The following is a 60,157-nucleotide window of genomic DNA, read 5'->3' on the forward strand; positions in this document are numbered from 1 at the left end:
GGAATTCTTCTATCTGAATCTCAACACTTATAATAAATACACTTATTATTACTCTTATAGAGTCTAAAACTCAGATAAATTTTATCAATAAATTTTTAGTTCAATTATATAAATTGCAATTAATAAAATATATATCATATAGAATAAAAAGATTTGATGATTATTAAATAATTATTTAAATTATTAATTAAAGATAAAAGTTTTAAATAGTAAAAGATTATAATTAAAAAATTTTATTTCTTTTATATTATTAAACTTTCAAATTATAATATGATATTAGAATTTCTTTGATTTAATAAAATTCACTTCTTTAACTGATTGAAAGAGTGAAGAATTTTATTTTTAATAAAAATTAAATAATCATAAAATAATTTTAAGTATAATAATTACTATTAATAAATTATTCATAATACTTTTAACTATATATTTACAATAGTATCTATCTTTAATTATTACTATTAGTATTCATTTAATATATATTTAATTAGTAACTACAATATCTATTTAATTAGACTAGAATTTAACTATTTTACTTATATAACTAATAAAAAGTAATTAATTCATATATTTATAATATAATATTTAATAGTTTTTTAATCAAAAACACATTTATAGTTTCAATTTTAATTTAATTTTTTTTTAATTTAAATAAAATAGATAATAAAATAAATCAAATTTATTAAAATAAAATAAAATAAAACAAAATATTAATTTAATACAAAAAAAATCTTAATAAAAATATTATTAAAAATATTTTTAGCTTTTTTATAGATTAAATATCAAACTTATTTGATATTAAAATTTATTCTCTAGAGATAATTTTTATTTTCTCTATAAACCCAATTAAAAACTTTTTTTCTAATTCAGTATTAAATAGAAAAATTATATTTAATTGACTAATTGAGTGTTTTTCTTTTAATTTCTTTCTTATCTTATTGTTTAATAAGTATTTTACTAGTATAAAATCTAAATTTTTAACTATATTATAGAAATCATATTTATCATAGTTCAAAGAATTATTAAATCTTTTTATATATATTTTAAAGTAATCATACTTAAGTTTTAATTATATTATAGAGGAAAATATTTTCTTTCTGCATTTTATTAATATTTATTTTCACTTTAATTTTATTTTATATCTTGTATACTAAGTGCTTTTCTTCTCTTTTTCTCAAATCTTTATTTATTTATCAATATATAACTTTTTAATCTTTTTTTCAATATATAATCAGAATATATTTTTTTGAGTCATATTTTAAGTTTTATTTTTAATCTTTATTACTAAATCTATTTTTTTATTTTTTAAAAAATCTATATAAGCAGATACTCAATATAAATAAATTTAATTATTTTTATTTATAATCTTAATTCTTTTTATTATTCTCTAAAATATTTTATAACTTATCTAATTATTTTGAATTTTATATTTTTGAAGTTTTTTTAATATTATTTAACCATTTAAAAATATTTTATTATTATTAATATTTATATTCTGAGAGATTATTATAAAAACTATTATAAAAGTCTTTTAAATTATAAATAATTTAGTATTAAAGACTTTATACTTTTTTTTTATATTTTATAAAAATATTTCATATTATGAATCTAATTTAGAATATTCACCTATTATATCAGCTCTCAACTATTTTTGTTCACTTGTTGAATTATCTGAGTATATCAGTAATAAATTCTTCTGATTTATCTCTAGAAGTTTTTGAGTATATGTAGTTTTTTTCTCTTTATTTGAACGTTTATTAATAATAATATCTATTAACGATGTTAAATTTTTCTTTTAAGAATAAAACTCAATGTGATTTATATAATTTATATTTAAACTTGATAATTAATTTTTAATCATAGTATATATTCTATATAGTTAAGAACATAATATCTTCTTTAAATTACTAGAGTATTTATTTTAATCTAGAAATATTTCTCTATTTAAATCTTTTTTAAATATATCTAAGAAATATAAAATAAATACTTTTATTTAAATTAAATAATTTATATTTATTTTTTTAATTTTTAAAATATAATTAATATAACTTTTATAAAATCTAATAGCTATTAGTAAAATTGATACCTCTACATAGCTATAACTGAATATATTTTAAAAGCTTTTAGAATTCTTCTTAAAGCTTTATTCTATAATAGTTGAAATGATTTATAAAATCTTTTTACTCTTTTCATCAAATCTCTACTATATTATCTGATACAAAAGCTGTATAAACTATATATAATTATTTCATAGCTTGAGAAGATAAAGCTCTTTTTGTATTAAAAAATCTAATATTACTATTTAAAGTTCTCTCAATCTGAGCAATTCTTTTTTAAATATAAACTTTAAAATTTAGCTTTGAAGTTAATCATATCCTCACTTATTATATAGATATTTTTAATTTTATAACTTTATCTTGAAGAGTAATAGTTTTTTCTTATTTATTATTTTTATAAAAAAATAAATTAAATCAATTTTATTTATATTAAATTAAATAAGATTTTTACTTTATTTTTTAAATATTTTATTTACAGCACTCTTTATATTATTGTAATTTTTTTAGATAGATTTAAAAATAGTAATAAGATTAATATCATCAATATAACTGAGAGTTTTTACTATATATATAGTTTTATTCTTGAATAAATTAGCTATATATATAGCAAAAAGAATAGATGGAACTGAAGATTCTTAAGAAATTTCTATTTCAATAAAAGATTTTTTTTATTTTATTATATTAAAAAGCAATTGCATACTTCTTTTTATTATAAAACAGATGATTAATTTTATTAGAAACTCTGATAACTTTAGCTCTTGTATAATTAAAATTATTTCATTTCTTAAAATATGATTAAAAGTATTTTTTATATTAATAAAGGTAGCAGTTAAAACTAGATTATTACTTTTAACTATTTAAATATTATGAATAGCTAATAGAATTACATTTATCGTTAAATTTTATTTTTTACTATCTATTTGATCATTATATAATAAATCAATAGTAGTAGCTAGAAAAGAAAATCTAAAGTCAATAATTTCTTTAAAAAATTTTCTAAATAGTTCAATAGATATATAACTCTATAAAATTTAAAAATTAATAATTTTCTATTAAACTTTACTAAAATAACTTCTATTACCTCTCTTCAGTATACTGAATAATATTCATACTTCATCAAAGAAAATAATAATATAAAAAGTTTATCTGTTAGCTTAAGTATACTTTTGATATTTTAAAATGATTATAGAGTTAGGTCCAGTTACTGTTGTAGTAGAACTAATAAAAATAGTTGATTTAAACTCATCTTTTACTAAGTTAAATTACTTCTACTTTATTCTATCATTATAATAATTTATTTATAGAAATATATTTCTTAGATTTTATTGACTTTAAAAATAAAACTTTTATAAATATTGAATATTTTTCTTTAAATATATTAATAGTATGTTTTTGATTTTAATATTTATATTTTAATATAGAAAATATTACTACTTTTTATATTTTATCTAATTAAAAATATTTTCATTTTTTGTATTTTTAAGAAAATTATTTCAGTATTTAGTTTTTACTCTTTTAATACTAGATAAGTAGTTGATTTTAATGTTTTTATATATGTTTATAGATATTAACTATTCTTTCTAATCTTTTCTAGCTCTAGTTAGTTTTTTATATTTATCAGTCAAAGTTTCAAATTATCAGAATTTTGAATAATTTGATTAATTCTTTTTAAATATATTATCTTTAATATTTGATAATTAATATTAGTCATTATTATTATTTTATTCTCTAATATAAATTTTGATAATTTAATATTAATATTTTATAAAAGCTTTTTTTTGATTTTCTTCTATTAAAACTAATATATGATTTATAATCTCTATTTATTATATTTTTTAAAGTTATATTAATAAAATAATAATAAATTTTCAACTATATTATTATTATTTAATTATATATTAAATTGAATAACTTTATGATTTAATTCTGATACTTCTTCTAAATTAATAAATCAATTTCATATCCTTTTTTCATATCTATAATAGTTCTTTAGATAAAAAAGTTATATCTATGATTAATTTATTTAATAAGTTTGTTTATAGTATATTTCTTTATCAAGTTTATTAATTAATTCAAATTCTTTTATAATTAGTTAGTCTATCAATTTATCTGCTCTTATAGACTAAATATAGTTATTATTTCATTATAAGTAATGAGTATTTGCAAAGAGTTAAGCTCTAAGAACTAGAGGCTAGTCCTCCTATATAACAAGGACGAATTGCTTGAGAAAGGGAAGAAAAGAATGAGATGAGAACTTGAGCTTAAGCAAGCTCATGTAGCATGATCATGTGCGTACATGCAAATGATGACTAGACTGAGTCAGTCAGTCAGAGCAAATCTAGAGGTTCAACCTCTTATAATACCCCTCTTCTCCCTCTTTGTTGCAGGTCTATACAACTATTTAAAGTCCTCTTTACATCTAATTTTGCTTGCTGAGAGGCCTCCCAAGTATTCAAGGCCTTCACTTCTTGTAGAAGACTCACATTATTTTATATAGACTCAGCTCAACCTACTCATTTAACAAGATATTGCTTTTTTCTCTGATAGATTTATTCACTCTGAATTTCCTCAATCTCAAACTCAGGTCCTTCTGAGATCTCTATAGTAAGTAGCTATCAGTTGATTTGCCTCTGACTAGACAGGGGATCTATCACTGCAGCATATATGAGCTTTACATTAAAGATATTATGAATGCCAGATGAGACATTCAGTTAATAAGCATGAGATTCTATCTTTTCTAGCACAGTATATTGATTGTATTTTGTGTTCAGCTTTTTGCACAGGTGATTAGTTCTCATGTTCTCTAAGCTCAATCAGATCTTATCTTCAGGTTGAAAGCTTGAAGCTGAGTCTCTTCATCTATTTATATATTTCTCTTGAGATTGCTGAGCATTCATCATTTTTACTTGAGTTTACTTCAACACTTCATGAGTCTTCCTCATATAATCATCTACAAACTCAATGAAATTATGTGATGTTTCAATGAGAGGTGCATCAGCTATATCAATGAAGGAGACATGGAAAAGATGTGTTAAAAAGAACAGACTCATGTCTGTTGAGACAGCATCTCTATTATTGATAATCAGCTCTGTTAGAGGAAGTTATTCACACCAGTCATTCTGTTGAAAGCTAATGTACTTGTGTAGATAGATTTTCAAAGTCTGATTCATTCACTCTGTAACTCTGTCAGTCTCTGAGTGATAGATTGTGAAGAGTTATCTCTTAATGTCTAATTTCTCACACACTCAAGTTCAAAATATGCTTGTGAAAGCTGACCCTCAATTTGACACTACTACTTTAGAAATGCCATGTTGAGAAATGATGTTGTGAAGAAACACTCTAGTCACTATCTTCACATCAGTTTTCTTAACTGCTTTTAATATAACTTCTTTGATCAGTCTGTCTGTTATAATCATGATGTTCATGTATTCTTTAGAGCTCAGTAAGTTCATGATAAAGTTCATGAAAAGCTCCTGTCACATGTGTTCAGAAATAGAGAGAGGCTTAAGCAGTTTCTGATATTGATCTCTCTATGTGATATTTGATCTGCAAAGATAATAGTTTCAGATCATTCTTCTTACATCAGCAGCATAGCCTGGCCAGTAGAACTCATATTTTAGAACTCCTGCTGTTTGCTCTTGCCCAGGATGACTGGTAAAAGATGAGTCATGAGCCTCATGCACTAACCTAGTTCAAAGAGGTTCAAAGTCTGATACTCACTTATGATCTTGAAAGAGAAGCTCCTTGTTCTCATTTAAAGAGCACTCAGAGATGAAGATCTTAATGCTGAGTTTGAAAGAAAATCTGAATCTTCTCTCACAAAAGATTTGCTTCAGATGCTGCAGGATCTTGTCATTTTTGCAAGTCTCATTTCACTGAGCTTGAAGAGACATCTCAGGTTTCATACTGGCAGCAGTCACTATTAGTTCCATTTCAGATGTCAGTACATTAAACTTAAGTAGTTGAGCTTACCTCTGCTTGATTTTCTCATCATCAGCATCCTGTGGCATGTTCTGCTCTCTTTGTGATAGCATCTGATTCAGTGTTCAACTTCTCTGACTGATAATCAATTCTGAAGTTGAATTAATAGAGAATATCCATTCAACATAGCTATCTTTCATTTAGTTTGTGTGTAGTCATGAAGTATTCTAGATTCTTATGATTTGTGAGAATCTTGAATTCCTTTACACTTCATAGCTCAGTGTCTCATTTCTTTAAACACTCAATTATCACTAATAACTTCTTATTATGAATCTTGTAGTTGCATTCTGCAGGTGAATGCTTGTAAGAGAAGAAGACACATGAGTGTAGAATACTCTGCTCATCATATTGTAGCAGCACTTCTTCTGAGATGTAATCTGAGAAGTTCATTTCTAATATAGTTTCATGATCAGGGTCAAATTGAAGCAGAATTGGAGTAGAGATAAACATTGATATTAGATACTTACAACCTTCCTCAGCCTTGCTCATTCACAAGAAAGGAACATTCTTGTATATAGGAATTGTCAGTGAGGTCATGATCTTTGAAAAATCTCTGATAAATTGTTTATAGAAATTGGCAAAGTCTAAAAATTCTCATACATTCTTAAGAGTAGTAGGTGTCACTCATTTCAAAATAGCTTTAATCTTCTCTGAATTCATTTGTATACTATTGCCTGCTTCAATGATAAATTCAAGATATTTTGTGCTGTTCATCTTGAACTGACTCTTTCTGATATCTGCCTGCAGGTCTGCTTTCTGTAGATACATAAGCATCTTTTATACATGCTTATGATGCTTCTGTAAGCTTCTTGAGGAAAATATCAAGATGTTATCTAAATAGACTAAGCAGAAGTTGTTCAGATATCCATATAATGCCTAGTTAATATATTTTTGAAATGTGCTTAGAGCATTGGCCAAATCAAAGAGTGTAATCAGCAACTCAAATAGCTCATATCTGATTCTAAAGACTGTTATTCACTCATCATCTTCTGTGATTCAAATCTTGTAAAAAGCTGTAATAATGTTCAGCTTAATAAATCATTTAGTCTGTCTAATTCACTGTAGAGTCTCACTGATTAATGATAGAGAATATTGATTCTTTCAGGTGATTTTGTTAAGAGCTCAATAGTTCACACAGAATCTTAGCTCACTCTCAAGCTTCTTCACAAATAGTATGAGAGTGATCACAGAGGAGTTGCTCACTTTAATAAAACTCTTATCTAGATAATCTGTAAGAGTCTTTCACAAAGCCAGCAGTTCCTCTCAAGATATATTATATAATAAGCTCTAATGGGGTTGTTCTGTGCTACTATTAACCTTTTTAATCAGTTCAATCTCATGATCACTACCTGGGCTGTAAAGTGGGGATAGAGTGTCAGCAGCTTTCTTATCAAATACATTCAAAAACTTATGATAATATTCAGGCAGCTTTTCTCTAGGGTCAATCTTTGATTTCACTTCTAAAGTCTTTTGAATATCAGCCAAACTGATAGTGAAGATCTTGATGTTTCACTTCTCTCAAGTGCTCACAAGCCTAGAGAAGCTTACAGCAGAGATGAGAATCACATCAGCTTTTGTGTTTGAACTAGACTCTATCTCTATGCCACTTTCTTCAAATCTCACAATTCTTTGATAATGGATCATGGTCACCTTTTGCTGGGCCAGCCAGGGGTCACCTAGATACATATCATAATCATATAACTCATTCACCATGTAGAGAAAGGCTCATTCAGTTATGTGACCATCTATATCAATTTGAATACCAGTCACTATGCTTGTAAAGAGTCCCATGGAGTCTTCAAAGCTGGTCATTTTAACAGGGAGAATTTCAATGCACAGAAGCTTATGTTTGTTAACATATAATTGAGAAATAAGATCATAGACATTACATTCACTGTCTATCATTGCTCTAGTCAAAAAGACATTATCTACTAGAGCATTAACAGTGAAGGGTTTGAATATCATCTTAGATTTAAATCTTCTCTATTGCTTTCTCATAAGCTTCTTATTTTACTCCTTTTAGTGTCTTTTGATTGGAGCTACTCTTTTCTCAAATTCTCACTTATATTCACATTGATGTTGTTCTGTACCAGCTCAGGGATCACCTTAGCTATTATGGGGGTGGCAGAGTGTCTGGGAGATTTGAATGAGCAGCTCTTAATCATATGATCTCTGACTCTGCATCTCAGGCACAGGCCTTACTCTCTTCATTGATTAACCTCTGTCTGATTTATCAATTTGACATGATGAGTGCTTGGAGTCACAGCACCAGGAGAGAGATTCATCAGATCATCAGTGAAAGCTTGAGACCAGTTTTATCAGTCAAGAACAGCATGATGAAGTAGAGAGTGTGAATTAGATGTCATATGATTCAAAGAAGATCTGCTCTCACAATGTTTAGACCATTGTCTTAAAGTCTTAAGCTCAGAGAGTTGATGATTAACTAATCTAAGCTTCTTGCAGTAATTCTTGTAGAGAGATGATTCTCTTACATTCACCATGCCTTCTCTCAGCTCCATGCTTAGAGTGGATTTCAAATACCTCTTTTTAACATGATCATCTCATCTGTGATCATTAGCTTCCAGCAGTAGCTGATTAAATTTGAGCAGAAAGTCAAATAGAGCTCTTCTACTCTGTCATAGATTGTTGAGCTTTTGCATAGTCTTTTCCTGTTGTGCAGAATCACTAAAGAGCATGTGTGTCTGCTTCAGTAAGCTCTCTACTGTGAAGTTGATCTTGTTCTTATTATTCTCAACTCAGGAGTAAACTCAAGCTGCTGCTATTTCTTTCAGTCTCAAGTACACATATCAAGCACATTTCTCATTATTATCTAAAGCTTTCTCATTGATCTTAAGTTTTGATTGAAGCTTTAGCTCTCACTGAGGGTAGTGCTTCAGATTAGAATTATTATACTTCTCACAGTCTGATAGCTTAGTCTTTGATCTTCTGACTGCAATAGATGATTGCAGATTTGATTGAGAGAGAATTAATGTCAGAGTGTTCAAAGCTTGTCATAAATTAGCTATTTCAGCTTGCTGAGCTGCTATTAAATCTCTGTTCTCACACTGGACCTGTTTCTACTGTTGAAGAAAGGTCATTCATTGTTGTTCAAAGCTGCTGAGAGCATCCCTGCTCATTGCTTTGTGTTAATTCATTTGTGTATTTGTTGTACAAGTCTGCTGCTTTATCTCATTTGACTAGACATTTTCAATATTGCTCATTCATTTGTTAGCATGATTGCTAACTCAGTCTATTCATATATCAGTGCTATCACTGAACTTCATGATGTAGGATTTAAGACTTTCAATAGTCTATCATATGTCAGCATATTTGCTGAGCTTTGTGATACAGAATTAAGACTCTCAGTGATCTATCAATGAAAGAAGTGAAGCAATTCATAATGTAAAGGGTTAAGCTCTAAGAACTAGAGGCTAATCCTCCTATATAACAAGGATGAATTGCTTGAGAAAGGGAAGAAAAGAATGAGATGAGAACTCAAGCTTAAGCAAGCTCACGTAGCATGATCACGTGCGCACATGCAAACAATGGCTAGGCTGAGTCAGCCAGCCAGAGCAAATCTAGAGGTTCAACCTCTTATAGTATTGAAATTTTCAATTATGATTTATATTTTATTTACTGATAAATCATGAAGATCTTTATTTACTGTTTAGCTACTATCATTTTCCTATAATCATTTTTTATTATATATATTAAAAAAATAAATAAGTTCAATTTAATTAAATTTATTTATAATATTATTAATTAAAATATCAGAATCTAATATCATGTCATATCTCAAATTGAATTAAAATCTTGAACTTTTTTTAGAGTATATTATTATTTTAAATTTGACTTTAATTTTTTCTAATAAAAAATAATAATAACTAGAATATAAAATTTGAAATTGATATTCAGTATTTAAATTTTCTTCTTATATTAAAATAAAATTAATTTTCTAAATAAAAGTTATATTTAAATAAAAATAAATAGAAATATTATTTCTTTCTATATTATTCTATAAAAATATAATTTTAAAAAAAAGTTTTTTATTTTTTTACTCTTTTATTATTGTAATAAATATTCAAATAGCTATATAAATAAAAATTTCTCTTTATATCATTATAATATATTAATGTTAATTTATTATTATAGCTTTTATAGAAATCAATTTCCTAGATTTGAAAGTAAATACTTTTATAGTAGTAGTTGAATTTATAATCTTTCTAATTTTTACTGAAGACTTATTTTTTGATAATCTTTTTACTTGAGAATTTCTTCTTATAGTTCTACTTCTTGATTAAAAATTTATTTTATTCTTATTAAAGACTTTTTTATCTCTTTAATTTTTTCTTAAAACTTTATCTCTTATATTTTTGAATAGAAAAAATAAATTAAAGCTTTTGATATTTAATTTTTCTTGTAATTTTTACACTTAACTATGATATAAGAACATAATTTACTTTTCATATCATATATAATATAAGTATAATCTATTATATTATGATTTTCTGTATTAATGTCAAATGCTGTAAAGTATTTATAAACTTTTATAAAGTGATCTTATTTTTAACATTTTTTGCATTAAATTATTATAGCTTAACTAGAGTCAGAATAACAACAAGACAATAGCTTAAATTCATCTATCTAACTAAGTAGCTATAATGAGAATACTAAACTGAGGATTAAAATAAAGAATGAATGAGTAACTGAATATATAAGTGATTGAGAATTAAATCATATCATATCAATATGAGCAACTGAATATGATTAAGGTTAGAACAGATCAATCTTTAAAGCATAGTAGGTCAAATCAATCTTAAAAGTATAGCAAGATAGATCAACCTTAATCTATATATAAGTAGCTACGTTATAACATAAATATAAATCTTAACTATAGATAGAGAATTAATATATTTAAAGTTTTTAGCATTTAATCAGCTATAAAAAGTGATAAGATTTTTATCTATTCTGAAGACTCAGTTATAATCAATATTGATTCTACTTCTTTCTTTTGTTTAATATTAAATTTACTGAGTCAAATAAGATTTTTTTTAGTTAAATTATAAAATTATAATCTTTTATCTCTTTTGTCAGTATTATTATACCTTTTTAATTATTAAAAATATTATTAAAAATATTGTATATAACTGATTTTTTTCAATTCTTATTTTTATCTAATTTGATTTTTATCTATAGGTTTTTTTTTTTTCAGTATAAATCTTTATTCTTTCTTATTTTCAATGAAAAAGTTAGTTGAGAATTCAAGTAATATGATAATTACTACAGAGTTTCTCATGAAGTGATATTGATTATAAAGATTATTTTTTTATTTATTATTATTGAGAAAAGATTTTGATTTAAATAATTTATTAACTCAAAAATTATTTTTAAGCTCTGAAGTTGACTTATTACTTTTTTATTTAAAAGCTTTAGAATAAGATATTATTTTTTTAATTGATTTAGTTTTTCTTATTTTAAAACTTTTTTATTCTCTGATTTTAAAGTTTTTTTTCTCTGAAACTTTTAAAGACATTGACTGAGCAGTAGCAGAAATAGAAGTAGTAATTACTTATACAAAAATAGATTTTTTAACTACATTATGTACTACTTTTAATTGATTCTGAGTAAGAATTTCCTGTTTAGATTAACTAGTTTAAGGCTGAAATAAAATATATATGATTGAGCTAATCATATTCACTTTAAACTTAATGATTTCATAAATTTATTTTAATATTGAAATTAAAAAATTAATAATCTTCTGGTTTTCCTCTTTATTTACTTGATTTTTTAAAATATATACTGCAAGCTCTAGATTATTAAGCTATTTAACTTGATTTAATAATTTATCTCTTTTATTTCTTTTTTTAATCTTTCATTCAGAAAGTTTTTGTTAAGTTTCTTTTTGAGTTTTTTTCTTTATTTTAGATATAAAAAGTATTTTTTTATATTTCAACTTCTATTTATAGTTCTTATATATTTGATTGAACAAGCTTTGATAGAATCTTTATAATTTTACTACTAGTTCAATAACTAGACTAGATTTTTCAAAAGAAGCTAGTAAACTAAAATCAGTTTTTAAGATAAACTAATAAAATCTTTAAAATCACTTCTTGAAATACAGAACAAGTAAAAAACTAATAATTTTAATTCTGATTAAGTCAGAAAAAAACTATTAATTTTGGATAAAAAAATTAGTAAAAAAATATTTTTTTTTATAGAAAAATTATTAAAAACTGATTGATTCTATGTATATTAAAGAAATTTTACTTATATAACTAGTATATAACTTAATTTTTTAAAATTGATATAAAATCAATATTTATACTTTTTTTTATCAATAAAAAGGTTAAATTTAAATAGTATTTTCTTGATTTTTTAAATAGAAATCAAGAAAAAACTAATATTTTAAAAGAAACTCATAGATTTCACTAAAACATCTTCTCTACTAGAGCTTAATCAGATTTAATTAAAGCTTCAATTGATTTTAACTGAGTTTTAACTGAGGTTTATTAAGCATGTTAAAGAATTAGTTAAAGCTCAATTCTATAAAATATTTTATAAGTATATACTTATTTCTAGCTTACTTCTATTCTCAGCTATACTTAGCTAGTTCTAATCTTTTGCTTATAGTCTACAAAGATTAGATATAAAAACTTTAAATTATATGCTTTTTTCTTTTTATAGATATTTTTTCTACTATTTAAATAAACTTTGATAATAGTAGTGTGAAAAAATACTTGATATGATAAAAGAAAAATAAAAATTAATAAAGATTTCAAAGAGCTCAAATATGTGTTTTCTCAATAATGAGATGATGATAGCTTTTGAAAACTATTTAAATTATTTTTATTTAATTAATCTCATATTTATTCAGTTTTCACACTTTTTATATTAAGTATTATGAATTGATGATGAAAATTGTTAATGAATATATAATTTTTAAAGAAAAGTATATTTTTAACAATCAATCCTTGAAATCTTATCTGAATTATATGAAAATTGAGTGATTGATCAATTTCAGTAAAAGCTTTCAAATAAGAGTATTTTTGAATCAAAATTCTAAAATTGACTAAGTTTTAAGGAAAGCATTAAGCTGTTATTTAAGTGTAAGTCAATTTAACTGATATAAATGCAAATTAAAGACTATGATAAACATCAAAGACTTTGATTATATTCAAATTGAATTAAAGAAGCTCTATAAGAGTAGTATTGCAATAATCAATATAGTAACTCTTTTGCAAAATGAGTTTTTTAAAACTACTACAATTACTACAGCTTATGAACATTATCAGTGAGCATCTTAAAGAGTAGTACATAAGAAAGAAGTTATATCTGCATCTAATATATGCAAGATAACAGTCATGCATCAAAGCTTTATAATCTGAAGATATCAGAGAAATTATATTTAAAATAAATAAAAGTTATAATAAAATTTAAATAATATTGTAAAAGCAAAAAGTGTTAATATTAAAATTATCAAATTTATTAGAGAGAGTTATAAATAGATTGTCTACTATATAATCAAGTTGTATTTAATGAATCTTGCTACATTTGTTGATAAATTAATTTAATATCCCAGATAAAAAAATATTTCATATTGAGGTGGCGGTATGCGAGGGTCTGACTGGAGGTTGATTAGGAAATCAAACCCCTAGGGCCCGGTTATTACCTATTAGAGGATGGGAAGGTCGCCAACGAGTGGAGGATAGGGATGGTCCAGAGATATATTAATAATCAATAACGTAGTTATCAGTTTCAACAAATAGAAAGCCGATCAGATAATTCGACTTCATGAAGCTAATAAATACGGATACAGCACAGAAGAACCAAACTCCTACAAGGCAAATAATAATACTACAGAATAAACAAGTAAGAACAGAATAAGCGAAGGGTAGGCAGAGGAAAAAAGAAACAGTTACATCCACCCAATGCCGCCAACCCATCTCTTCTCCATGTCTAGCGGTACTGAGCTGAAATCCTCGATAACAGCACAATCGACATCCATAGCCACGTCCACATCCATGCCTTCAGAAGAGATGATACCAGAGGATACCGAGTGGGAGAGAGCAGGGGGTGGATCCACCTCTGTGGAAACAGTAATAGCAGTACTGGCAGCCCATTGCTGCGTTTGGGTCCTTGATATATCAATTGGGCATGGCTGTACAAGGGGCATCGAATTCCCTAGCTGATGGCCTTGTTGGGTCTGGGAGACACGAAGTGGTTGGAAGAACTTTTGCAGCGTTTGCTGGTTTGGATCTGGCATTGTGAACGTGGGTGATTGTTCTTCGGAACTGTCACAAGTGTCCTCCGCTGCGACTGGGGAGGGTATGGAATTCTGCAATTTTTTCTGAGCGGAAAACAGCCATTTGATGGTTTTATCTGCAGGTTTGAATTAGTTTGATTGGTTAATGTACCGTACTCCAACTCCAACAACTCCAATGCTCCTGGTATGGGTATCCATTCTGCATACCGTATATCAACTGGTCGTCTGGCCGGTCGTTGCGGAACCGTTTTCGCGTTCTGCTGTGCAGGTGTCGTGGTTGCTCGTCGATAGTGACGGTAGCGGTACCCAGGAAGGGGACTGTAGAGGTGGGATTGTAGTAGGTTGAGTAGCTCCCGGGGGAGGTGATGGTGGTGAAGGACGCCTTTCGCTTGAGAGACATGGTAATGAATGGAGTGAAGGAAGTCAGGGTAGGATAGAATATAGTAAGTATAACAACAATTGAGGACGATTATTCTAGAATATATATGGTATCTATGTGAGGTATCTGTATATACAAGGTCCTCAACTATGAGGGGATATATCTGGAGTGACGGACAAGTTCTGGGGTTGCAAAAGGAAACCGAAGAAAAAGACGCGGGTATCTTTACACCTTGCCAAACGCGAGGGAATACCTAATACACGAAATACGTCATAATACCACACAATACCGTTCGATACCGCTGCAAAGCCCAGATTTTTCGTACTGAAAACGTTCTGATTGGATGAGATGCGTAATTACGGTATGCAATTCAACCACTGATACAACGCTGGGCCTCATTAGATTTAAGTGTTCTAGCCACTTCTTTGCTCTGGCAAGTAAAGCAGCAATTCAAAACCTTCAAAATCAACTAGTTATAATATTTGGATCATCAACTCTGCTCTTTTTTATATACGGCGATTTTGGGTAGTCTTATCCGCATAACTACGAGCGGAACAAGACGATTCCATGATTTGCATGTAACTACTTCGTGATTGAATGAAGAACCGCTCAAGTTCACAATATATGCAATCATTGCTTTGAATTTCTCTCTAGAATTACATTTCTCGTTGTTTTGATTAGCTGGTGCTTAGCTGCGCTGTCATTTATGCTTACCTAATACTATGTATGTATGCGGCAGGGAAGCAAACTTCGGCATGCCGAACAAACTTTTGACTCTCGGCATGCCGGTAGACCAACCAGATCCCGACTTCCCCACCACAACACCGTCATCAATTTCAACAAACAACTACCAACGACAGCATCTATACCCAACGTATCTCTCAACATAGCTCTTTGATATCCTGCACGTATCTGTACCACTTGAATTCCCATATTTCAAATTACACTTCATCCCCACTCAGAATGCCCTCCAGAGAAGCAACTCATGCTGGATCCTGGTACTCAGACCACGAACCCACTCTCTCCAAACAGCTGGACCAGTGGCTTGCACAGGTCCCTGACGAATTGCCTGATATAGGTCCCCTTCCCATCCCCGGAGCCAGAATTATCATTGCTCCGTACGCTGGCCCCTCCACTCAAATCATCAGTATGTTTGTCACTAACACATGTATCCACACAGTCATGCCGGCTACGCCTACTCGGGACCTTGCGCTGCTTTCGCTTACAAGACACTGGACCTCTCCAATGCGTAAGCCAACCCCCTCCACTGATTTAGACCATATCCATATTCATCCCAATTAACACAAAACAAATTTCAAATTAAGAGAACGCATCTTCCTCATCGGCCCCTCCCACAACCACATTCTTTCCACACTTGCCCTTCCACAACTAACCTGCTACTTAACCCCTCTCTCCCGCGAACCCCTCCCCCTTGACACAGAATTAATCGCCCACCTCCTGACTTCTACCAATGCCTCTAACCACCGCTTTACAACCATGTCCCCCGCCGTCGACTCTGCCGAACACAGCCTAGAACTCCACCTGCCCTACATCCACCACCTCCTCCGTCGCCTCTATCCCACAAAGCCCACAGCCCAATACCCACCACTCGTCCCAATAATGGTCGGCAGCACCCTTCCAGCCGCTGAAGCAGCGTTCGGTTCCGTGCTAGCTCCGTACCTCGCTGACCCATCAAACGCTTTCATAATCTCCTCGGATTTTTGCCACTGGGGCCTCCGCTTCGGCCATACATATTACGTCCCCAATGCCCGGAAACCCGCGGAATCTTTGCCGCTCTCGTATCCGCAATTGCCTTTACCGTCCACTTCTGATGCCGGAGTTGCAGCGGAAGCCATTGAGGCTGTAGCGGGAGGGATTTCATTGAAGGTTAAAGATAAAGATCGCGTGCGTAAAGGCGTTGCTGGTGTCCCCCTGATTCATGAAAGTATCTCTGCGTGTGATGTTGCGTGCATGACAGCCATTGCGTCGGGGGAGACGCGCGGGTTTTTGGACGCGTTGAGGAAGACGGGCAACACGATTTGCGGGAGGCATCCTATCGGGGTGGTTATGGCTGGATTGGAGATTGTTAGGGGTAGCAAAGAAGGGGGTGGTAAACTCGATGCTGTAGATGGTGAGATGCAGAAATGTAGGTTCCATTTTATCCGGTATGAGAGGAGCTCGGATGTTGTGGCTGTGGGGGATAGTTCGGTTAGTTATGTTTCTGCATTTGCAGTGCTGTAGATGGGCCTATAGGAAGGGTTTGGATGAGCGAAGTACTGAGGTACATAGCATTATTATTTGCTAATAGACTTGTGGTGTGCTTCCTTTGCTCGAACAAGCGATAGGCGGTAGATGGGGATTAGAATATTGCTGTTCGATGCATAAAGATATAGTTGCCTTTGTGTAATATATATATCCTGGATTTCAATGCATAAAAATGCAAAATATAAGAGAAATAGATTGCTACCAACATTGAATTCAATGTGAAGAAGTAGGTATTCATAGATTGATGCAAGTTCATGGACTGCAACATCCCCTTTTTGCACCATTCTGTCATTACTGTTTGTACGTTCTGAAACTCGAGATATGTAAACAGTAATTCAAACTCAAAGGGAAATGGGAATGAGTCCTTTCTTGACAATCATCCTTACAAGAATGAATTTTCGGCTTTTCTATTCATCATTTTAGAAAATGGTTTTATGGATGGCTTTTAAGGATTCTGACTATAACCCCTATTCTATCTAGTTCTCAAAGATCGCTCTTCTTTTTGCATTTTCATTTGCTACACTTTGATAGGAGTTCTTTAGCTCTCTCTTAACCTCCTTTCAACCCCCCTCTCCGAAACCCTCAACTAATAAAAGATATGACAAATGGATATAACAGATGAGTCTCTATATCCCCACTGTTTCTCCACCAGATAGAGATGTGTGCTCGAACACAAAGCCATATTATCTCATTAGTAGAACCAATGAAAATGTTTTGAAAATATCTCTTTAATTCAACGTTAGTATATACTTCTTTTTCTTCTTCGGTCTCTTTATAACCATTGTGTCTCTCTTCCCGCTACGCCTTCTTTCACCGACATACATACATACGTACGTACGTAAGAAAGCAGACCCCATCACCCCAAAAGAAAAACCACACAAATCTAAAATCCCTTGCATATATATATATATGCACGATGAACGGACAGTAATGTATTGTAACTTCCATACCTGTACCATTAGCACGTATTTCCCTCCAGCGATGCCAACTGACATTGTGCAGCAGGCTCAGTGCCAGTCCAATGGACCAATCAATATCGCTATAACCTTGAGTCAACTTCCCTCCAAGAATCCTTTCCCGGAGGAAAAGGTGGGTCCATGTGATAAGATCTCGCCCGTACCTGTCTCTTTTCTTTCTTCCACATCGGAGGATTACGTGGGTAAACAAGGAGAGACTTTAGGAGTGCCATGCGTTTCTTCATCAGGGATCTATAAGCGAAAGCAAGCATGTGTTACGCAGGCGGGAGCTATGACGAGTGTGGGTGGGGTGTGTGAAGGGGATGGAACCTGAATGTATGGACGTATGTGTGCACGTTTGGGTCAAAGTTCCTAGTCGGGGGGAAAAAATCCTCTCTCCCACCACTTGACATTTTGCGGAGGTGGGATGGTATGCGAGCGACGTAATCCTTTATAAAGTAAATGATATGTTAACGTAATTCATTTCACCATATGGAACTAAATTATTGGGGTGCCCCTGCCTATGAACTGGTGGGAAGTTGTATTAGTCGAACTGGACCATGAGTAACGGATATCAGTTGGGAATGTGTAATGGAGGCAAGTAATAAGAATTGAGCGGAATAGTGTATATGGCAATGATAAGACAGGACTTGAAATTTGAAAACCATAGAGACATACAGACGCACATTCGCGTATATACGACCCATTTTTCTCTTCTAGCCCGATGAGGGTGCCTATCTATAGTATAAAAAGCGGATATGTACTTGCAAACCATAGAAACCGTACAGATACGCAGGCATGCTTAAGTATTTCCTGCAAGGTGACTCTCAATATAGAATTGAGAGGTGGTATGATGGAATATTCTCCACAGGCGGCGGAAGAAGAAAGTGCATCAAACGCCTTAACCACTAGAAGATCGATGGCAATAGAGGAGAGATAGGGATTACCTGGCCTTGAATCACTTAATGACAACACCTTATTATTCAAAGCGTCAATGAAGACAATAGCTGTATTTACATCGTCGAAGCTGGCATAATCTTGTGGAGTGATTGTGATATTCGACTGCTTAGGATGAGTACCCTTTCAACATTCATATGAATACGTGCACACGTACACCATTTAACTTGGAGGCACCTAGGTAGGTAGGCAAATATTTGTTTTTGGCCGGGTATGAAATCTTCTTTTCTTACCCTGGACCCCTCTCGCATGAGGAAAGGCAATATTGGGCGTAGAATCGTAGGCGTAGAATCGTATGATTAACTAACATCTTGCGGAGAAGGGAAGCTAAAGTAGGTTCCGCCTATTCCCCCCAACTGGTTGCTGGCAAATTTTTCAATGCGCTTGAGGTCAAGATTTCTGGCAGCAACTTGATCAACATATTTTAAAAATGTAAGCAATACTGCGTATGGACCCTTGTTCAGAGCAACTATACCGTAATCTAAACGGTAAATACCAATACACGTACCCGTTCAATTCTGACGAATCAGTTGGGTGAGCCGCGTAATCGATTTCCAGATTTCCGGCCAGTAGTAACTAGCAATATTGGTATGAAGTTTCCGTTTGGTGAGGACGAGAGCATGCTTCTTTAAGAATGAATCTTCTTCTATTTAATCTCCAAAACGATGATATTAAGTATTTCCATTCTGTAGCTGTTAATAATGTTTGCTAAAATACCGTTTCAAGCCATGGGTCCATGGCTAAAATAAAATGTATGTAGTTACAGAGACCTAGAAACTACGGTACGAAGCACTGCTGGTCAAAATATAATTGCCCTTTTAGAAACATGGATAACCCAAGAAGCTATTTAAACCAGTTTTGGACGAGCAACACCAACCCCGATTGCGTGCGTCGAAATCCGGGTGCCTGATTGGATGTTTTCAAACGAGGTTTGTTCAAACTAGTTAGTCCTACTCTGTCATTAGCGGACTACGATGAACTCCGTAGTTACCTGCCTAATAGAGTATGGGTTCTGTATTTTTAGCTTTTTGGTGGTCCGGGTTTAAAAAAAAAAAAAAAAAAAAAAAAAAAAAAAAACATTGTAAAAATAATGTCGACGAAGCGTTCGGGGAACCAATCATAGATAGGTTCTGGTAGATAACCGTGACAAGGCCTTAGGCCAGAGAAGCGGAATATCGTTAGAGCGTTTAATTCATCAAACGTGAACGAGGGAAGATTGCGAATCTGAATTAGGCAGAATATATACGTTTATGTGGATGTAATGCGTGTACATATCGAGCCAAGAAAAGAAGCGCTAAGAAAGTGAACGTAGCAGACCATCTGTCGATGAACACAAAGAGAGAAACGACTCGGAGTAATGCACATTGAGGGTTAGCGGCGATATACACAGAAAGAGTGAATGCTTCTCGCAGTCAGCTATCAAGTACAATTAGAAAATAAAAAATATATAAAACCAGAGGGTTTGAAAGTTTTGTTTTCATACAACATATCCAATTAATAGCAATTATGTTTCTTCAGTATTATTATCAAGTGACTACGGAGTGGTACATAAGAGTAATTTAAAATATACATCTCAATATAAATTAATGGAAAAGATGGACAGATTTGGTTGGGTTAGAGAAGCAGAAACGAGCTTACTAATTTACTGATAGCCTTCAAGTTTTCCTCGCGACAGGTACGAGTGGCGACTGCAGCTGGCGACTGGCGACGGGCCAAATCAGAGAAAGATGATTACCTCATCCGTGGAGCGTGGAGCTGACGACGCCTGCCAAGCCGAGCTAGGCTTGAAGAGGTTAAGGGTCTGCCTTCCAAGGTGGCACCACGCAGGTGGATTCGTCACTGCCCACGCCATTACGACGCCAAAAGAAAGGAACAGAAGATACCAGCGACACCAGAGATACCACATACCCCCCGTGAACAACGTAGGTGATGAGGGAAAAGACATGGGCAAAAGGGAATGTTTGATGGTGATGGTGGTGGTAGTTAGTGGTGATTGATGATGATGAAAGGTTCTTATGAAGATGACTTGTGAGCGGTTAGCTATTCAAGAGGTGTTGCCGCGTCGATCCTAGCTGGAAAGGGATACCTCTAAAAGTAGCCGAGGTGTAGAAACTGCCCCCCGTAATACCTCGTATGTTACCATACCAGAGATACTATTACGCTGCACCTTCCTCCCTTCCATCAACCTCAACTCCAACCTTCCAACCATCTACACCATTACCATCATCTTCTTCCTTTGTCTTCCTCTTCCTCTCATTCCTCTTCTTCCTCTTCTTCTTCTTTAACCTCACCAACTCCATCACCCCCCCAACTCCACCATCGACGACTCCCCCGTCTTCGTCAACTGGCTTCTTTTCTCTCTGGGGCTGACTATACAACCACATTCTGTCCCTCCCAAAGTGTGTACCTATTCTCCCTTTGACACACCCACGCATCTACCAACTGCCAAGACAACCAACTCAGCTGTGCTGGGACTCCTTAAGACACTTGCGCAAGTTTTAAACCATAACTAACTGACTTGGACTGCCGTGGATTCTCTTTCCGCTCCAGTATCTCTCTCTTTGGCTTCTCCCCTCCGAATCAGCCCTTTTAGGGAGGAAATGAAAATCTTAACTATCACTGCGAACAACGACCGTCTTTCAATCGCATTGAACATATCCTCCATTGTATCCTCCGTTTGTTGACCATCAGTCTTCTGATCCACCAATCAATATTTTGGGCCTGATTCTCGACATTTTCTGATTCTCCTTCTCTACCCGCTTTAACTTCGCCCATCGTACATCTCTGTCGTATCAATCCCAACTGCATCTAAAAACCTCCCCACCTTCGTCTCCAATACTAGGAGCATACCCTGAACCTCCTCTCTTCCTGGTGGTGCTGACAGCCGCTGCCAAGCACTGCCAGCCTACTGTCCTGCCATGACTGATCGTCCTCATCGTTCAGGAGCCCGGGCTTCCCGCCCACCTCGTCCTTCTGCCTCGTCCTCTAAAGCTTATGATGCCTCGCAACTCACAAGACAGTTCGAGCAATTGTTGCGGACCCGCCGTCTGAACTCCTTGCAGGAACGCTCCCGCTCCAGAACTGCTTCTCCTTCTCCAGCTCCCTCCCACAGACTCATGCATAACTATCAATCTTACTCACAACGAACTCATCCGCAACCACAATCATCACAACAACAAGAACAACAACAACCCTCACAATCACCCTCGCAGCCACCATCATACTCTCTTCGAAGTCTCCCTCTTGTCCCAGCCCCTCCTCAAGACCCAACCTCCTTCAAATTCCGCAATCTGCTCCATGTCTTGTCCGTCACACCAACCAAATATGAAAACCCGGGCTTGCTCGATGAAGCCCTGGCTGTAATCCCTTTGGATAGGCTGTATGCTGAAGCAGAGGAGGAGTGTCAAATATTACAGGCTGAGGCTGCCAGTATGGGTGAGAATGTGAAACCCCAGTGGGGTTACCAAGATTGTGTCATCAAGGCCCTGCTAAGGTATGTTTTATTCAACATTTTCCTCGTTTATATTCAATTTTAATATCAATTATTTTAACTTAAAACACCTTGTAGGTGGTTCAAACGTTCCTTCTTCCAATTCGTCAATAACCCCCCTTGCTCCATCTGCTACAGCCCTACCATCGCCCAAGGGATGACCCCTCCTACCCCTGACGAAACTGCTCGCGGCGCAACTCGAGTTGAACTTTATCGATGCTCAGATCCAGGTTGTGGAGCAAATGAGAGATTCCCCCGCTATTCAGATGTTTGGGCCCTGTTGCAGTCACGACGGGGACGGGTGGGTGAATGGGCCAACTGCTTTTCGATGTTGTGCAGGGCTGTGGGTGGTCGAGTCAGATGGGTCTGGAATTCTGAGGACTACGTGTGGACTGAAGTGTATTCGGAACATCAAAAGAGGTGGATTCACGTCGATGCTTGCGAAGAGGCCTGGGATAACCCCCGGCTATATACTGAAGGTATGTTCCATTTTCGTGGGCTCCTTAAATTAAATTAGTAGCCGTAATTAATCGCAATTTTTTTTTTATTTTTTTATTTATTTATTTTGCTGCAGGGTGGAATCGCAAAATGGCATATTGTATTGCATTCTCAATCGACGGCGCAACAGACGTTACACGACGATATGTTCGCAACCCAGTAAAACACGGCATGTCCCGTACACGTGCTCCCGAGGAGGTTCTACTCTGGGTCATCCATGAAATACGACGAATGCGACGGGATAATCTTTCCAAAGAGGAGCGTCGACGATTGATGAAGGAGGATGAGCGGGAGGAGCGGGAACTTCGTGGATACATGGCTCAGGCGATTGCGATGGAAATCAACAACTTGTTCCCCAATGAACAGCTTAATACCAACACCAGCAACAACGGCAACAGCGCATCGTCTGATGAAACAAAGATTCCCGTAGCGTCCCGGAATGGAACAGTGGAATGGGTAAATCCTACCGCCAGCCAGACTGGGCAGCCCAATCCTGATCGACCGAATCAGGGTCGATAGCGAAACTACTGGCCACTACTACCCCCTTCTGCCTATGGCAGACGTCCATGCCTGGAACGATCCTAACTATAGTCGAATGTCAACCCCACCAACCATGACGACGAACGACCACGCCTTTAACGAACCCTCCGAGTCTCTCCCTTTTGAAACCACCCTATGAATTCACCGATACGCCTCCCACTCAACACTTAAAAGAAGATAACGGCGTTCTTTCCACCTCTACTTTTTTATCCTCAAAGGTGATAGGTGTCCTATTTATCAACCATGACGTTCTTCGACTATCCTGCGTTTTCGTTTTGTCACTGCTAGACGCATTGATACATCCATTAAACTCCGCACTAACATTTACACTTCCAAACTGAATGTTACTACATGTGCTCTCTCATTCCCTATCTCATTTAGGTATCATAACCCAGAAGAAGGTATTCGGTCAAAGTCTACCAGCATTTGTTTGTTTTAATGCCGTTATCTATTAGCCACATTTTTATCTATTGTGTTTTAACCAGCTTCTTTTTATTATTAGCACAACCCACCTGTTTACCTGTGTTCTTGCATTTTCATTCCGAACAAAAAGGGTTTAATTCCCAGCGTCCGCATAATATTTTCTACATATTCTTAAAAAATAGGCTGCTTTATCCTCGTTTTATATCTACACCCGCATCCATCCGGTCCAATTATATCAGCCCGACGCTACATTTTTTCTTGATATTTTCTATTTTAATATTATATCCTACCAGGCCTGATGTCATTGATCTATTTTATGTTTTCATTCTCAATTCTTCATTTTCTAGTTTATGGTTTTGATGTTTTAAACTCGTTTTCTTTTGTTTATCATGTCAATCATATTATATTACCTTCATATTTTCATATTGAAATAGGGTACAATGGCGCAGAAAGAATATATTACTTTTTTCTTGATATTTTTTAATATTTTTCTATTTTATTTATTTTTTATTATTTTTAACAATTTTTTTACATTATATTTATAAGATATTTTTAAAATTTGAAATATTTTTATATAATTTTATTAATTTTTTTATTATTTTTTTATTAAAGAAAATATTTAAAATATTTTTATATAAATAATTATAATAAAATAAAATTTTAATTAATTTTTTTATAAATATAATTAAAATATATTATAAAATTATATTTTTATATTAAAAAAATAAAATATTTAATTATTTAATATTTATAATAAAATTTTTATATTTTTTTTATTATCAAAAATATTATTAAATAAATTTAAAATATAATAAATTATTATAAAAGAAAAAATAAATATATAAAGTTAAAAATTTATATAAATTAATATAAAATTAAATTTTAAAATAAAATTTAAAATATTAACTTTTTATATTATTTAAAAATAATTTTTATTTAAAACTAAAATTTATTAAATTAATAATTAAATATTAATTAAATATAATATATTAAAAAATATATTATTTTAATTATAAAATTTTTTAAATTTATAGCTATAATTTAAATATAAATAAAATATTTATCCTCACTCACTGATGTAACTGTACATGAGATTACATATAAAAAATAGCTTGTAGCTAGGTATCAGTGCATAATTTGACTGGAAAACCTATATTGTTGAAAAATCAGTCATTTTCTCCATATAATCATTTCTGCCTGCTTACTGCATCTTCTAATATCTGTCATCATAGAGTGTATCTAGTCACTTCAAGCAGCTTGATCAGCCTGTCTGCCATGTTCTCAGAGAATGAGACATAATCAATCAAAATCTTATTCTTGTAGACAAGATTCCAAAGAGTATGGAAGCAGATCTCTATATGCTTAGAACAGTGTGAAATAGCCTCACTTTTAATCAGTTCAATTGCTAATTTATTATCTGTCTGAATTGTATACATCAGCTTATTGATCAGTGATTCAATCAGATCATCATTATCATCAAGATTATTGAGCTGAAATAGCATGAAGCCAGCATTCTTCAGTAATTTCTGAAGGCAGACAAGCTCATAGACAGCCTCTGAGGATGTGATATATTCAGTCTTGATAGATGATTTTGAAATGTCTGTCTGCTTGCTGCTTCACTAAGCAACAGAACTCCCTGTCATATACATGACATATTCAGTGATGAAGTGAGAATCTGAATCACAGTTCACTCAATCAGCATCAGCAAGCATCACAGATTCTATATTCATATCTTTTCAGTAGAACACATCTATGTCAGGTGTGCTTTGTAGATATCTAAGAATTTGCTTGAATGCTGTTCAATTCTTTGAGATAGAGTGAGAGCTGAATCTCTCTAGAAAGTCAGCAGCAAAGCTTATATCAGAGTGTGTATTGACAGTAAGATATTGCAAAGAGTCAATCTCTGATTGATAGAAATATAATGTAAATTCCACTGTATAAGCAATTGATTCTTCATTATCACTCATGAAATCAACATTCTTCTCCATAGAGAAAGATGTTGGATGACAGTCATTCATTGAGAATTTCTCAAGCAGGTTCTTTATGAACAGTGACTGGGACAGTGATAATGATTCAGCATCCTGATCAATCTTCATACTCAAATACTGATTCAAATTGCTCACATTCTTGATCTCATAATTAGTGGTGATCTGGGCTTTTGTCCACTCAATATCTAATATATTCAGGCTATATAGGTGAACATCATCTATGTAGATGATTATATAGACCTTGTGGACATCATTTATGAAAAAACCAGCATCATGAGAACTGATGTGGAAGTCTCTTTTCAATAGCATTTTTCACAGCTTCTTATATCATAATAGTGCTGCTTGCTTTAGATCATATAGTCTCTGCATCAATTCATATACCAGATCACCACATCCCTCATGGAACCTGGTGGATTGATGCATATATATATGTTCATTGGCAGGAAGCCAGGCATTTAAGAATGCTGTAACCATGTCAATCTGCAGAATGTGCCATTCTCAGGATATTGAGATTGTCATAAGTGCTTAGGAGATGAAAGTCAATACAACTGGCACAAATGTCTTTGAATAGTTGACACTCTTTTCTTGATAATTGCTGCAGACTACTCAGTGAGTCTTATATCAATCAATTCTACTCACATTATTAATCTTTTTGTCAAACACTCATTGATCATATAGAATCATCATATCTGAGGTCCTTTCAACTAGCTACCATGCATCAATCTACTTAAAACAGTTAATCTTCTTAATGCAGACATGAAAGTAATATTTTCAATCTGCAAACATCTGAGCTCAGGTGAGGTTCTTCAGAACTGGCAAGCTGATGATCTCAGGGTCTGCAGGAACATCAGTTGAATTGTCAGTGAAATCTCTCACTGAGGTCTCTCTCACTGAAGTAATATTCTTAGTGAGCATTGAAGAATTCTTCATCTCTAAAGTGGACTCTGAGAGAGCAGTAGTGTTCTGCATCAAAAATGTTGAAATTCATGCAGTAATCTCATAGTCTATTCATCAATTATTTGTAGAGTGTAGAAATACTGAGGGGACAGATAGAGACTTCTTATTCATCATGAAATCATCTGTTGATAAATCATGTTGAGTGAAGAGAATTGCAACCACAGCCACACAGATAGCAGAAGACAGATTCTTGGCATCTTGCTCAGATAAGGCCAAAAGATTCATCAAATGAAGATCTTCTTGAAATATCATGTCTTTTGATGTGTAAAGGTGACTGTTAGAAGGATTGACCAATCTATAATTAGTAAAATCATCATAGTCTGTAAATATAAGCTTCTGCAATTGCAAGATCATCTTCATATTCAGCTTGAGCACTATTTTTAAATAAGCCTTGCACTCTCATCAGTGAATTCCATGTGTGGAGGACAGAGCCCTGAGTCAAGCTTCATATGAAGTAATTGACTTTGAATCTGAATTCTCTACACTGTTATAGAGCTTGACTGATATTAGCATAAGATTAAGCATTTTGGTCACTGCAATTACTGTCTCACCTCACATCTGGGGGGAGGCAGAGGAATCTATTAATAATGTTCAAGCTTTTTCAATAATCAGGTCAATAGAATGTTCAGACACATCATGTTGCTGCAGATTATAAGGTAGGATTGATTCTCATTTAATACCCTCACTCATCATATAGGCAGCTGCTGTGTTTGAATTCAACTCACCATGGTCAGAGTGAATAATCACAACATTATGATTGAGCAGATTCTTCATAAATTAATTGAAGGTCTGTATATATTTTATAGTCTTATTGCAGCACTTCAATAGAAAGGTTCATCACATTCATATGATATCATCAGTGATCATCATCATGAGCTTCTTACCTGCATAGAATGGTGTATCTTCTTCATTATCAAGTGTTTCTTCATCTCTGAATAGGTTCACCCAGATCTTAAGATCTTTGCAGGTGACACAGTGTAGAGGAGCATTTTTATAACTTGCACATTTATGCTTGACTTTAATATATATGATGCAAAATGAGAGCTTCTTTGAGCTGATGATGACAATTTCAAAACAGAGCTCCTGCAACATTTTAATTAGATTCTTCTCATCAATATGACTCAACTGCTGATGCCACTCATCAATCAGTAGCTGCTTCAGCATAATGACAGATAAGCAGGTTGATGAGGACAAAATGAAGATATTAGTATCTGAATCCTTCAGGTTAATTAGCTGCTCCATGTCATTGTGATTGAAAAGACTTAGTGATGCAGTGTTCAGATCATAATCTGTTGAAATCACCCTGGGCTTCAGAACTGTCAAGTATGCCAGTGATCCAAGCTCCAAATCATTCATAATACCTCTGAACATAGAAGAGATGTCAGATAAGATGTATATATTATTGAAATTCAAAATCATGTAGAAGATGTTGTTTTCTGTAGATGCTATTATCTCAAAGTAATTTCCAGTGTTCACTTGCAGATCACAGTGAATATAGTCCTGGTGCTCCAATAGACCAGTGAATATGAGATTGACAGATAAGCCTGGCATCAAATAGACATGGTCAAATTCAATTAATCTTTCCTTGACTGGAATGGAGATGATCTCAATTTCTTGAACCTTCAAGATAGTCTTATTGACCACTTGAATCATAGGACTGCTAACCTCTATTATTTGAGAAAATCATGATTGATCACATGCAATATGACATCCAGCCTCACTGTCTCATATGATGAGTGAGTTGATGATTGATTCAGCAGAGTATGCAGACACCTCAATGACCTGCACTAGATTTGTCATTTGAAATGTCTCAGAGCTGTCATTTGCAGTTAACAGGGTCTTCTTGCCCTCACTACTCTTCTTATTGTTATATTTTTCTATTCTCACTGTGTTGGTGATCCTTCATTCTTCAGAAGTGCTATCTGAATTGACTGCTCAGCAGAGCCCACCATGATGATGCTCACATTCCAGGCAGATTGAGAGGTCAGACTTTGAATGTCTATTCATTCAATAGTCTTCACATCCCCTGGGTCAGCCCTCACAGGCTGAATTATTTTGGATGTTGCTATTATTATTGGAACCCACAGCTGTGTTTTCAGCCTGAGTCACATTGACTGAAGAATTAGCTACCTGGACAGGCTTCTTGATCTCTTTGAGGAGATTCAATCAAGAGTGTATTTCCTCCATGGTTGAATGAACATCCAACATGACAGACTTCAATTTGAACTCTTGTACCTCCTCAATTTTCTTTTGCATGTAGTTTCATCATATATTGAGAAGTGCAGAATAGAACACATGGAATACCATATTATTTGACAGTAAGATATCAAGTATTTCCAATTTCATAGTAATGTCATTGAACTTATTGAAAAATATGTATATATTGATGACTTGGATACCACTCATTAATGTAAACACCAGGACTGCTTCCCTGCAGAGCTGTGTTCTCAGGATGAAGAACTTCTTCTCAATCACACATCAAAGAGAATAAATGATTTTGCCCTCATCATACTTATTAAAACAGAGCCTAATGCTGGCTGTCAATGCATTTGAAATGAATATATAAAGCCAGCAATTTTTGATCTCTCAAAAAGAAGCCTATTTGAGGTTCTCATCAGGGCTTTTGACTTGCTTGTCCTCCAATATAACTCAGCATTGAGCATCAATTAGCTTGGCCTTCATATTTGTATGCCAGAAGAGGTAATTCAAAGATCTGATCAGAGCATTCAGCTTGATGACATATTTAGTATTCTGTTTGAACTGGCTGATTGCCTTGCCAATGCAGCTATCTGAGTTATAGAGGTTATATTGCATTCAGAACCTCAAGTTCAGATCTCATGCTGACATTCAATCTACTGATGAATTTGCAGGCATTGCAGTCTTGTCATTCTGAGCACAGAGCCTCTTCAATTGAAGTTGAAGCTGCAATTCTTTGCACCTCTCTTTTTGAAGTTATAAATCAATCTTTTGATGTTCAAGAGCCAATCTCCTCAGTTGCAATTCTTCAGAGTTGATTGTTGATGATGGGTTAGAAGTTGCTGCAGACATCTTCACCCCATCTTCTGAAGGAGTTGGGTTAGCATATTCAACATGATGTAGGCGGACCAGGCTCACTGTGGTAAAAGCTGTAATCAGCCTGACTTGCTGATTGAGTGTTCTGGGAAGTCCAATATTGAAACTTCTGAATGCCCCTGAGGGGGTTAGTGAGCTCAGAACCCTCTGATCATTTTCAGATTGATCAGATTGACTGAATTGACTTGATCATGACTATGAGTGAGTCATCATATGTTTCATCATGTTGTATTAATCTTCTTTATAACAGAGTAATCTTATTCAGTGAGATTCTTGTCTATAAGCTTGATTGAGCAGATTGACATGTTGTTGTGTGATCAGTTACTGAAAAATTAGCAAGTTGCAGATTTTTCTTTCACTCACTAAGTGAATGAATTGAACACAGAAAAAATAATAATAATATAAAAGTGTATCAAATCAATCAATTGATATAAAATAAGATAATATTATATTGAATGAAGTGAGCAGTGATTAATATATGCTATATTTGACAAGAATTCTCTAAATTGACAGTTATTTATGCAAAATGAGTCTCATAACCTGTCAAGGATAGATTCTCTCATTCATTATGAGGTGATCACTAGCTATATGAAAGTTATATACAGTGCAGATTACGTAAGAAGGCGGATAGACCTGACAGATAGATTATCATTTACTTTATCTACTAGATAGTTAATTTTTTTTTTTAAGCTTTCAATTATTTACTTAATTATTTTGAAAATTTTATTTTTATTAAATTCACAGCATAAAATTGTTAAATTAAATAATATAATTTCTTTAGATTTTATGCTGAATATCATATTAATTATTATCAAATTTTAATTATTTAATTTAATATTAAAGCTTCTCATAAAAGATACAGCTCATAAAAGATACAGCTTGCTATAATTTTCTCAATCTTTTACTTATTTTTATTTTATATGTTAATTGATTTTAGTATCTCATTTAATTATTCTGATAAAAAATTATTTACATCTTTTCATAACTTATTAGAAAAGAATATTAAATGAATTTTTATATTTTTTAATAGTCTTAATCTATAGTTATTATTAATTCTTTTAATAATATTAAAAAAGTTATTATTTTACTTCATAAATTTCCTTTTGAAGTGTTAAATTCTATAATTTTTAAGTAATAGTAAGATCTTATCATTCATTATAAAGTTTAGTTTATAACAATACTTATTAATTTATAATTTTATAATTTTTATATTTTTTTATATTGTCAACTATCAGCTTTTAGATTTTTTTTTATTTGAATAATATGCTATCAAACATCTTTTCATTTTAGCTTTTTCTCTCTAAATAGTGTTTTTAGTAATAACTTTTAATTAATGAATATTTGAGATTTATATTCATAAGTAGTTAGAAAGAATGTTATTTTAGTTAATTTATTTATCAAAGCTTTAGCTACATGATTCATTAATGATAATCACTTCTCTCAATTGTTTTGATAATAGTTTATATATAAATAGAGTTTAATTATCAGATACTGATTGACAATCTCAGTCGGATCTATGAGAACACTAAGATAAATGAACTAAGTGTCAAAAGAAAGTATAAAAAGCTCTATAACTAAGATTGTAAGAGAGTAAATATATAGATGCTGCAAGTGCTATTAAGGAAAAAAATAGTAATGAATGAAATATATATGTAGAATTAAATTGTAGCTAATTACTGAATCTCTCAAAGAAACTTTGAGAATTTAGAATGTTTATATATATGAATGAGTAATAATAGATTTTATCTCTAATCTTTTATAAAATGAGAAATTAGAAATACAGTGATCTGAATCTTCATAAAGTATTGATTTTATTCTTCAGAAAGTGCTAATGCTAAAGAACTGATTTTTGAAAAGTGCTGATTGATGCTGATTTTGAATGCTGAATTCTGAGATGATGCTAATTCTTTAGAAGATACTAATTCTAAAATGCTTTAATAAGTAATATGAAGATAAGTGCTTTAATAAGCAAGTGTGATAAGTAGTGTGAGAATCTAAAGAATCTGATTTTAAAGTGCTTTGATAAGCAGTATGATAGATAGTGTGAGGACAAGAAGCTAGTATAAAGAGTTTTGACATCACAGTTACCTTTGTCATAACTTCAGCTAGGCGCAGGTGAACTGATATTTAATTGTCAACTAGATAAGCTATTTGAGCAAATATTAAGATGATTTCTAAAAAATAAGTTTGAAGAAGGCTCTGTTTATATAGCTCTTTTTCTCTAACATTATTGTCATGTAATTGCCATGTTTATGTGTTATTCATACACAGGGTAATTGTAGAGTTATTTGCTATTGCCTAGGCAATTGTTATTTACTGATCACCTTGGCCTGTATAATGACTGATTGCCTCAGTCTATATGATTACTGATTGCCTTAGCCTGTGACAATTATGCTGTTGAGAAGGTTGAATATAATTCTATTCTACATCATCATATTACCCCTCTCTTGAAGTCTAAACATATTCTCATGCTGATAGGTTATCATTTACTTTATTCACTGAATAGTTATTCTTTTCTCAAGCCTTCAGTCATTTACTTAATCATTTCAGAGGCTCTGCTTTTATTGAATTTGCAGTATGAAATTGTTAAATCAGATGTAGTGATCTCTTTAGATTTTGTGTTGAATACTATGTTGAATTTTCATTAAAATCTAGTCATTTTATCTGATATTGAAGCTTCTTACAGAAGATAGAGCTTGCTAAAATGTTCTCAACTTCTCATTTATTTTCCTCTTGTATTTTAACTAGTTCTGATATCTCATTTAGCTGTTCTAGTAGAGGATTATTCACAGCCTTTCATAGCTTATCAGAAGAAAATATTGAGTAGATTTTCATACTGTTTGATAGTTTTAGTCTGTAGCTGTTGTCTATTCTCTCAATGATCTCAAAGAAGTTTTTATTTTGCTCTGTGAGTTTTCTGCTGAGGTGTTGAATTCTATAGTTTTTTAGTAACAAGAAGACTTTATCTTCTATCTTAAAGTTTGACTCACAGTGGTGCTTGTTGACCTGTAATTTCATGATTCTTTGTGTCTTTTTCATATTGTCTGCTGCTAACTTTTAGATTTTCTTCATTTGAATGATATACTGCCTGATATTTTCTCATTTAAGCTTCTCTTCTTTAGATAATATCTTAGACAGTGACTTTCAATCAAAGAACATTTGAGATTCATATTCATAAGCTGTTAGAAAGAGTATTATCTCAGTTGATTCATTTATCAGAGCTTCAGTCACATGATTCATCATTGACAGCCACTTATCTCAGTTGTCCTGATAGTAATTTACATATGAATAGAGCTTGATTACCAGATATTGATTCACAATCTTAGTCTGACCATCTGTTTGTATGTAATGAGCTGATGAAAGCTTTAGCTTAACTTTCAATCATCTGATGAACTCACTTCAAAAGTTTGAGATAAATTGTGACTTATGATTTGACACAATTGAATCTGATACTTTATAATATTCATAGTAGTGCTTCAAAAATAGTCTCACTAGCTCTTTCACATCTGCTTTTCTTGTAGTAGAAGTAGATATAGACTTCTTATTTAGTTGACAAACAATCATCAATATTGCATCATAGTCTCTTTTTGTCATAGAGTCATTTATTAAGTTCATTGAGATGTGCTGCCAGGCTATACTGAGAATTGATAATGACTTCAGCAGTTCTGAAGTTTTATTCTGAGAGATCTTCATTCTTCAACACACTAGACAATTGTTCACATACTGATTAACATTTTTGATTCAGTTATTTCAGTGGTATCTTGCCCTCACTAATAAGTATAGCTTTCTCTTCCCAGGATGTGCTGTAGATGACTACTCATGAATCTTTTTTAGAAGATATACTTGAAGAGTAGAATCTTTCTCAATTGATATCACTAAACACTTTTCAAAATACAAAAGTTCATCTATTAGCTTTTAGTACTATTGTCTCTGTTGTGTTTTCTTATATCCTGGTCTCAGTGATTCTGCTTCTTTGTTTCTTGCCTTGATTTCATTAAGAATATATATATCTTTATTTAATGCTTTGACTTCAATAGATTTCTTGATAATCTTTGAATTCAATCTCTTCAGCTTGAGGAATAGTTGCATCTGAGTGCTTTTGCTATCTTTCTGAACCTCTGATTGACCCAGTATGTCTGCTAATATGTTCTGACACCTTAGCTGATACTGAATTATAAAGTAGAATCAGAAGAGAAACTCTGTTCATTGTACTTGTCTAGTATTGAGATTCTTAATCACCATGAAGTACTCAAGAGTTCTATGATCAGTCAAGATTTTGAATTTCTCTGTTCTCTGAAGGCCTTTCAGCTTAGTATATTATTCTGCCAGTGCCCTCATAATTGCTAGCATCTTCTTGTCATTAATCTCATAGTTTCTCTCTGCTTCACTCATTGAAGCAGAATAAAAGACAACTAGATATTACTGCTCATTCTCACAAAACTAAGATAGAATACTAGCTATAGCATCATCTGAGACATCAGTTTTCATCTGAGTCTCTCAATTTAAATCATAATGACAGAGTATAAGGGGCTGAACCTCTAGATTCGCTCTGGCTGGCTGACTCAGCCTAGCCATTGTTTGCATGTGCGCACATGATCATGCTACATGAGCTTGCTTAAGCTTGTGTTCTCATTTCATTCTTTTCTTCCCTTTCTCAAGCAATTCATCCTTGTTTTATAGGAGGACTAGCCTCTAGTTTTTAGAGCTTAATCCTCTACATTATGAATTACTTCACTCCTTTCATTGATAGGTCACTGGAAGTCTTAATTCTGTATCATGAAGCTCAGCAAATGTGCTGACATATAACAGGCTATTGGAAGTCTTAAATCCTGCATCACAAAGTTCAGTGATAGCACTGGTATATGAATAGACTGGTGGCAGACTTGTACAATGAATATACAAATGAATCAATATGAAGCAATGAGCAGGGATGCCCTCAGCAGCTTTGAACAATAATAGATAATTTTTCTTCAATAGCAGGAACAGGTTCAGCATGAGAACAAAGATATAATAGCAGCACAGGAAGCTGAAATAGCTAATCTACAACAAGCTTTGAATATCTCAACATCAATTCTCTCTCAATTGAACCTGCAATCACTCATTACAGTCAAAAGATCAAATATCAAGCTATTGAACTGCAAGAAGTATAATGATTTTAATCTGAAGCACTACTCTCAGTGAGAGCTAAAGCTTCAATTAAAACTTAAGATTGATGGGAAAGCTTTAGATAATAATGAAAAATATGTTTGATATGTGTACTCAAGACTGGAAGAAATGGCAGCAGCTCAAGTTTACCTCTGAGTTGAGAATAATAATAACAAGATCAACATCACAGTAGAGAGCTTATTGAAGCAGATACACATGCTCCTTAGTGATTCTGCACAACAGAAAAAGGCTATGCAAAAGCTCAACAATTTATGACAGGGTAGAAGAGCTATCTTTGACTTTCTGTCTGAGTTTAATCAGCTACTGCTAGAAGCTGATAGTCATGAATAAGATGATCATATTAAAAAAAGGTATTTAAAATCTGCCCTAAGCATGGAGCTGAGAGAAGGCATGGTGAGTGTAAGAGAATCATCTCTCTATGAGAATTACTGCAAGAAGCTTAGATTAGTTGATCATCAACTCTCTGAGCTTAAGACTTTAAGGCAGTGATCTAAACATCATGAGAACAGATCTTCTTCAGATCATACAATATTTACTCTACACTCTTCACTTTGTCATGCTGTCCTTGATTGATAAAATCAGTCTCAAGCTTTCACTGATGATCTGATGAATCTCTCTCCTGATGCTGTGATCTTAAGTGCTCATCACATCAAATTGATAAATCAGACAGAGATTAATTGATGAAGAGAGCAAGGCCTGTGCCTGAGATGCAGAGTCAGAGATCATATAATTAAGAGCTGCTCATTCAAATCTCTCAGATGCCCTGTCACCCTCATAATAGCTAAAGTGATCTCCTAGCTAGTACTGGATGATGACAATGTGAATATGAGTGAGGATTTGAGAAAAGAGTAGTTCTAACTCAAAGACACTGAAAGAAGCAAAATATGAAGCTTATGAAGAAGCAATAAAGAAGATTTAAATCTAAGATGATATTCAAATCCTTCACTGTTAATGCTTTAGTAGATAATGCCTTTTCAACTAGAGCAATGATAGACAGTGAATATAATGTCTATAATCTTATTTCTCAATTCTACATTAACAAGCATAAGCTCCTGTACATTGAAATTCCTCCTGTTAAAATGACTGACTTTGAAGACTTCATGAGACTCTTCACAAGCATAGTAACTAGCATTCAAATTGATATAGGCAGTCACATAACTGAACAGGCCTTTCTCTATGTGGTGAATGAGTTATATGGTCATGATATGTATCTAGGTGACCCCTGGCTGGCCCAGCAAAAGGTGACCATGATCCCTTATAAAAGAATTGTGAGATTTGAAGAGAGTGACATAGAGATAGAGTCTAGTTCAAATGCAAAAGCTGATGTGATTTCCATCTCTGTCATAAGCTTCTCTAAGCTTGTGAGCACTCAAGAGAAGTAAAACATCAAGATCTTCACTGTCAGTTTGACTGACATTCAAAAGACTCTAAAAGTGAAATCAAAGATTGAACTTAGAGAAAAGCTGCTTAAATATTATCATGAGTTTTTGATCATATTTGATAAGAAAGCTGTCAACACTCTACCTCCACTTCATGACTCATATAGAGATCATAGAATTAAACTGATTAAAAAGACTGATGATAGTATAGAACAACCTCTTTGAAACTTATTATATAATATATCTTGAGAGGAACTACTGGCTTTGTAAAAGACTCTTACAGATTATCTAGATAAGGGTTTTATTAAAGTGAGCAACTCCTCTGCAGCTGCTCTCATACTATTCACAAAGAAGTCTGAAGATGAGCTAAGATTCTGTGTGAACTATCAAGCTCTTAACAAAATCATCTGAAAGGATTGATATTCTCTATCATTAATCAGTGAGATACTACAGTGAATTGAACAGACTAAATGATTCACTAAGCTGAATATTATTGCAGCTTTTCACAAGATTTGAATCACAGAAGGTGATGAGTGGATGACAGTCTTTAGAATCAGATATAAGCTATTTGAGTAGCTGGTTACACTCTTTGATTTGGCCAATGCTCTGAGCACATTTCAAAAATATATCAACTGAGCATTATATAGATATCTGGATGACTTCTGCTCAGTCTATTTAGATGATATCTTGATATTTTCCTCATGAAGCTTACAGGAGCATCATGAGCATGTACAAAAGATGCTTATGTGTCTACAGAAAGCAGGCCTGCAGGCAGACATCAGAAAGAGTGAGTTTGAGATGAATAGCATAAAATATCTTGAATTCATCATTGAAGCAGGCAAGGGTATATGAATGAATCCAGAGAAGATTAAAGCTGTTTTGAAATGAGTAACACCTATCACTCTTAAAAATGTATAAGGATTTTTAGACTTTGCCAATTTCTATAGATGATTTATCAGGGATTTCCTAAAGATTGCAATTTCACTGATGATTCTTACATGTAAGAATGTTTCTTTTTTATGGATGAGCAAGGCTGAGGAAGCTTTTAAGCATCTAAAATCAATGATTATCTCTGCTTCAATCCTGCTTCAATTTGACCCTGATCATAAGACTATATTGAAAATGAACTCCTCAGATTATATCTCAGAAGAAGTGCTGCTACAATATGATGAGCAGAGCATTCTACACTCATGTGCCTTCTTCTCTCACAAGCATTCACCTGCGGAATGCAACTATGAGATTCATGATAAGAAGTTATTAGTGATAATTGAGTGTTTAAAGAAATGAGACATTGAGCTACAAAGTGTAAAGGAATTTAAGATTCTCACAGATTATAAGAATCTAGAATACATCATAACTACACATAGACTAAATGAAAGATAGCTATGTTGAATAGATATTCTCTATCAATTCAACTTCAGAATTGATTACTGGCCAGGGAAGTTGAACACTGGACCAGATGCTCTATCATGAAGAGAGCAGGACATGCCACAGAGCACTGATGATGAGAGAATCAAGCAGAGACAAGCTCAACTACTTAAGTTTAATGTACTGGCACCTGAAATGAAATCAAGAGTAGCTGCTGCCAGCATGGAACCTGAGATGTCTCTTCAAGCTCAGTGAAATGAGACTCACAAAAATGACAAAATTCTGCAGCATCTGAAGCAAATTCTTCATGAGAAAAGATTCAGATTTTCTTCTGAACTCAGCATTAAGATCTCTGTCTCTGAGTGCTCTTTAAATGAGCATGAAGAGCTTCTCTTTCAAAATTGTAAGTGAGTGTCAGACTTCAAACCTCTTCAAACCAGGTTAATGCATGAGGCTCATGACTCACCTCTTATCAGTCATCCTGGGCAAGAGCAAACAGCAGAAGTTCTAATATATGAGTTTTACTGATCAGGCTATGCCACTGATGTGAGAAGAATGGTCAAGAACTGTCATATTTGCAGATCAAACATCACATAGAGAGATCAATATCAGGGACTGCTTAAGCCTCTCCTCATTTCTGAATGTATGTGACAGGAGCTTTCCATGAACTTTATTGTGAACTTATCAAGCTATAAAGAATATACAAATATCATGATTATAATAAACAGACTGATCAAGAAAGTTATATTAAAAGCAGTTAAGAAAACTGATATGAAGACAGTAGCTAGAGTGTTTCTTCACAACATCATCTCTCAATATGACATCTCTAAGATGGTAGTGTCAGATCAAGAATCAGCTTTCACAAGCATATTTTGAACTCAGATGTGTGAAAAATTAGACATTAAGAGATGACTCTTCACAGTCTATTTTTCAGAGACTGACAGAGCTACAGAGCAAATGAATCAGATCTTAAAAATCTATCTACACAAGTACATTAGCTTTCAACAGAATGACTGGTGTGAATGACTTCCTCTAGTAGAGCTGGCCATCAATAATAGAAATGCTGTCTCAACAGACATGAGCTCATTCTTTTTAACACATCTTTTCCATGTCTCCTTCATTGATATAGCTGATGCACCTTCTGTTGAAATGCCACATAATCTCATTGAATTTATAGATGATTATATGAGAAAGGCTCATGAAGTGTTGAAGTGAGCTCAAGTAAAAATGATAGATGCTCAGTAATCTCAAGAGAAATATGCAAATAGACAAAGAGACTCAGCTTCAAGCTTTCAATCTGAAGATAAGATCTGGTTGAGCTTAGAGAACATAAGAACTAATCATCTGTGCAAGAAGCTGAACATGAAATACAATTATTATACTGTGCTAGAAAAGATAGAATCTCATGCTTATCAACTGAATGTTTCATCTGACATTCACAATATCTTTAATATAAAGCTTCTACATGCTGTAGTGACAGATCCCTTGCCTAGTCAGAGGCAAACTGACTGACAATCACTCACTATAGAGATTCTGAAAGGACCTGAGTTTGAAATTAAGGAAATTCAGAGTAAATAAATCTACCAGAGGAAAAAGTAATATCTTGTTAAATGAATAGATTGGACTGAGTCTACATGAAATGATGCAAGTCTCCTACAAGAAGCAAAGGCCTTGAATGCTTGGGAGGCCTCTCAGCAGGCAAAATTAGATGTAAAGAGGACTTTAAATAGTTGTAAAGACCCATAACAAAGAGGGAGAAGGAGGGTATTATAAGGGGTTGAACCCCTAGATTTACTCTGACTGGCTGACTCAGCCTAGCCATCATTCACATGTACACATGTGATCATGCTATGTGAGCTTGCTTAAGCTTGAGTTCTCATCTCATTCTTTTCTTCCCTTTCTCAAGCAATTCATCCTTGTTATATAGGAGGACTAGCCTCTAGTTCTTAGAGCTTAACCCTTTACATTTACAGGTTTTTCAGCAACTTCTTGCTTGAATTTTTTATTGATAAGTTTATCACAGCAGTCTATATCTTATTGATGATCTGACCTCACTACTGATCTCTTCAAAATCTTTCTTGAGATCATTCTATTACATTCTTCTGATATCTCATTCTCAATTATTCACATGCTTGGTAAAACTAGACATAAATTCTTCATGTCTAGTCATGTTTCCTGCTTTATCAACCAGAACTATTCTAGAATTATGTCAGTACTTCTCAGATCTATTATTAGTATTAATGTATTGAGAAATCTTTAGTCATCTATTCACAAATACTAGATAATAATTTTTGTAATTGAGTTTTCTCTTCATTCATTGAATCTTACAATTTAGTGGTTTTTTATCAGCTTTTTAGAGTTTACCCCTAAGACTTTGACACACTTGTGTATAAAGTTTGTGTTAATAAAAATATAGCAGTTTGCTCTAAAATCTACTAATGCTCTTGTAAAAATAGCATATTCATTAAAAGCTACTTTGATATGTACAGTAAAGGGGTTCTCACTCATTAACTAGTTCACATTCAAAGTTTCTAGTGCAACTATCTTATTTGAAAAGGAGGTTTTTTTCAAATTTAATCTTTTCCTGACTTGATGACAACAGCCTCAGTATTCACTTTCTTCAGTTCTATCTCTTACTTATGTGAGCTGTATGAGCAATTTTGAGTTTTGCTTTAGTAATTGAAGCATTTCACATTCTTTTTCCAATTTTTGATTGTCTGTACTAGTATAGTTAGAGTTGATTTACAGTTCTAAGATGTAGAAGTTCCCCTACAGCTGTTTCAGATCATTAAAGTTCTTTCACAGCTGGGCAATTTTTGATTATAATGACTTGGTATACCCTTAAGATAGTGAGTGATCCAGGTGCAGATATGTTAAAACTCCTAAAAAATGCTATAATTGATGCAAACTGCTGCAATTATAAGTTAAAGATCAAAGAAAATTTTATGAAGAAAGTCTGCTTTATAATCTTTCTTATGAACCTAAGCTTTACCAGTCAAGTGTAAGAATTTAGTCATAAATGTATGATAGTCATCTTCATTTCTCATTATTAGATGTTGATATTCTGTTTTTGCATTCTCAAGCTTATTAACATTCTCATATATCTTTTGTAAATATTTGAACACTTTCTCAGCTATTTCAAATTTCTCAGAATGACCTTTCTTCATTTTTGATACTAAGTATCTGGTAGCTTCATCATCAGTTTAGTTTTTAATATAGGCAATATAGTTTTCTTCAGTTGAAAAATAGTCAGTATTGACAGCTAGCTTATATTTCATTCAGAAAAGTTAGTTTTTAAATATCAGTTCTTTTCCATTGGTGAGATGCTTAGAGTCATCAAGTTTGACTGATCATTGTATTTGTTGATTGTTCATCAGTCTGATTTGAGAGGCTAAAGAGTTCACTGTCTGCTATAAGCATTTTATTTCTCTATTAGGCTGTTTATTTGCTGATTAAGTTCACTTACTTGCTTTCTCTGCTCATTATATTCTGCTCTAACCCTTTCTAAAATATCTCTTACCTTATTCATAAGATCAGCAATTTCTTGATATACTCACTCTAAGTCTTGTTCAATTGCCTCAAGGAATTATTTCTTGAATATAAAATTTCTAGACCTTATATTCTTCTCAGTCAGGGTTATCATATCTCAGTTTGATCTTTATAGACTATCAGATTCTTTAACTACTTTTAACATCTTAGTAATTTTTTCAGAAGTTTCAAAATAAAAGTAGATAAGAATTCTCAGAGGTTTTTCATCTAAAAATCTACTTTTAAAAGGGCAAGAAAAGTAGATAATCTTAGTATTATATCACAGCTTCAGCTAGGTGCAGGTGAACTGGTATTTGATTACCAATTAAATAAGCTATCTGAGTGAATACTAAGATGATTTCTAAAAGATAGGTTCAAAAAAGGCTCTGTTTATATAGCTATTTTTCTCTAGTGCTGTTGTCATATGATTGCCACATTTATGTATTATTCATACACAGGGTAATTGTGAGATTGTTTGCTATTGCTTAGGCAATTGTTATTTACTGATCATCTTGACTCATATGATAACTGATCACCTTAGCCTGTATGATTATTGATCACCTCGGCCTGTGATGATTATGCTGTTGAAAAAGTTGAATATAATCCTGTTCTATATCATCACAGCCTTTTTTTTCATAGATACTGATCTCAGCAGCTCTGGAAGATAATTGATTTTGAATATAGAAATATGAGTGTAAAGTATTTATTGATATAGAGGATAATACTTATGATGCTTATTTAGTGATATTGAAAGACTAATTGTATGAGATGATTGTTATGAGAGCATTTATTACTATAAGAATAAAAAGAGAAGATATCTTTTGCTTTTTGAACTTTTTTTCTTTATAATCTCATAATTAGAATTATTATAAATTTCTTGCAGTTGCTGCTATCTCTGATCTTAAAGCTTTTCTTATTTCTCCCTTATCTTTATCAATATGACATAATCAATTTCTGTACTCTTTAAGTAAGTTCTTCTGTTTTTTATTATATTTGATATCATCATATATATAATGACAGTTTGACAAATCTACTGAGTCATAGCTCATGATTGTTTAATCATATGACTGATTTTATTTTAAAAATATCTTCTGTAAGTAATACTTATTTGAGTAGTTTGTCTATAATATGTGATTATCTCTACTGTGAAAAACACTATGATTCTTGTCATCTTATATATAAGTCATATATCTGAGTAAGTATAGTATATCTTTAACTTCTTTACTCATTGTAATAATTGATAATTATTTATCTAGCTTACTTTTTCTTCTGAGTTGAGTCAGCTGCTTGCTCTTTGAGATTTTTTGTTCTTTACAGAGTAAGTGAAATCAGTGAAGGTCTCACATTATTGAATTAAGCTACTGTATTTGATAATAGTGTTGACAGCTTCCTCTCAAGCTATTCATTCTATGAAAGCTTATGCTACTGTCTTGATTAATGTTGCCTGTCATGCTTAGTATCAAATTGAGACTGCAGGTGCACTGATAGCATTCTCTGAGAATGAAAAGTGAAAGAATACAGAGAAAAAAGTTGTGTATGAGATGAAGAACTCTGAGTTGACTGAGAAGAAGAGTATTGAGCTTGAAGAGAGAAGAATTGCTGTTTCTGAGCAATATATAATGACTGTGATGATTGTGAATAGAAATTAAGTCAGGGAGAACTAGAGATGTGCATCTGAGCTCTTGACTTGTTCAGACAATAGTGAAATGAATTTTTTCTAAAGACTTGATAATTTTTGATGTCTTCTTTGCCTTATTAAAATCGTATAAAAAAAACTCATTTGAGAAAAAGTAGTGAAAAGAGTATATGCATGAGAGAGAATTAGTACTTAGCATACTTTTCAGAGTGAGTTTAATGCACTTGTTACTGTGATTTCTATTGTTCAAAAATATCAAATGTCTCAGTCTCTTGAATATTTTTAAGAGATTTTCATATATTATCTGAAGATTTATAGCTCTTTCAGTGTATATAATATTATTTTTTACTCTGATATTTCTTTTTCTTTAATATTTTCTCAACTTGAAATTCTTTCTCATTATTCACTAGCTCTGATACTGGAGATAGAGTAGTGATATCTCACATTTTGTAAGATTCAAAAAGTGAGATATGAAAGACAGAGTGAATGTTAAGTATTAAGTGTGAAATAGAGAGTTTATATGTCTATGTATTTCAAGATTTAATAATTTAGAAAGAATTAACAAATTTATAATTTAATTTTCTAGTAAAGTAAAGTATATGAAAATTCTTTACATTAAGGAGCACTCAGTCCTCTACATGAAAGTGCTTTATGCTGTGTTTGAAGTCATAGTATATCTTTTGCATAGTCTTGATCTTCTTCAGCTGTTTTTGAATCTTTTTCTATATTGCTTGTATTTTTTTAGCCTAATTGATTGCCTCAATTGAGTTTAAATAAAGTGAATTACTGATATTAATCTGAAGGGTAGATTTATAGTCAAGGAGTATATAAGCTAAAACTTCATTGATTGAACTATGTCATAAATTATTATAGATGAACTATGCTAAAGACAGTCATATCTACCTCAGTCATTCTAATAGAAATTCATGAAGCATTAAAGATAATACTTCAGTATTTAATTCTGATATTCAGTTTAATTATTTGTTTATGAATGAATGGCTATGAATAAAAGGCTGTAAATAGTCTTCATTTGAGAGAGTTGATCATTATCAACTTGTGAAAAGAGCTCCTTTATCTAAAATATGATTTTTAGAGATATCAAATACACTATAAGTATGAGTATAGATAATGTTTACAAGATCTTCTGCAGTAATATCTTTTGTATATGAAATGTACAGAGTATATTTTATTAAGACATCATATAAGATAAGAATTATATCATAAGTCTTGTCAAGTCAAGTGATGACCAGGAGATCAGTGATAAAGTCCATAGTGATAATTTACTATAAATTGATTGATATTGAAATTGAGTCAAGTTCATCATACTGTTTGTGATAGTGCACTTTTACCCTCTGACAAGTATCACAAATATGAATATATTTAGTGATATCTCAGATAAGATCATGTCAATAGTACTTACTTTGAACACACTCAATAAACTGTTTTATATTAAAATAATCTCTTTGTAAGTCATCATGATTGATATAAATTATCTTTTTGATCAATACTTATTGTGACAGAATATAAACTCTATTGTTTGTCTGAAGTAGGCTGTCTTTTAAGATGATTCAAGATATATCACTACTCAAGATTGTATCTTTATCTCTTATTTTCTACTTCTTTACAATTGCAAAGAAGTCTGAGTTCTGTGCTTTAAGAGAAACAGAGGTAAGAGACTCTGATATATTTATATATACTGATTTAAAGACTGTAGCTGTGTTAATCAGTAGTCTGAAAATATTTTAATTTTTAAAATATCTCATTAAAACTAGATTTCTCTTTCTCAGACATTTTCTGATCAGCATATTGAGTGATTTCAATGAGTATGATGTGAACTTGTGAGTGAGCATTTGATGCAGTGATAAGAGAGAATTTGCACTCAGAGTAAGATTTGAGAGAGATTCAGAGCTCAGAGTGTTGAGATTAAGAGATTTAATGCAAAGTGTGCGCTTTTGATCATAGATTTGCATGCAGTTAACAAGAATTATAAGTTTTTCATAAAAGTTAAATTCTCAACTCTGTTTGACACTGTGATGAAGCTTCTCTTACAAGATAAAAAGTATGATTTTATCATAAAAAGAGTCAATGTAATCTGCACAGTGACTGAGTTCATCAGCTGAGTTTTATTTATCTAAGCAGTGATACAGAATAAAGTTATATGCTAATAATATTTCTGCTCATCTAGACTGATATTGATTCAGTATTTTAATTATTATGAAATACTGAAAATTAACATAGTTAGAATAAACATAGATTAAATATTAACTCTTTTTTAGATAATAATATCAATTTTCGAAAAATGCAATAATTATATGAAGTTTCTTATCATGAGTATCATATTATACTTTTGCATCTAGAAGTTTGCAAGATCAGAATGCAATTGAGTATTATTAATTATCATCTTGTTTTTGAAAGATAATGATAGTCACTGCTGCTGTAGAGATATCAAGTTCAATATAAATTTCTCAGTTTAAGTTAAAATAATTAAGTAAAGAAGTTTATATGAAGTGTTCTTTTAGATTATCAAAGACACATTAGACATCCTTTGTCCATAAGAACTATAACTTTCATCCCGTCTTCTTTGAGATCTTTATAAGATTAAAAAAAGGCCTTATAATTTTGAAATAGTTTTCAATGAAGTGATAATAGAAGTTTGCAAATCTTAAAAAAGTCTGAATTTTCCTAACACTAGTTGAGACTAATTATTCTGTAATAATTGTCACTTAATCTGATTCTATTTCAACACTCTGAGATCCAATAATAAATTTCAAAAAGAAGGTTTTATTTTTAACAAACTCATATTTATTGTGTTTTGCAAATAGATTTATATAGTTTAAGCATTTAAAGATCTTTTATACATGCATTTTATACTCATTCATTGAGTTTGAATAGATAAGAATGTCATCTAAGTAAATCACACAGTATATATTAAATAGGTCTGCTAAGATGTAGTTTATATAGACTTAAAAGATGGTAGAGGCATTTGCAAGCTCAAAAAATATAATGTTATATTCAAAGTAGTTATATTATATGTAGAATACTGTTTTTTATCTATTACTGCACTGAATGTGTGTTCTGTAATAAGCATCTTTAATATCAATCTTGGGGAAGATTTATACTCCAGAGAGTCTATTCTAACATCTCACTAACAAGAGGTAACAAATATCTATTTTTGATTATAAGATGATTCAGATCTCTGTAGTCTATACAGAGTTGTAGATTTTTATTCTTCTTTGAAACAAGAGAATGAGAGCATCTGCAGAGCTCTTAGAAAGAGATGTTCAGCCTTTTTTCAGTGCACTATTCAAGTAGTCCTGAAGAGTTTTTAACTCTATTTCAGAGAGATTATAGATAGACATAAATGAGAATCTAACTTCTTTATCAAAGTCAATTGAATGCTCTGCATCAGGTATAAATATACTGGACACATCTTCCTCAGAGAAAAGATGCATATATGATCAAACATAGTCAGGCAAGTCATTGATGAAAGTTGTATTTGCAAGTATGCTAACTTCTAACAGTGTTGAAATTTTAGAAGAAGATCTATAAGCCTATAAAATTGAGACAGATACTATTATAAATACATAATCAGAAGCATCAATAAGTAATTCATTAGCAGTATCTATAATACTCAGAGCTATATTTTTGATTGTTTAATGTTTGATAAAAATAGAATTTTTTATCTTTTCAATTAATAAAAGAATTGAGCTGTTTGAGCTACAGAAATTCTAATATCATGTTATAGTCTAAAAGTTTGATAATATAAAAGAAGTAAAGTTCTCTGATTATAGTTTTCTTACTATCTGAGACTTCTACCTCTAGATTAATAGTTTCAAATGAGCATATTTAATGATCATTAAATCCGTTTATTCTGTATAATATGTGCTCTGTTGATTGCAATTTATGTGATTTGACTCAAAATTCACTGATGAAATTTACCTGAGCTTCAGAATCTATAAGAGTAAGAATTGATATATTCTTTGTGAGTATTGAAATTTGAACAGAAAGAAGAAAAAATAGACTTGATGATTGCTGACTTTTGAGTATGTTGAGAGTTGTCATTGCAGTATAAATAATACTTATTATTTATTTTTTTCCTTTTTTAGATTTGATTTGAAAGAGAACTTTGATAAAAACTTCGAAGTTGAGAATTTGTCTTCAACAGACTTATCCTTCTGAGTCTTGCAGTTTGCATTAAAGTATATAAAGCTTTGATGAATATCATATCAGATGTCAGAGCACTTTTTGCATTTTCAGCTTTTTTTTTTTTGGTACTATTAATGTATCATCATGTGAATCTTTTCTGCAAGTAATACTCTTTTATTGTGTAGTTTCACTTACTAATGTAATAGTCTTTGAAATATTGCTCTTCATAATGATCAGTTTTATGATAAAAGTATCATAGAAGAGATCTCATAGCTTGACTACATATCTCTCAAATTCTGCATAAAGAGAGGATAGAATTTTGTCAAAGAGATGCATCTTTCGCTGATGATCACTATATTTCTCAAGGAGATGATTCTCAATTGATTGAAGAGTAAATAAAAAGTCATAAATGATTTGATCTTCAGATTATCTCAATATCTGTTTCTTCAACTTATAGTTCTGGCTTATTTTATCTAGGTCAATTTTCTTGAGATGAATTCAGTTATAGAATTTATCTCAGATAATTGATGTCTTTAGTTTGATATAGTATTGTTATCATTTATATTGCAATTTAATATCAAAATGTATTACTGCTTCAAGATTTTATATTCATCATCATTCTCAAAATAATATTCTTGATAGAAATAAAAGGTAAAGCTTGAGAAGATAAAGTCTTCTAGTTCTTTAAGACATTTTGTCTTAAACTCATTTGAGAGTTTTAGAATTAGTGCAGGATAAGACTTAGAAAGAGTGGAATTGATATTAATAATGTGATCTATTGACTCTGCTCTGTATTACTTGCTCTTAAAGATTTAAAGTTCTACACTAAAAGTGTTGACTTATTATTGTAGTTTAAGAATTTTTTTATATATCTCTTGCTGTTCTTACTTTTATTAAACTATCTGAATCTTTTTATTAACTGATGTAGCAAGTACTTCAGTGTTTCTTTCTGAAGTCAGACTTGATAATTGTTCATAGAAGATTTCTTCTATACACACTTCTTCATTTAATATTGTATATAAGGTGTCAGCTCATAGATTACATTTTGAACTCATTGTTATAGACTTAATAAATAACCTCTATTAGAGTGATTAAAAACTATGAAGACACTCAGATGAATAAACTAAATGTCAAAAGAAAGTATGAGAAGCTCTATAACTAAAATCATAATAAGATAGATATATAAATACTGTAAATATTATAAAGAAAAGAGAATAGCAATAAATGAAATATATATATAACATTGAATAGTAGCTAAACACTGAATCTCTTAATAAAATTTTAAAAATTTAGAGTAATTATATATATGAATGAATAGCAATAGATTTTATTTCTAATTTTTTATAAAATAAAAAGTTAGCAATACAGTAATCTTAATCTTTATAAAATGCTAATTATATTCTTCAAAAAGTACTGATGCTAATGAACTAATTTTTGAAAAGTACTAATCTGTGCTGATTTTGAATGCTGAATTTTGAGATGATACTGATTCTTTAAAAGATACTGATTTTAAAATACTTTGATAAGCAGTATGAAGATAATATAATTGATAAGTGAGTCAGTCATATAAGCAAGTTGACCACTTTTCATCTCATCTCATCTCAGAACAACATTTTTATCATCAAAAATATCAATTATATAAAGAAATAAAGCCTCTACTCAGGAAGGAAGACTTTTTTTAGTCATTTAAATATTTAAAAATGGTCAAATTTCAAGTGTATGAGCTGCAGCAAAGCTGTGTGATATTTCATATTTCATCATAGATGATTGAGTACATAGTCATATAGCATATATTAACACTTCTTCAAAGAACTAAAAACTTAGTCTTACAGAGAAAGAATTTCTTATTCAATGAATTCTGATCATAAATAAATGAGATCAGTCTCTCTGAATTACAGCTGTATGAGAAATGACTAATCTTCTTCTTATCAGATGAGGATTCAATCTCTCACTCACAGTGAGTAAATACTGAGTATAAAACTTTGTTAATTATTATGATGAGCTGAAATTCAAGTTTTCATATAAGTATGATTATCAGCAAATTTTATGTGAAGATCTTGAGATTATCTGTAAGTGATTTAGACTCATATAAAATACTATTATAAAGTATGAGATTCTGAAAGATGATATTTACAACTTTGATGAGACTGAGTTTCAGATAAGTATAATTGAGACTGTTAGAGTAATGACTGAATCTGAAAGAGCTGAGAATCCTAAGCTTGTATAGTCTGAAGATCAGAAATGAGTGACTGTTATTGCTGAAGTTAATGAAACTGACTAAGCCTTACATATGATGATTATCCTTAAAGGAAAAATATATTAATTCTACTAGTATGAAACAAAAAGACTATCATATAACTAAATGATTGAAGTCAGTGAGAATAACTAGACCACTGACTAGCTGAGCTTATATTGACTGAAAGAGATATTTAATAAGGAGACTCTATCTTATATGAATAGCAGATATTGACTGTTGATTCTAAATTAGCACTGAAGCTATATCTTAGCTGAATTTAATAAATTTTGCACTGAGAATCAGATTATTGTCCTCTACATGCTATTACATTTCTTTCATCTTCTTTAGTCATTAGATGTTGACTGCTTCTTACTCCTGCAAAACTATATCTAGATAGTAGGTGAATACTAAATGTGGCTTGAGATCAATCATATTGACAATGAGAAGTTTTTGAGTCTCTATCCTGCAGCTCAGATGCAGGCTCTGACTGCGAGCAATATCAAGAGCAGCTTTAGAGCTGCTTAGCTAGTTCTGTACGATCCTATGTAGATTCTCTCACAGCTTAATATCATAATGCATACCCTCATCCTCTCAGAGACTTTTCACAGCTTTCAGGCCTTCTGGGCCACAGTCATATCATATATTATACATCAATTGGAGCAGCAGGCTGAGAAAGTTAAAGAATATATCAAGTATTGTATGCAGAGCTCACTCAATCCAATCAATCATGCTCTAAGTCAGCTAATTAATAGATGTCAAATGACAATACATAATGCTGCTATTTTAATAGCTGAAAACATAGAGTTAAGAGCTACAAATATCAAATAAAAGAAGAAGTGAGAAAGAGGCTGTACATATGTAGCTCAAAAAAGTGCTTTGAGAATTGAAGAAGACTTGAATTATATACAAAGAGTCAATGAATGAGAGTAGAAAGTAGTTGAAACTGCTGAGTTATAATCATAAAAATATACAGCACCACAGTGTAGTATATATGGAATTATTGAGCATACTGTCTGTACATGCTCTAAGCATATAAGAAATAATTTATAATATAATTTGCTAGTTTTTCTTTATAGTTGAAACTTTGAAAGTATTCTTGTTGTATAGTGGAAAGGAAAGTAGCTGACTCACTTATATGACTAACTTGCTTATTGATTATGTTAAATTCTTTAGTAAGCAATATGGTATGCAGTGTGAGGGCAAAGAGCTAGTATAGAGAGTCTTGATATCACATAAGATACATGCATAAAAGTTACTTGAATATTTTAATCAAATAAAATTAGTTACAAAGCACATTAAATAAAAATTTATCAAAAGTAAAACCTTTTTTATAAGATTTATTATTAGATCTTAGAATATTAAAATAAATTAAAATAAAACTAAATTAAATAATAATTATTATAGAATTATCATAACTCAACTAAAGTCAAAATGATAACAAGGTAACAACTTTAATTTATCTATTTAACTAGGTAGCTGCGATAAAAATACTAAACTTAGAATTAAAATAAAGAATAAATGAGTAGCTAAATAAATAAAAATAACTAAAAATAAGATTATATTAATCTTCAAAGTATATATAATTATGAATTGAATTAAATCAATATGAGTAACTGAATATGATTGAAGTCAGAATGAGTCAACCTTGAAAGCATAGTAAAGTAAATCAATCTTAATTCATATACAAGTAGTTATGTTGTAATATTACCTTTTGATTTAAAAGAGTTTTTACTCTCAAGCAGTTATATTAGAAGTAATAAAAGAGTAAAATAAAAATTCATTAAGCTTATCAGTAGATTAATTATTTTGATTATTATTTATTAGATTCTTGTCTAAAGGCTGAGATTTTTTAGACTGTTTGATAGTAATAGAGTTAAGAAAAATGTGAATAGAAATGACAGTCTTCAACTTAATAATTAAGAGATTTACAGTATATATAATAACCTTTTTGATAGAATTTTTCCTGTTGAGAGGGTGGAATTGACAGAGTATATGATAAGAAACTATTTAAAAGATCAAAAGTATTTACTTAAATTTGATTAAGATTCATAAAATTATGATATTTATGATCATTAGAGTGATCAAGATGATCAGAATAACGTTATGATATAAGAATATCAAGATGAATAAATTAATTTTTAAAAGAAAGTATGAGAAGCTTTATAACTAGAATTGTAAAAGAATAGATATATATATACTGCAAGTGCTATAAAGGAAAACGAATAATGATGAATAAAATATATATGTAGAATTGAATAGTAGCTAATCACTAAATCTCTTAAAAAAACTTTAAGAATTCAAAGTATTTATATATATAAGTAGTAATAGATTTTATCTCTAAATTTTCATAAAATAAGAAATTAATAATACAATAATCTAAATTTTTATGAAGTACTGATTCTATTCTTCAAAAAGTGCTAATATTAAAGAACTGATTTCTGAGAAGTACTAATATATGCTGATTTCAAATGCTGAATTTTGAGATAATACTAATTCTGTAAAAGATACTGATTTTAAACTACTTTGATAAACAGTGTTAAGGTAAGTGCTTTAATAAGCAGTGTGATAAGCAGTGTGAGATAAACAATGTGAGGGCAAGGAGGTAGTATAGAGAGTCTTGATATCATATATGATGTAAATGAATATGAAGAACTGAAAGCTAATTGCTGAACAATACGTAGAAATTCTTTGTAGATCTAAGAGAGATATAGATACTGAGCTAAATGATTTAAAATTGATATATTGAGATTTTAGTAAAATTAAGATATCTTTGAAAAATTCAGTTAATTCTGAGCTATAATTTTATAGAGAAAGTATTTAAATTTTGTAATAGAGATTATCAAAGATTTATTTGATTCCTGCTTTATACTATATAGTTTATTTTCTACCTCAATTATCTTATTTGAATTGTTATATACATGAGAAAGTTGATTGAGAATGAGGTTATAATTTCAATTTTCTATTTCTTCATCTTGAACTAGCTGGAGAAGAATTATTGCTTGTACATTTAAATATAAATTCAAGTTGATATAGTAGAACTGGGTAATTTGATCTCCAATAACAGCTTGATTAACATATAGTTTAGCTTTGATTAAAATTGACATTCAGTCTGCAACTGTTGATTTTGACTATAAAGCTACTGAATAGCACTCTTAAATTCCTGATGAAAAGTAGTAAAAGAAGTTTCTATAATGAAGATAAGAGCAAAAGATCAAGAAAAAAAGATAAAAATTTATAAAAATTTTTGAGTACTCAGTGAAGATCAATCAAACATAAGTATAGATATAGATATAGATATAGATATGAACATGAATATAAGACTTGTTTACTCAATCTCCAGAGCTTATAATAAATAGGAGTTTAGTATTATATTATAACTCAACAAGAGTTAGAATAATAACAAGACAACAGCTTTAATTTATCTATTAACTAGACAGCTATGATAAGAATACTAAACTGAGAATTAGAACGAAGAATAAATGAGTAGCTGAATATATAGAGATAATTGAAGATTAGATAAAATCAATCTTCAGAGTAGATATGATTGAGAAGCAGATCAAATTAACATAAGCAACTAAATATAATTGAGATTAAAATAAATCAACCTTGAGAGTGTAGTAGAGCAGATCAATTTTAATTCATATACAAGCAGCTACACAGTAATAGAAATAATTAATCTCTATTTTTATTAAAAATATTTAAATTTTTTCAAGATTTACAAACTTTTATTATTATTTTATTAAAAATTATATCAAAACCACAGAATTTTTTTTAATATAATAAAAATTCTGAAGAAGGAAAAGTAAAAATTATAGTTTACTTAAATAGAAAATAAATAATATATCTTTAATTTTTTAAAGAATTATTTTATATAAGCTCTTCTATTTATTTATTTTGACTTAAGTTGAGGAACTCAGATTGAATCTGATATCTATATAGCAAGAGTGATTATTATTATCTCTTAAAAATAAGATTATAATCAATGATATTTAATTATATTCTAATTTTATAAACTTTTAGATATAGAAATATAATATATTATTTATAATAAAAAACTTTATACAATTATTGTATTTTTTAAAAATTGATATTATTATTTAAAAGAAAGTTAATATTCAAATTTTATTTATTTTGATCATGTTAATTATCAGTATTTAATGATAATTAAAATATTAAATCAATATCAATTTAAATAAATCAAAGTATTAACAGTATATTATTTCATTATATATCATTATCAGAATAAATAAAACCTATCTAGTAAACTTAGTTGCTATGCAGATTACACTGACTCTTTTCATAATAAGATTATATTTTCTATCTTGTAAAAAAAACTTTGTAATAATATCATATAAAATTAAAAATTTAACTTTCATAAAATAATTATAATTCTTATGAACTTTATATAGATCTATAATTAAAAATATATACTTATATAAAATCTATTAAAATTAATACTCAAAGCTCTGAGTTTCTTTTAAATTTTAATTTAATTGTAGATTTTCTCTTATGATTTCAATATATATTTATTTATAAACTTGCATCATACTTGTTAAAATTATTCAAAATGCTGATTAAACTACCTTTGAAAAAGAGAAATCAAGTTTGAAAAAGATATTTTAAAAATTAAAGTATTTTCAGACTTTTGATTAATACTTCTATAATCTTTGAATCTATATATATAGATATATTAAAATCTCTCATCTCTTTTATTATTAAAGTATAAAACTTAAACTTCTTTATAATAGTAATAAAGTAGAAAAATAAGTGATAAAAATATAATTTTAAATAATAATATATTTTAAATAATCTCAGAATATAGTTTATTTTATATAAATAGTAAAATATATTTTTTATCATAATATATACAGATTAAAGAGGTAGTTTATATCAATTATAATGATTTATAATAGTGATATTTTGATATAAAATAATTTATTAAGTTGGTTTAAAGTAAGTACTATTGATATGATTTTATCTAAAATATCATTAAATATATTTATACTTGTAATACTTATCAGAGAGTAAAAGTATATTATTATAAACAGTATAATAAACTTAATTTAATTTTATTAATTTAATTTCATACTGAGTTAGCTATCACACTAAGTCAGCCAGCAAATTCACTGTATCTCAACTAGGTAGTTTTTAATTCAAATTATCTCAATGCAATAAAACTCAATTAAATTAAATTAAATTATACTTGATTGAGAGTATATTAGTCTTATATGCTCAAGTATTTTACAATTGCTGTATCTTTGTGATACTCATACATGTGCTGTGAGCTCAGCAGCTGAATGCTTGAGAAGTTGAACAACTGGCTGTTCAACAGGCTCTGCAGGCTCTATAGAGTCTACTAGAAGACTTTGAACTTCTTCACTAGTTATACCTCTTACTTCCTGCTCAATTCAGTATCTAGATCTCTTGCACTTTTGCTTCTTTATCTCATTGATATTGAATATATTCTGATATTGCTTCTTCATAATTATGGCACTGACTATTCTATATTCACAGACTTTGATAATTTGATTAAAATTTTTCACAAAGCCTTGAGGCTGACTCTCTACTAAGCCCTTAATCTTATTTGCCTGCCAGTATAATTACTGGAGATTACTAGGTGTTTGAAGTACTCAGGATATAGTTGAATTGCTAAAGCTACTATGTGAAGAGATAGAAATCTGTAGTTGAATATTTAGCTACTAGAAGACATAGTTAGGCTGAAAAAATTTTATTTTAGTTGCTTTGAAGTTATTTTGAATAGTTTGAGGTTTGAAGGCTGCAGCATATGCTGCAGTATAGACGTCTAGAAAATCTGCCTTCTAAATAGCATTAAATCTAAACTGCATTTACTGCTGAACTAGATCTCTATACACTCACTTTAAAACTGAAAAAACACTCACATCTAGTAACTGCAGAAGGTGAGAGGAATGAGGTGACATATAAAGGTATATTATAGCATTATCCTTGCAGATTTGGTCAAATTCTGGGATAAGATAATTACTGTGCTCATTCAGAATAAGAAGAATAGATCTGCCAACTCTGCAAGGATTTGCTACTGGAATAAACATCTGTTGAAGCCATCTCAGGTCTATTTCATCAGTAGTTCAGCTATTTGAACTGATATCTAGCCTTTAGCCTTTTAGAAGGCCTTCAAACCAATATTCTAACAAGCTTTAGCCTTTCAGAATGAGATAATAAGGTAGAGCTCATTCTAACATGTTGACTGATTCAATTACAGTCACCTATTCATAGTTTTCAGGCTGTAGGAGCTTTGCTCTGCCATAATGCTTACTACTAGTAATGATATTAATAGTGGCATAGAGTCCTATAGTAAAGCCAGTCTCATTAAAGTTGTATATATTCTCTGATATAATCTCATGCTCAGTAATTATATCTTCTAAGATCTTAAATCAATTCTTTATAATCTGCTGATCTTCACACTTGGTCCCGTCTTGATTATAATATCTGAAATAGTAGCTTTAGAACTTCATATGATATTTAATCAGCCTTGAAATCTAGTTCTTGCTGATCTAAAGAAGAGAAATAGTGGAGGCAGTGGAATTCTGTAAAATAAGAAGATAATTAATAATATCTTTAATAAATGCTGACTGAGAGGGGAATTTATATTTAGCTTGATTCAGCACTCATTCAACTAGGTTATTCTCTTCAGCAGCAGATAATTTGTGAGAGTTTGCATGTCAATTCACCTATGAGATTTAATGTTTAAGATGATCTTGAAGAGTAGACCTAGACATATTAAATAGCTTTGCAGCGTTACAAATTGAGACCTTTTTATCATTTTGAATAGATATTATTGTAAGTTCAATCCTCTCCTTTTGCTCAACTGAATTTGAAGAGTTTTTTTAGCATTTTAGTGGTATAATTGCGCGATGAATTGAATAAATAGTTAAATTAGTAGGCGGAGAAATTTAGTAGCTAACTTAGTATGGTGGCCGACTCAGTATGAAATTATATTATAAATCAATTTATGATAATACAATCAATAAGCAAGTGAATCATATAAGTAAGTGAATCACTTCTCACTCTCTGTACAATGAAAATGTTATTAAAGCCTCAACTATAAAGAAAAACTAGTAAATTATATTATAAATTATTTTCTATACACTTAGAGCATATATAAACAATATGCTCAATAATTCCATATACACTATACTGTGATGCTGCATATTTTTATGATTATAACTCAGTAGTTTTAATCATCTTCTGCTCTTATTTATTGACTTTTTATATGTAATTCAAGTCTTTTTTAACTCTCAAAACACTCTCTTGAGCTATATATGTATAGTCTCTTTCTCACTTTCTCTTTTAATTGACATTTTGAGTTCTTAACTTTTTGTTTTCAGCTATTAGTATAGCAGCACTGTGTATTATTATTTGACATTCCTTGATCAGCTGATTTAGGGTATGATTAATTGAATTGAGTGAGCTCTGCATATGATGCTTGATATATTCTTTAACTTTCTCAGCTTGCTGCTCCAATTAATATATATTATATAGTGTGACTGTTATCTAAAAGGCATAAAAGTTGTAGAAGATCTTTGAGAAAGTGAGAATATGCATCATGATATTAAGTCATAAAAGAATCTACTCAGAATCATATGAAATCAACTCAGCAGCTCTAAAGCTACTTTTGATGTTACTCTCAATCAGAGTCTTCATTTGAGCTGCAGAATAGAGACTCAGAAACTACTTCTTGTCAATATGATTAGTCTCAAACTATATGTAATTTTCTACTTACTATTTATAAGCAGTTTTTAGAAGTAAGAAGCAGCTAATATTCAATGACTGAAGAAGATAGAAGAAATGTGATAGCATATAGAGGACAATGATCTAATTCTCAGTGTAAAATTAATCAAATTCAGCTGAGGTATGACTTCAGTACTAGTTTAGAATCAACAGTCAATATCTGCTCTTCATATAGAGTAGAATCTTCTTATTGAACATCTCTTTCAATCAGTACAAGCTCAGCTAATCAGTGGTCCAGTCATTCTTATTGACTTCAATCACTCAGTTTTGTGGTAGTTCTTCTGTCTCATATTAGTAAAATTAATATATTTTTCCTTTGAGAATAATCATTGTACATAAGACTCAGCCAGTTACATTGACTTCAGTAATAACAGTCATTTATTTCTGATCTTCAGACTATACAAACTTGAGATTCTCAGCTCTTTTCAAATTCATTAATCACTCTGACAGTCTCAATTACACTCATTTAAAACTTTGTCTCATCAAAGTTATATATATCATCTTTCAAAATCTCATACTTTATAATAGTATTTTATACAAGTCTAAATCACTCACAAATAATCTCAGAATCTTTATATAGAGCTTATTAATAATTATAATTATATAAGAATTTGAATTTCAGCTCATCATAATGCTTGACAAATATTTATACTCAGCATTCACTCACTATGAGTGAGGAATTGAATTCTTGACTGATAAGAAGAAAATTAATCATTTTTCATACAGCTGTAACTCAGAAAGACTAATCTCACTCATTCATGATTAGAATTCATTAAACAAGAGATTCTTTCTCTATAAGACTAAGTTTTCAGTTCTTTGAAAATATGTTAATACATGTCATATGATCATGTATATATATATATGATAAGTTAAAATTTTATAAAAGATTTCATATAACTTTGCTGTAGCTCATATACTTAAAATTTGATATTCTTTAAGTGTTTGAATGACTAAAAGAAGCCTTTCTTCCTGAGTAGAAACTTTATTTTCTTATGTAATTGATATTTTTAATGTAGAGTATTTCTCATTGTATAAAGAGTAAGATATGATTCACTTATTTATATGATTTACTCACTTATTAATTATATTAAATTATTATTATTAACTTTATTACTAATTTTTTAAACATAATTTACCTAAACAAAATCTATAATACAACTTTAGTTTTAATTAATATTTTAATTAAATATATTTTATATATTTTATATATAAAAGATATTATTGTAGAAGGTATTTTAGCTATTATATTTACTTATACTTATAGTATTTTTAAAATTTTTAAAAATTATATTTTAGATAGAAAAACTTCTTTTACAAATTAATACTAATTAACTCTATATTATTTATTTGAAGTTAAATAAAAGCTATTTATAATTTTTTATTAACAAATAAATAATTAAACTAAATATTAAAATTAAATACTAAAGTATTATTTTTAATATTTTATAAATTTTTATTAAAATAGTTGAGTTATATAACTGTCTTCAATACAATTTATATAATAATAGAGAATAAACTTTATTCATATTACTTGACAATGTATGATCACTGAGTTGAAAAAGGTAATCATAACTATTTAATAATAGTATAATAATAATTTTATAATTACGCTATAAATAAATATATTGTAAATATAAATATTATTTAATAATAATCTAATAATCATATTTTAAAAAGAAGTAATTATATTAAAAAAAAAAATTATAAAAATAAAGTCTTCTTTAAATCTATTTTTTAAAAATTATCTTGATATTTTATTAATATTGTTTATATAGTTGACAATTAAATATATATTTATTTGTATATCTCAATTGAACTATAGTAGTTTATTTATAATACTTTATAACATATTTAATTAATGAAGTTTTAGCTTATATACTTTTTAACTATAGATTTATTCTCTAAATCAATATCAATATTTTATCATATTCAAGCTTAATTGAGATAATTAACTAAGTTAAAAAAATTGATTAATATAAAAAAAAAATTAAAAATAATTGAAGAAGATTAATACTACACAAATTATATATTATAACTTTATATATAATATAAAATACTTTCATATGAGAGATTGAAAACTTTTCAATAAAAAAATTTTTTATATGCTCTGTTTATTAAAAAATTAAATTATAAATTTATTAATTCTTTTTAAATAATTAAATTTTAAAATATATAATATATAAACTTTTTTTATAATATTTATTATATAATATTTATTCTATTTTTTATATTCTACTACTTGAACTTCTTAAAATTAAATATAATACTACTTTATCTTTAGCATTAAAACTAGTAAATAATAAAAAAAAATTTTTAATTGAGAAGATATAAAAGAAAAAAAAAAACTAAAATAAAAAATAATACTATATATACTGAAATATTTATAAATTTTCTAATAATATATAAAAATCTCTTAAAAATATTTAAAATATTAAAATATTTAATATTTTTAAATATTAAAAATTATAGTAATAAATATATTAAATTTAATTTTAAAAATATACTAAGTATTAATTCTCTATTTATATATATATATATTTTTTTTACTCTATTTTTTTTCAAATAAGTTTTTTGATTATATGGTTTTAATAAGGCAAATAAGATATTAAAAATCCTTAAATTATCAAAAAATCGTTTTATTATCATATGAATTAAAAGAATAAATCAAGGTATTTAAGTATATATTTATAATTCTCTTTAATTTAATCTATATTTACAATTATCATAGTTATTATATACTCAATAGCTTTAAACATAGCAATTCTTATTATTTCAAACTTAATACTTTTCTCTTTAATCAATTTAAAATTTTTTATCTTCTATATAACTTTTTTTCATATATTCTCTCACTTTTTATTCTTAAAAATACAATCAATATATTAGCAATCTTACTCTAATACTAAGTATAATAAGTAGTATTAATTAAAATAGTGATATAAGCTTTTACTGAATAAATAGCAAAGAAGAAATCTATCAATACTACTATTAATTATTGTAAAGTTATAATGAAAAAAAAAAAAATTAAAAGAGTAAAAGATATCTATTATAACTCAATTTAAATTAGAATAATAATAAAATAAAAGCTATAATTTATTTATTTAACTAAAT

General features: G+C 30.5%; 4 protein-coding genes across 4 annotated transcripts; 2 read left to right on the forward strand and 2 right to left on the reverse strand.

The window, feature by feature from the left end:
* Window positions 1–13,950: 13,950 nt before the first annotated feature.
* On the reverse strand, window positions 13,951–14,698 carry PAAG_08940 (hypothetical protein; the record flags this gene model as incomplete). Its single annotated transcript, XM_002789093.2, has 2 exons — window positions 13,951–14,414; window positions 14,506–14,698. 2 exons carry the CDS (start codon window positions 14,696–14,698, stop codon window positions 13,951–13,953), a joined length of 657 nt encoding a protein of 218 aa, XP_002789139.1.
* Window positions 14,699–15,640: 942 nt separating this feature from the next.
* On the forward strand, window positions 15,641–16,918 carry PAAG_08941 (DUF52 domain-containing protein; the record flags this gene model as incomplete). The annotated part of the gene is made up of 3 exons (XM_002789094.2): window positions 15,641–15,795; window positions 15,858–15,926; window positions 16,003–16,918. 3 exons carry the CDS (start codon window positions 15,641–15,643, stop codon window positions 16,916–16,918), a joined length of 1,140 nt encoding a protein of 379 aa, XP_002789140.1.
* Window positions 16,919–20,359: 3,441 nt separating this feature from the next.
* On the reverse strand, window positions 20,360–21,520 carry PAAG_08943 (hypothetical protein; the record flags this gene model as incomplete). Its single annotated transcript, XM_015846676.1, has 7 exons — window positions 20,360–20,389; window positions 20,591–20,694; window positions 20,764–20,880; window positions 20,942–20,967; window positions 21,016–21,181; window positions 21,263–21,290; window positions 21,374–21,520. 7 exons carry the CDS (start codon window positions 21,518–21,520, stop codon window positions 20,360–20,362), a joined length of 618 nt encoding a protein of 205 aa, XP_015701597.1.
* A 253-nt stretch (window positions 21,521–21,773) lies between these two features.
* PAAG_08944 (peptidase (PNG1)) lies at window positions 21,774–23,362 on the forward strand (the record flags this gene model as incomplete). Its single annotated transcript, XM_002789097.2, has 3 exons — window positions 21,774–22,348; window positions 22,424–22,824; window positions 22,920–23,362. The coding sequence occupies 3 exons, from the start codon at window positions 21,774–21,776 to the stop codon at window positions 23,360–23,362; spliced, it is 1,419 nt and encodes a 472-aa protein (XP_002789143.2).
* Window positions 23,363–60,157: the final 36,795 nt, after the last annotated feature.

The sequence above is a fragment of the Paracoccidioides lutzii genome, assembly GCF_000150705.2.
Source record: "Paracoccidioides lutzii Pb01 unplaced genomic scaffold supercont2.55, whole genome shotgun sequence".
NCBI lineage: Eukaryota > Fungi > Ascomycota > Eurotiomycetes > Onygenales > Ajellomycetaceae > Paracoccidioides > Paracoccidioides lutzii.